The following is a 63584-nucleotide window of genomic DNA, read 5'->3' as shown; positions in this document are numbered from 1 at the left end:
TAGTGACGAGCTACCAAATTTTTGCTATAATCGGCAAATTCTTACTATTATAATAAAATATTCAATATTTTTAATTAGAATTATTCTAAATATATTATTTTTATTATTTTTACACTCACGGATATTAAATTAGATATTAAAATCATGATTATATTTATATATTTTTAATCTAACACAGTTGAGGAGTTATTATTGTTATATTACTAATTTCAACAATTAAATGCTTAGTTACATTAGACTTTGACTTTGTACTATCATTGTTTAAAAGTGGTCATTTTTAATTACTAGATTTTAGTCTAGGTTTTATATTAAAGGTTGGGGTCTTGAATTAGAGTTTTTTTCTTTGAATATAGTAGTTTATTGTCCTTTTTAAAAATAATTCTTCCACCTTACATAATTCATTATTTTATCCTCTTATTTTGAACCAAGAAAGTTAGCCAAATAATAGTAGTGTTTATTTAGTTATCAAAGGAAAAAAGAATAGTTGATGATTAATAGCTTATAACGATGACCGATAGTTAATAAATTAAATATTTTAATAAAAATTTTATTTATTATTATCAATTAACTATTGAAATAATTTTTTAGACAGTATTAATGATAAAAAAATTTATTTCACTCAATTGGATTTATTTCTAAACACATTTATAGCACTTTTCTTAAAAAATATTCCTTAGCTTTCACATGCTACTACATATGCAACAATGATGATTATTTTTTTTTTCCTTTTTAAAGATATGGATAAGGATCCACTGAGAGACAAAATAAATAAATTAGGACTGCCACCCATAACCCATTATCATTTTGGACCCAATCATATACCCGGCATTTATTTAATGCAAAATTTATTCATTTTCTATAAAAAATCAGACTCCATATAAATTTAACCTCAATCCAAATTAACCTCATTTTTCAATAGATTTAGCCTCAATCATATTTATATTTCTATTGTGCCTTTATGACCAACTGGTTAAGAGCTCAATAAAAAAGGTCATCTAATTCCCTAAAGAAAGGTTATCTAAATTTCATTAATGAATTATCTACTCAAATAGAGTAAGCACATTACGCCATTAAATTATTAAACTACTCGCCTGTGATAGATTTATATTCTATTCAATTTTAATATAATTAGATTAGAATACAAACTTAAATTATACATAATTTAATTATCGATTAGATCATTTTCAATTTATAATATATATGATTGCTACAGGTTAAAGTCAAAGTACTGTTTATCTTTATTTTGTTTAAAAAATCAAATAAAGTCTTACATTATTTTAACAAAAATTTATAAAATTTATTTATACATTTAAAATATTTATATATTTTATATAAAATAAAAATTAATTTATAATTTCTATAGAATAAATTATAGCTAAAGTAAATTATAATAAAATATAATCTGTTTGTCAATATTTTATAGTATTATAATATATTTTTTTATTTTATTTTTTTACCCATATACTTTTTTCAAATAAAATTTCTTAATGAATTTAACTAAATATTACATTGCATATCTGATACAGTTTGTGTTTATTTTTTTAATTTTTATATTATAGTTTGCATAGTAAAACTAGAAAATTTATCATTTTGTTTATTAAAATATATTTTTACACCTCAAAAAATCATAAAAAATTGATTTTCTAATTTTAGGACATTTAAAAAATAACAAAAAAAATAATTAAAATTTTAATTATCTAATTTCTAAAAAAATGGAATAAATAGACTTGACTTGAAATAGGAAGACATAAACTGCAATGAGGGTTATGGAAAAGTTGACTTGAATAAATAGAAGCACAGAGAAACAAATTTTGATTTTGGAATGGAGAAATAGAACAAACAAGCACACCAAAATACCGATGTCATGTAATATACACAATGCTTTCCCCGTTAATTTTTAATGTCCTTTCCGTATCCACTCTTGCATCTGTTTCAACGTCTAGCGCGTCCATTGCGATAAAAGCTACTCGTGCTTCCCTATCCATTAGATTAAAAGGATCTCCGCTTCTACTTTAATCTGACAGTTATGTTACGTCTCCGCAGACCTCAACAGCACTTCTCATGGATTGTCGATAGAGACAGACATTTCCAGGTTTAATAAAAACCTTATCTTCTGTTTTCAGAGCGGGGGAAGGAAGACTGTGAGAATGCTGCTGCCGCCCTCGGTTGTCGTTTTCTGGGTTTCCTTGTCGTTTGTGGTAAAACTAAGAAAAAAAATCGCGCCGATTATACGTGTTCTTGCAAGCAAGCATCCACGTACTTTTACGCACTTATTTTCTGCTAATCCACTTTATTTCAAAATGACACAATATTATTTTCTAATATTTTTAAAAAATACAAAATAATGTATTATTTACCTTTTGATTTTTGTATTATTCCATTGATTTTGCAAATGTTAGCTTAATTTATTTATAATTACGGTTTTCTCTGTTAAATTCTCTTTGTTCTTGTTGGTGCATTATAAATTGATGCAAGAAGCATCCGGTCCAAATCACACACTAGATCTTGCATATGCTCTTGAAATTAGACCCACCGAAAACAAGACGTCGGTTGATTATTCTTCCTATTCTTGATGTATAAGATCTGTGATGACTATTGCATTTTGTACTTTTAGGAGCAATCAAGAAATGAGGTGAATTGATTAAAATAAAAATCAGAAATCAAAACAAAGTTAACAAGAAATCAAGTACAAATAATATTTAATAATTTTATTGTGATTTCGCTAATATTTATTAACATTTACTCATCGAACCTCAATTGAAAATCTTACTATCAAATAGAATTACAATTTAATTTTATTTGAGTTTTTTTATAAAGTTAAGAATAAATTTAAGTATTTTTCTAAAAGTTCATATTCTAATCTAAATGTTTTTTTTATAGACTCACGCAAATAATTCAATCTAAGATTTTCAATCCTAATTATAAAAGCTATTAATTTTTATTTAAAAATATAATCTAATCCTTTTAAGCTTTACATACAATAATTAAATAATTAAACTATCTAAAAATTCAAATCCAATCTTAAATCTTTAATATAAGATAAAATTGATGAAAGTTTTGAGGTTGTTAAGAGTTAATATAAATGTGAGCTCAAAATAAATGTTCTTACTTTATCTATAACCATTAGAAATGTTCACGAGTGTAAATTAGATTTAAAGAGCGTAATTAATTTTATTTTATTTAAAATAAAATAAATAAATAAAATATTTTAAAATATATCAAATATTCTATAAATATGAATTTCATTTTTAATTATATTTATCAACAGTGATATTTATTTAATAAATTAATAAAAATATATTTCTAACATAATAACATATAAATATAATAAATTATTATTTCGAATCCAAACTTAATCCTGCATTAAAAATACTTCCATGCTCCGTACCAGCCCGGGTCCTTAACAGGACAGGGATGATAGGCTAAACCCGGACCCCTCACCCATCTGTCTCATTACCATTCCATTCCTATCACCTTCCGTGTTTATTTAATTCCTTTTTATATTTTTTCTAGTTAATCAATAATGCCAGATGTGATTTGTGGATCCCATATGGATGATGTGGCGGTTAAGTAAATGTGACGTCTAGCTATTCTTGATTTGACCTACCGGGCAGGGCTCTTTACTCCATGCACCCAACTATTCGGCCGATATTTTGGTTTACGTTCAAACGAGTGTGTGAATCCAGTTTTGCATTTAATGTGGAATTAATTAAATAAAATTTAATATGTGAAAAAGTAAATAATTAATGGACGATTAACTGTTTATCGTTGATAAATATTAGAGGATGATTTATTAATGCAATTTACGCGGAATGCTGAGATATAAAATCGGATTTGATTGGGGCTGGAGCTTTTAGAGCACTTGGAGAAATTGTCTTGCACCTAAACCCAACTGATTATCTACACAGCAAAATTAATAACATAAAATCTTATATATTATGTCAGTCATAATAGCGTGAGTGACAGTAAGGTATATGTTGAAAGATGGTACATTTACCTTTCTGTATTCAATTGGAATATGCAAATAGCAAAGCTCACAGTACAGGAAGTTGCATTTTTAAAATATGCAATTTAAGTTGCCACATGATCTTGGCTATTAGCGATAACATTAGTTGGCTGCTTTTTATATATTTTATTCTTCTTATTTCTTATTTCTTTTCTTTTTTTATGTTAAGAAATTGTACATCTCGTATTATATATTTTTAAGTAATTAATTAATTAATAAGATGATTATATCTTTAAAATACATTCTATCATTATTTTGAGTTTTTGTATTTTAATTTTAAAATTAAATAAATTTATCGTGTGACGATATTATTCACAAATTTTATGAATAATTTATTTTATTAAAGATGAATTATTATAAAAGTACCTAGAGACGGACTATTATCTAACACTTAAACTAATATCAGCTATTCACTTCTTTTACAATTATTTTGTGATGAAATTAGATTGAAATTCCCATAATCTTAAAAGATATTCATGAAAGAAATGACCATATGCAATAATTTCGCCTCCTGATACTTTCCATTTTCAAGATAAAAATGATTAGTAAACGGATTAGCAGTATCAAACAAAATATAACTATATAAATTAATCAATTAGACATTCAAAAATCATAAATTTCGAAATCCAAAGAAATAAGAAAAAGGGAAAAGAAAACGCCCTTGGAGTTGGGCAGAGGCAAATTGCCACCAGGCCTAATAATGGGAAACATCGGTATATCGGGTCAAAACCGAGACACGGATCTCTATGATTGCTGGCCTCACGGTATTCAATGGTGCTCGGAGCTTTTGACAGGTAAGCCTAAAGAGCGAATACTAACAGGCCACGTGTTGGTTCTAACAATGAGAAGACAGCTAATTTTCGGACAATACACCCTCTTTGTGGGACCCGCATACTTGCCGCATGATGCCTTGTGGCGGACACACCAAACCAAAGGACAAAAGGATAAGAACCAGGAACACTCTTTCACTGTCACTCTTGCGCTCGTCTTCCTTGTATTATCTACCGTTCAACTGTCTTACCTTTTAATTCACATCCAACGGCTATTATTACTTCTTTCAACTTCTGAATCTTTTTCTATTATTATATTTGTCAATGCCTTTAAGAAAAAAAAAAATATTAATTGATTGAATATCATAAGAATTGAAAGCTAAGTTACAATTCTTTTAAACAATTTATTGTAGTATATGTTATCCCTCTATCTCTCTTTCTCTCTCTCAGAGTAGCAGAGTCTGCTCGTTTAGGTTACATGAACTGAGAGAGCTACAAGAAAGGGTACCTAAATTTTTAGATTTTCATTTTCGGGGTAACTATCAAAACTGCTGCCCGACTAGAATTTTTAAAAAATGGAGCTTTCATTTTATTTCCAGAGTAACCCGGTAATTTCTTGAACTATTCTTGATTTTTTCTTTATTTATGATTATTATTTTGGGTGGTCTCCTTTTAAATTGATGTTTGATTGGTCACTTTATATATTTCTTTCACTTCAATCTTTTATTGAGGAAAAGAAAAAAGAAAAATTGTGGAAATAGTGCAAAGTGTTGTAACAATCTCTAGTGGGATATCTGGTTGTTGCAGCAGTATATTTTCTTTAGCTCTATAATCTTGAATCTATTCCATTCCTTTTTCTTTTTTTTTAATTAAAAATTAATCTTGATGATAGCTAGAAACTTCTTGGTTCTATCACTTTCTTTGTGTTGATTCATTTCTATCTTCACTGAAATTTCATTTCGCACTCCCTTTGATTTTCTCTCTCCCTCTTGCTTGTTCTGAACTTGAAAATCTTTGTTTTTTTAACACAGTTAAAGACCAGCTACCTTTCTTGTCATCTAGAGCATAGTTAGTGACTCTGTTTAAGTAAATCTTGAAAAAGAGTATCTTCTGATTTGTGTTTTACGCTAGTTGGTCTTATAGTTTCGTGGTTTTACAAGATCTTATTAGCTTAAATTTTGGAAAGGGTTTATCTTTCTTTGTTTAAATGAGAAATTTCTTACTGTTTAGCTAGATTTTGTTGTAAAAACTAAGAAAAAGAAGAAATGGTGTCAAGGTCATATTCAAATCTTTTGGAGCTTGCTTCTGGTGAGTCTCCATCGTTTGGCCGGATGAACCGGAGAATCCCACGGATTATGACTGTGGCCGGGATAATCTCCGACCTAGATGATGACCCATCAGAGAGTGTATGCTCTGACCCATCATCAGCTTCGATTCAGAAGGACCGAATAATTATAGTAGCAAACCAGTTGCCAATTAGAGCACAAAGAAAATCAGATGGTAGCAATAAGTCTTGGATTTTTACTTGGGATGAGAATTCACTTCTTCTTCAGTTGAAAGATGGATTAGGTGATGATGAAATTGAGGTTATTTATGTTGGTTGCCTAAGGGAAGAAATTCACCCTAATGAACAAGATGAAGTTTCGCAGATACTCTTGGAGACTTTCAAATGTGTGCCTACATTTATCCCTCCAGATCTTTTTAGCAGGTATTATCATGGATTTTGTAAGCAACAGTTATGGCCTTTGTTTCATTATATGTTACCTTTGTCACCAGATCTTGGTGGTAGGTTTAATAGGTCACTCTGGCAAGCTTATGTGTCAGCAAATAAGATTTTTGCTGATAGAATTATGGAGGTTATTAACCCAGAAGATGATTTTGTATGGGTACATGATTATCATCTTATGGTGCTTCCAACTTTCCTTAGGAAGAGGTTTAATAGGGTGAAACTTGGGTTTTTTCTCCATAGTCCATTTCCTTCGTCAGAGATCTATAAGACGTTGCCTATTAGGGAAGAGCTTCTGCGAGCCTTGTTAAATTCGGACTTGATCGGGTTCCATACTTTCGACTATGCACGGCATTTCTTATCTTGCTGTAGTAGAATGCTTGGTCTCACATATGAATCCAAGAGGGGATACATAGGCCTTGAATATTGTGGTAGGACTGTAAGCATCAAGATTTTACCCGTTGGTATACATATGGGTCAGCTTCAGTCGGTTTTGAGACTTCCAGAGACTGAAGCAAAGGTCGCAGACCTCATTAAACAGTTCTGTAACAAGGGTAGGATAATGTTGCTGGGGGTGGATGACATGGATATATTTAAAGGTATAAGTTTGAAGCTGCTGGCAATGGAACAGTTGCTTATGCAGCATCCGGAGTGGCGAGGCAAGGTGGTGTTAGTACAGATAGCAAATCCTGCTAGGGGTAAAGGAAAAGATGTGAAAGAAGTGCAGGCTGAGACTTACTCCACTGTTAAGCGGATCAATGAAGCATTTGGAATGCCGGGATATGATCCTGTAGTCTTGATTGATGCACCGCTAAAGTTTTATGAAAAAGTAGCATATTATGTTGTTGCTGAGTGCTGTTTGGTCACTGCTGTGAGGGATGGAATGAATCTTATACCTTATGAATACATAATTAGTCGCCAAGGTAATGAGCGGTTGGATAAGGTGTTGGGACTAGAACCAACTGCTCCAAAGAAGAGCATGTTGGTTATCTCCGAGTTTATTGGCTGCTCTCCATCTTTGAGTGGAGCAATTCGAGTAAACCCTTGGAACATTGATGCAGTAGCTGATGCAATGGACTATGCTTTGGAGATGGCTGAGCCAGAAAAACAACTCCGGCATGACAAGCATTACAAATATGTCAGTACTCATGATGTTGGATATTGGGCACGTAGTTTCCTTCAGGATTTGGAGAGAACATGTCGTGATCATGCAAGGAGGAGATGCTGGGGTATTGGATTTGGATTAAGCTTCAGGGTTGTGGCACTTGATCCAAACTTCAGGAAGCTCTCGATGGAGCACATTGTATCAGCTTACAGGAGGACCATGACTAGAGCAATTCTTCTGGACTATGATGGCACTCTAATGCCTCAGGCTTCAATTGATAAGAGCCCATCTCCTAAGTCAGTTGACATCTTAAATAATTTGTGCAGAGATGAGAACAACATGGTTTTTCTTGTTAGTGCTAGAAGCCGCAAGACACTCACTGAATGGTTTACTCAGTGTGAGAAGCTAGGATTAGCTGCAGAGCATGGCTACTTCCTGAGGTAAATTGGTCCGAGTTTGAAAGTTTATCACTCTTATTTGGTTTCATCATAGTTTAACTTGCAAGAAATGATCATATGCTTCCAGGCTAACACGAGATGCGGAATGGGAAACATGTGTGCCTGTAACAGACACTACTTGGAAGCAGATTGCTGAGCCAGTGATGCAGCTTTATACTGAAACAACTGACGGGTCCACTATTGAGGATAAGGAAACTGCATTAGTCTGGAGTTATGAGGATGCAGATCCAGACTTTGGTTCATGCCAAGCTAAAGAACTTCTTGATCATCTTGAAAGTGTCTTGGCTAATGAACCTGTAACAGTCAAGAGTGGACCAAATACAGTGGAGGTTAAACCTCAGGTTTGCATCAAAAACTCATTTCTTATATATGTTGTATTGCAGTTCTCAATTTTCCCTACTGTCAACCATATATTATATGGAGGATTTGTTGCTAAAATATCGGTGTTAAATCTGCAACTCCTGGCGAATGGCGAGTTGTATTTTAATTAAGATTATTTCAGTTAAATCTATATATAGATTGATTGGAGGTGCTACTAGGATTAGTTGGATTCATTAATTTACAATCCTTTAGCAAAGGTCATAAAAAGCAATCATCATTATGATAGTTGGAAAGAAAACCCAGCTTGAGTTAGCCTGTTTGAACCAAGTTCAGATTGATTCATGTTACCAATGATCCTGCTTTAAGAATGCAAGTATTACCTTTCTGGCAGCTTAATATCTGTTTTTCCTCACTTTTTCTAGATATCCTCTTTTATTGCTGAATGTTAGAATTAAGGGAAAAAATGACAGAATTACCAAATCATGTAATGTATTACAATCGCACTGATACAGACCTTGAAAAGTTTGAAACCATTGCAATTTATATCACTCTGTAGAAATTTAGTTGTTCATTATTCATTACTGCATCAGACAAGCATATAAAGTGTAATAGGAAAGGATTGCATTCTTGCATTTAATCTGGGCCAAGGAATGGAGAAAATCAAAAGCATGTCGCGATATTGTATAGTTTTAGCTCACTTGACCAGGTTGCCAGTCTTACTTTTAGTAGGTCCACGCGAACCCACCCCATAATCAGAAGAGCTCTCAATTCAACCAAGTCTGAAAAGTGCTGATTTGAAGTATAATGCGAACAGCTTTAACAGAGCTTTATATTTATGCAGGGTGTAAGCAAGGGGCTTGTTGCCAAACGCCTGCTTTCCACCATGCAAGAAAGGGGAATGTCACCAGATTTTGTTTTATGCATCGGAGATGACCGATCTGATGAAGATATGTTTGAGGTAATAACCAGTTCAGTAGCAGGTCCATCAATTGCTCCTAGAGCAGAAGTGTTTGCGTGTACTGTTGGTAAAAAACCAAGCAAGGCTAAATATTATCTGGATGATACAGCAGAAATAGTTAGGTTGATGCAAGGATTGGCTTCAGTTTCAGAACAAACGGCAACAGTATAATGATGAGTTAAAAATGGTACTCTCTTTGTTGTTTTGCAAGTGTAAGCATGTAGGTTGAGCGGTGTAATCCACATAGTTATTTTCCTTATTTTCTTTCATGTGTAAATTATCGGTGTTACTTAAGAGAAGCTGTGGAAGTGGAACCCTTTTTTTTTTTTTTTTTGTTCGTTTGATCTCTTTCTAGTAAAGATGTAAATATATGTTTGTGCCATGAATCTGAGCTTGTTAAACTGCAATTTTTCTCTACATTCATATTCTTGGAAAAGCTACAAATGGAGGCAGCATGTAATTTTCTTGGTTTCTTGTTTCGTTTGATATATCTAGCCATCTGGGGGCTTATCACTTCTCTCTTTGCTCCATTGAGTTTGCAAATGTTAATGACGGATGTCTCCTTTAAACTGGACTGTTTACTTCAGACTCGAGCACTTCTGGCTATGTTCTTGGTTGTCAAGTTTGCTAGTTTTGGCTCTGAAGGCAGGACAAAGAATGAGACAGATAATCTGTCTTGTTCGTTTCAGTTATATGTATATTATTTTTGTGGGTTTTCTTTTAGGATTTAGGCATTTTCTGCATAGTCCTTAGTAATGCTACCATGGCCTGCATATTGATATTTCTGGGTTGGTCTTTTGTGGAATTGACCTTTTGAGCGTGTGTTGCTTTAGTCTTTAACGTGCATCTTGTTTTCACTTGACATTGGTGTAGTTCCCGTTTTCATACTTGGTAGGTACTTTTCCAGTGAAACATGAATTATATTCATTCATCAAGCATTCAAGAAAGAATGGTGGGCTTGGCTTCAACTTTTGTTTTTATCATCTGAAGCAGTCTCATTTATCATTTGGAAAACTCTTTCTGTACTTCAAAACAAAAAGAACTTTGGCGAGGGAATGACTTGTAAATCCTAAAGGGAAATTCTTCTTTTTTCTTGTTTCTTCATCTTTTTACATGACAGGATAGGTGGAATGACTTGTAAAATCAACAACTTTGTCTGTTCTTGAATGCTAGAACATAGGGAGGTTTTGCTAGTGTGAAGAGTGTATTTTTGACCTTCTACTGGGCATGGAATAAAAGTACATTATTGCCATTTAGGAATTATTTGACCCTTTTCACTATGAGGTGGGCAGTGGACTATTAATGTAGATACTGCCATAATGGACTTATTAAGCTCTAGTTTTAAAAGGCAATATGATATGATTCTGGAATTTTTCTGGATAAAGAATAATGATACAAACTGGAAAGAGAGAGCATATTACAAAACATATTCTTATTTAAAAGATGGAATAGAAACCAAATTTGAATTTTGGAGTTTTTTGCAACTAAATTTACTTTTCATTCTTAAATATGAAAGAAAAATGAAGAAGAAAAGCTTCGCAGCCTTAAAGTATCAATTCGAGAACACATAAAATTAAAGTGAATTTTCTCTTTTCTTTCTTGTGAATTTGACATAGAACATAGTCTTTTCATTATTTTTTAATTCTTTAGTACCTTTGGAAAAGATAGTTTATTATTTGGATTCACTGTGTGAAATCAGTTCATTTATTAGTGACTTTTTTTTTAATTAAATCTAAGTAAAGTATTCAATTGAAAAATGACAGTAATTGGCCAATAATATTCTTTTTTTCTAAAAGCATTATTCAGTACTTTTAGATGATAGTAAAGAATTATTTCAGGAGTTGATAATGTTCCTTACCCGTTTCTGAGAATAAGAGAATATCATTAATGTAGATTAGGGAGGAACAGGGGATAGACCCAAAGATTTCTATCTTTATTTTTTGAAACTGAGAAGAGACTGCTTTTAGTGTATCTTTCTGAGGATGAATACACAATTGTCAAAATCCAGCTTTGAGATCATATTTTGAATAGAATTGGGCCAACTGAATGTGACACCTATAACTATTTTGTAAATGCTAATATTTTAACTAGAATTTAGAGAAACAAATGTTAAAATTTAATCCTTTGTGGGGTCACAATTAAAAGTTTGAGCAGGATAATGTGACCTCACGCAGTTAGAAGTACTGTGCCTAATACGTTAATAATCTGTTTGGCATATAGAAATAATTATTCCTTACATATTGTTTACTTCAGTGTGCCATAAGAATCGTTGACACTAACCATAATACTTAATTATTATAAAATAAAAATAAGATTTTATATTTTATATTAATTTAATTTATAATGTAAATCATTCAGATTTAATACATATTATAATTTAATTAATTATTTAATTTGTAGAACTAATCCACACATGTAAATAAATAACGACTATATCGACATTTTTAAATATATAACATTTTAAAATAATTAACTTATTTATTTTTATATAATGTACATGAACCAAAACATTATATATCAAAATATATTATACCCATAAGAAATCCAATACCTGTAAAACTGTTGTATGTGTTCTTTCATTAGATATGGGATAATCGATAATATAGCCAGCCGTTTGATCTTTTTTAGATGAAATTTCATGGCCCACTTATTTTTCTTAAACTTTTCTTTTATACGGTTGTTTTCTTATTATTTATATGGTGTAAACAATTTTTTATACCATAATTTTATCTTTATCTTTTATTTATAATTTTTTATGTTGATTTAAATACCTTGTTTTGCAGGTCTTTCTCTTTTTTCTTTTCTGCTCTTCTTCTTTCTTTTTAATATATCTATCTTTTATATTAAAATCTTACCTTTTTTTTTTAATTTTTTTTTTTAAATTGAAACTTGAATATTTTCAATCTGTTGCTTAAAAATTAGTAGTTATGATGAGATTTTAATGGATAATAATTCTACCAATTCAGCTTTGACAGATTATGAAAAATTTGGTTAAACCTAGCTTTTGTTGAAATTGAAATGGGTAAGAAAAAAGTTACTAGTGAAGTAATAGAAGTTGGATCTAACAAAAAAATGATGTTGATGAAGAAGTAAGAAGAAATCAATTAAAAAGAAAGCACATGCAGCTGAAAATTCTCTTGAATTATTAAAAAAAATATTGGTGATGATTATCCATTAAGGCATCTGAAAGAGAGGATAGTAGTCATTAGAAAAATTGTTGTTGATTCAACTAAAGCTCAATCTAAACAACAAAGTAAAATCTCTATTGAGGAACCGGTTGTTTAAGCTTTGAAGGTATTATTTAAAAAAAAAAATTGAAAAGATATTTATGAGAAGGTTTTCTATATTATTTTTTCGGTATTTTTTAATATTTTTGGTTTGTATTCTTTTGTAGTAATTGTTTGTTTATTTCAAATATATTTGAAAGATATTATTAAAATATTTGAAGTATATTTTATTTCTAATTCTTATATATCATGAAATTTAAAATACACTGTTGACTTACTAATAATATTTATTATAATAGTATATTTATTTGAATTATATATATGCATTTTCATGGATAAGTAGAAGTTGTCATTAAATAAGGTTTGATTTCTTTATGTTTGGTCAGTAGTTCATCTATGTTGTAGTTGAAGTCTTGAATTCTATACGATCTTTGATGCTGAGTATACCGTTGAAATGATTGATTTTTTTTTTTTTCTATAACATATGATACTTAAAGTATGCTTTTGATATACTGTAAATATATATTATAATAGTATTTAAGTTCGAATCATATCTGTATTTTTATGGATAAGATGTAGTTAATGATCAAATAAAGTTTTATATTACTTTATGAATACTTTATAGTTCATCCATATTGTAATTGGAATTTTCTATCAAAAAGTACTGTTTATATACTAAAAAGACATTGTATATGTATATTGTCAATATGATTGAATTATAATATTTCAAGTATACTGTTCAATACTAAAACAATATGTTATAATAGTATATTTATTTGAATCATACCTCTATTTTTATGTATAAAATGCAATTATCACTAGATAATGTTTGATTCTTTTATATATGCTTTCTATTTCCATCAATTTTTTGGTTGAAGTATTCAATTGTTATTATTTATGTACTTTAAAGATATCATAAATCAGTATATTGTTAAAGCGATTGAAATTTATATTATTTTTATTTTTTTGAACATTATTTTATTTTTATTGTTTTAGAATAGGATATTTAAGTATAATGGTGATGTATTAAAACTATGTATTATCAAAGCAAGAGGAGTATTTTCATGCCAAAGTGAGAATATTTTTCTTTTAAAAGATTATGATTACTCATAACTTTTGTTCATATTTTTGTAATTTTAATTATTTGATTTTTTTATTTTCAGTTATTGTTGTATTTTTATTTTTATTTTTACTGGATATTTTACATTTGAGGTTGGTATGTACGAGATTTAATATTGATGATCTTTATAATTGATATGTTGCTACTCTCTTCAATGATGCAAAGTTTAAAGAAGTCAGTGGAATTATCAAATCAAAGAATTTTGGAAGATCTAAAAAGAGGAAAGATTAATATATTTTAATTTTTATGAATTAGTTTATTATAATAAAATATATTTTTATTTAGGAATTTGATTTATATGACACATACTGTTACAAATATATTCATTTTGATTGTTGACAGGATGTTATTATGATATTGAATAGATACTTTTTGTTTTATTCATTTTGCTACATATTTGTTTATGTATTATCAACAAAATTCTAAGATATCAGAAAATACTTTTAGTATATACCGCTAGGCTAATCATATTATGCATAGATAAAGTTGTGGAAATATTTTAATATAATTTTTCTCTCATTTATTAGAGTTATATATTTTAAAAGACATTTGTAATATATTTAAAAGATACTTTTGATATACTATTCTCTCTTAACTTGATATGTTGTAAATTAATAAATATTTATTCAAGTCGAATAAATTTAGCAAGAGAAGATATCATGAATTTATTGATGTTGAAAATTGAAAATGAATGGAAGTAATTAAATGAATAATAAATCATTTAAGCTAAAGAGTTTTTTTGTTATTATATGAAGTTAAGTTGTGAAAGAAATAAAGAAACAAGAAAAAAAAAAACTTCAATTTTTCTTATTCTAGGCTATTATGTATAATGAATGAGAAATTATGTTAGTTTTCTTTTATTGTAGTTATATATATGTTATAAGATACTCGTAATATACCAATAAGATAATTTTAATTTATTCTTTTTCTCTGTTTAACTTGATATATTGTAAGTGGATAAATATTTATTCAAGTCCAATAGATTTAGAGAGGGTATCATGCATATAAGGATTATGAAAATTAGAAAATGGATGAAAACATTAAATGAAGGATGAGGTTCAACCAATTTTTTTTGTTATTATGCCTAATTAAGTTGTGAAACAAATTAAAGAAATAAGGGAAAGAATGAAATTCTTAGCTTTTTTCATTAGTGTATATTATTATGTAAATTGAATAAGAAGTTATATTAGTCTTCTTGTATTAGACATATGCATATTAATAGATACGATCAATATACCCAAAAGATACATGTAGTATATATATATATTTTTTTTATTAATAATATGTCATATTTTAGATATCTTAAAATGGATCATGAATGACATGAAAGTTATGATAATAATATAATTTCCATTTTCTTTAGATTTATATATTTGAAATTAAAATTAAAATTCAGAAAGTATGAAAAAATCTAAAAATTACTTACTAAATGATTTAATCATCAATGTTACTTTTTAAAAGAGATAACGTATAAATTATATTTTCTAAGAAATTATTATTTATTTAATTTTTGTTTACTACATGTTTTTCTCTATGTCCAAGTTGACTACAATTTGTGCAATTGTTTTGCTCCAAAGTCTCCCATGGTGCTTTAGTTTTTTTTTTTTTTTTTTATCTACCAGATTTAACCTCATGTCTGGTAGTAGAATAACTTTACTTTCACTTCTTCTCGTCTATTCCATATGTTTTCTGTTTTCAATTGAAAAAAATATTTTTTTCGTATGCAGACGACATTGCCTCTTTAGTGTAGTAATATGAACAATATTCATATGGATCCATATTATATATTTTTTTTTATGATAGCTGATGCATAATGACATATGATATATCATTCTTCAATTTTGATCCATTACCTATCATATCATAAACTTGGTTATTAGATGGTTTCACCTGCAAATATAAAGATCTTAAAAAGCTACTATTTATATACTATAAAGATTCTATTTATCAATATACTATGTAACTGTATTAAATATTTTTTTTAATTTGAATTTTGTTTTGATTTTGAGTAGCAAGATATCTAAATAATACTTATAGTCTATCTAAAAGATATGATATAACAATATATATGTACAAGAAATATGCTACTAAATCATAAGAGTTTTTTTGTTTATTTTATCTTTGATTTTCTCTAAAGCTTTCTCCTTCATCTGTTGAAATTGCATATTTTTGAACAATTGCGAGTTCTATATTTGTTGATCTTGAACTTGATGCAAAAATTATATTTTTGATTTTCTTAGTCACAAATGTAATGCAAAGTGGATTATTTGTGAAATCTGTTTTTCTTTGCTCCAAACAGAATTGCAGATCTGAGTTATTTTATATCTTTAGTGGTGGATATTTATCCTTCACTTTAAACTGAATATGCACTTTATTCACCTATCTTTTGTTTGCTATTTGCTTTAACAAAATATTCATCAAAATAGAAGCTTAAATTCTTTGGAATCAGAACACCACAAACTTTAAAGTTAACAAAGTACATATTTTCATTCCATTGTCCATTGTGTTGGAACAATACTTACATTTTTAAACGAAAAATTTAAATAAAATTAACTGCAGTATATCAACAAGATATTGTTAATATACTACTAGTTGTTTATTTATGATTATTTTACTTAAAGTTGTAATATATGAAATAATTACTCAATTATATAAAAGATACAAATGAAGATATTTGAAATATATTTTACTGCATATTTAAAATTTTTATATTAAAATTTAATATGTGTAAAATCATTTGTTAATACATATATGGATTTAGAGAGATAATTTTGATATACTTTATGCAAATTATTGTGAATAATACAAAAAATACTAATAAAATAATAAAAAGATATCGTTCATATACCTATAATAATATACAATTTTGAAAAAATACACTAATGCATCTGTTTTGGAAAATTTAATTAAAAGTCAAATAAAATAGTATTGTATATTTCTTCAATATTTTACTATAAAAGTACACATATAGTAGTTGCTTTTGCTGTTTTGAATAATAGAAAACATATATTTTTTTATTTTCAAAAGTATTTAACTTTAATTGAATTTTTTTAATATTTATCTCAATTTTGATAGATTTTATTGAAATTTTCTATTGATATACTGTATGAGCTTCGAAAGTACCTGCATAGTTACTGAACTATGATTGTAGCTTGATTTGAATGTTCAAAATTAAATATATGTTTTGATTTAAACCCGTTTTCTTCTTTGTTGTTATGTTCGGCAATCGCAATGATACTTTTGTTAGATTAATGTATTTTTTTCTTTGATTTTCTGTTTTTATTTTAGTTTAAATGGTGCAATGAAGTTCATTTTGTGAATTCACTTTATTTCTTGTTTTGTAAGAGCAGTAATTTTGTAAGAAAAAAATTATTTTCGATAAAAAGAAGCTGTAAGTTTGGAAGTAGCATAAAAAAGATTTCCAGCTGTAAGTTTTGGAAGAAAATAATTATATTTGGTAGGAAAGAAACTAAAAAATTAAAAACCATATAAAGAAAATTCTTTAAGTTAATTTTTCGTATAAACAAATTTTATCAATTTATGCTAATTGCTTATTTTCTGTATAATTATTTATTTTATGATATAAAAATTAAATTATATGAGATCAATTTAAAACAAGTTATTGATAATAAATTTTAATAAGAATATAATGTCCAGATAAATATTGTGTAAATCATTTTATAATTTTTTATTCAATAAATATTTAAAGATATTAAAAAATAATTTTAAATTATAGCATTCTATACAAATAAAAATTTTATAAATGAAATTGACTGTGTAAATTCTTTCATTTTCTATTTTAATTTTAAAGAGAACAACAAACTATGGATAGCTCTTATCTTACAAATTCTCATATTTTAATCCAACATGATTTAAAAATTTGAAACCGGATGTAGTTATCATTCAACTCATATACCAGTGGCTGAGAACTAATTAGCAAGTTAGAAATGTAAATTATATTTGTAAGTACAGAAGTAAAATAAAGAAAGAAACCACCACTCTTATTCAGTAACTAAAAGCCCTGTCTGAAGCAGAAAACCGACATCAAAGCTTTAAAGCAATTGAAAGCTAATTCAATTTGGATATTGACTTGGTCGAATTTTTATTTTTTATTTCTGAACCAAAAGCAGCAGCCTATGCTTTGAAGGAAGAGTTTGACTCCTTGCAGGAGAAACGTGAAGAGTTGGTTGTTCTTCAATTTTATTTCACTAAAGTAAACTACCAAGAAAAGTGTTCACATCGCATCACATTTCTTCTAGTCAAGGAAGACTCTCGACTAACTGCAATTGTATGATCGTCCATAATATTAGTCTTACTTTTAGTCATTGAAACCTTTATGTTACGGGATTAGAATTCGCAGCGAAAAATTATTTATGTGGTAGAGTTAATACGGAGTAAAGTTAATATCAGAGCCTCGGTCAAGCCACGGATCGATATCCTGTGATAGTTAGCTCTATTTTGGTTGATAAAAATACTTTGCAAAACAATAAGAACAACTCTAAACTTATGTGGCTAGTTATTATTCAATGTCATAAAATACAGTAGTTAGGACATTGAAAACGAAAATTAAGATAAATCATATGGGTCGTATTGAAACGTGATTAGTGGGATACATATATATACTTATCGCCAACGTCATTTGTGAACATTATCAACTATGATTTTCCAACTATACATACAGTAATTCTCCAAATCATTGACGCCATGACCATGTCTTCATCAATGATTGCAAACCTGCTGTACATTCTAGCAAATTTTAAAAAGAAGAAACAAATCAAATAACACCAAGTTATACTGGAGCCTACAAAATCAAATCTGCAGTCCCTTCCTACCAAGCTGCTTTTGGATATCTGAATTTTCATCACTTAATCATTTTAATATTTTAATTTTTAATTTAATATAATAGATATATTAATTTATAATTAAATATTTTTTAATATGTAAATGTATTCAATATGCATATATATTATCATTATAATCAAAATGATTTAAGAATTGACATTTTGGGATGGGTAAGTTTCACCACGCCAACACGCTAGCTACAATGCGCCAATTACTGTGTATGTTTCACACTTTGTGTCCTTATATCTAAGAGCCGTATAGGTGTAAACAGGTCTAGCAAAAGTCTTGCCCAAGTCCATTTTAATTACTACATTTTCGCTTCTACTCATTCATATGAAAATACGTGTGGGGTACAATCAATCATGAAACCTTTTAGTGTTTATTTTTATATTTTTTTAATTATAAAATTTTCATTTATTTAATTTGAGTTATAATTTATTTAAAAAATTTAGTGCGTTCATTTCTTTTTATTTTAAATTAAATCTTTAAAGTTAATGATGATTTTGTATTCTGTGTTTCACACTTCAGGTCAAGATTCAAAGGAAGAGAGTTCTTCTTTGGATCTTCCATTGGATTAAAGTTTGAAGTCTAATTTCTTAATTCGAAGGTTTCACTTTAGCATTCGTTGCGAATCTATAAAGGATATATTATTTTGCATAAGCTAATTTGGCATGATAAGAACCTACAATCAAGCAACAACAGTGCTAGAACTTATATGGGTCCTTTTAGTTTCTCCCAAATATTTATCTATTTAGGTTTTTTTTGAGGTATTGCATGGGGAGTCTTCCATTATTGGAAACAATGATTAACGAGCAATCCATGGTAATAACTAATAAATTAGTCTCAGCAACCGCGTCATTTTGATAAATGAAGCATGGATGATACTCAAAATTTATTAATTTTGTTTTGGTTGATAAAGTTACTAATAAAATTAACTCACAAAAGAATTATCTGAATAAACATATCTAATTCACAATTTGAGAATACAAAAGATCATACTTTGTCTCAAACTTATATTATGATCCACTTTTAATGTCGTTTCAAGCACATATCAATTGAATAAAGTGTAAAATCAATGACCAACATGTACAAATGACAATATTAACTTCTCAGTTAAAGTACTTAAAAAAATAAAAAAACTTTTTAACGACTGTGTTAAAATCAAAAAATTAATATTTTATTTTTTTAATAATTTAGAATATTGCCAGATAAGACTATTGCGAGTGATAAAATAGTATATCACAGTTGAATACTTAATTTTAGAATTTAAGATCCCCATAATTTTATTTAAATGTAGGAGGAATGAGATATCAATATGAATATAATTTTACACAAAACATAATGTAATCATGTTTACATCTTCTGGTTGGGATTCCGCAACTCTTGAGCAAATCACAAGGTTTGAGTTTGTATTGTAGGTCAAGAAATACTACACAGCAACTCTCCGGTTTTTTCTTTTCCACTTTTGAATGAGTAAAACTGAATCAAATAGCTTCATCAACATTCAATTGAAACCATTGGCAAAGGTCTTCTGCTGAGGTGGGATATCTCTGAAACCCTAGAATAGTCTTCAAGTTGATTCCTAACAAAGAATTAGACCACCACAGCCCTTAATTTGTCAGGAATTGATATTATTGCCAATTGGACTCTTGCCTCACTAATAAGGGTATTAAAGAATCCAATTACGCAATTACAATCTACCTATTTTTTTACTGAAATTCTGTTATTATCCATTATTGAAGACTCAAAGTACACGAAAAGACTTAAGAAAAGCACATTGCATATATATTCAACACGTTTTAGCTGATTAAGAGAATGATTATTTATTAAAATAACATTAATCCGGCCAGCTAACTTATCACAAAATCTTGCTGGAGAACAGACCAGATGAGGATGCAACAAATTCTGTGGGACGATTCGTATTTTGTCAACAATACATATAAAATTAATACTTGCGAATTTTTATTATTAATTATATGTTCAAAAATCATCAAATAAGAGGTCTAATCTACTAAATTATATCATAGCAAACTAACTATTTTTAATGTTTTTAATTTTTTATAATTTTATAATTTTATTAAATATAATAATATAAAAATTATTTTTTAATTAATTTAAACTTATATAAATTAATATATCAATATAATTAATCTTTTACTATTCTTTAGGATTAAAAGTTTATTATACAATTTTAAGATTAGTTTATTATTGTACATAATATTAAAAATATAATTTATGATGTTATTTTTTAAATTTTTCTTTAAAAATATTGTTATTTTCTAGAATTAAAATTAATATTTAATTACAAAACTAATTCATTAGTTAATATAATATTAAAATATAATTATATATGTTATTTTTATGATAGAATTAGTATTATTATCTGATTAAGAAACTATTTATTAATTAATATGATATTAAAATATAACTAATATGCTATTTTTAGAATTAGTCAATATTTCATTAGGAATGTAACTTATGGATCGATAAATTAATAGAAATAATTATAAAATTACACATAACTTTGAATCTCATATGTCAAAAGTAAATGTATGTGTTAAAATAAAAATTTTATGTGTCAAAATTAGCATACATGTTAGAAAACATAACCCGTGCGTTACACAATCATTATTATTATTTCGATTATAAGATCAAGTTTATAGATACTATTTTTTTAAAAAATTTAATATTTAATATTCATTTATATATCTTAAAAAATAATAGCAAACTAATTATTTTAAATGTCCTTAACTTTTTAAAAATTTTATTAGTTGTATAATATAAAAATTATCCTTAGAATATTTATTTATTAATTTTAATATTATATAAATTAATACTATCAATATAATTGATATTGTTATTTTTAGAAATTATTATCATAATTTAGAATTAATTTATTAGTAAATATAATATTTAAAAATATTATTTTCTATAATTAAAATTATTATCTAATTAGCTAACTAATTTATTAATTAATATAGTATTAAAATATAATTAAAATACTATTTGTAGAAAAAATATTATATAGTTAGAAAATTAATTTATTATTAGTATGTTATATGATTATAATAAGTATTTAATTAGGAATGTAACTTGTTAATTAATAAATTAATAAAAAAATTATAAAGTCATATATAAGCTTCAGTCCCATGTATCAAAAATAAGTATACATGTCAAAACAATAAGCCTATGTGCTAAAAATTAAGCATATTTGTCAAAAAAATTTAGGTTTTAGAAACTGGTTGTTTACTCATACGTTACACATCCGTTATTATTATTTTAATTACAAAAGCAGGTTGATAGATGCAATTTAATAAATTTTTTAATATTTAATATCTGATTTATAAAATCTTAAAAAGTAATAATAAATTAACTATTTTTAAGGTCCTTGATTTTTTAAAATTTTATTAATGTAAAATATAAATTTATTTTAAAAATTATCTATTAATTAATTTTAATATTATATAAATTAATACATCAATTCAATTGAGATTACGATCTTTTAGAATTAAGAATTTATTATATAATTAAAAAACTTACTATTGAATATATTATTAAAAATATAATTTAAGATGTTATTTTTTAAGATTTTTATATAATTACAAAACTAATTTGTTATTAAAATATAATTAATATACTATTTTTAAGATAGAATTATTATTATTATTTAATCAGAAAACTATTATTAGTTAATATAATTAATATATGCTATTTTTAGGATTAAAATTGATGTTTAATTAGGATTATAATTTATGAATCAATAAATTAATAAAAGAAAAATTATAAAATTACATATAAGTTTAAATTTAATATGTCAAAAATAAATACATATATCAATAAAAACCTTATGTGTCAAAAATTAAGTAAATAAATTAAAATAAAATTTAGATTTTAGAAATTAATATATATATATATATAAATTTCCATGGTTATTGGATCATTTACATTCATATTGTTCGAAAATTGTTTTGAGCATATGCAACTCTGCGGTACCATGTGCTTCTCTTAATAATCAAATATTCTGCTTAATTTTCATCTTAATTTTGTTATGTTTTTATTTCGGTATTGTTTACATAATTGAGCTGCTTATTAAATGCTAAGAATACTAAATTTTACTGACATTTATATGCGAAAACCGGTGATTGACTGGGAAAAATTCTAAATGTGCTGTCAGATTTAAATCCAAGTCAACTGAGAAAAAGAAATAAACAAATTAAATTCTTTGGCCATTTTTTAAAAGAGTTGTGGAAAATTTAACCCAAAAAATAAGAACAAAGATAAAATTACTGTTTAGCTTATGAATTTAATTAAAGACCTAAATCTTGCATTTTATTCCGACAAAGAAATAAATTAATTATGTTTGGAGAGTTTCTCATTTTAAAAATTTAAAAAATGAACGCTTTTATTATTTTTAATAGTTGATATTGTATTTTATCAGAAATTGAATTTTTTTTTAAAGAAAGATATGATATATAATATGCATGGTATCGGTTTATTCCCATTCAAACTTTGCTAAGTTGACGCAGAAAATGACAGTGTTTTATTTCCGTGGAAACTACATGCGGCTGGCTGCTGGTCTGTCCTTTATCCGCTATGGACAAGCCTGGAAGCCAACCCTTTTAATTTTCCCTATAATTGAAGTCACTTCTATGAAAGGCATGGCCTAATTAATACGAACCAAAATTAATATTTTCCCCTCACATGAAAAAAAATATTTTTCTAAAGAAATCTGATAGAAATATGGCGAAATCATTATAAAACTGAGGGGAGATTGGGCTAATCAAATTTCTAATGAAAAAAAAAAAAAAGAAAAAAGAAAAAAAGAAAGAAAAGTGCGGTCAAAGTTTGTTCCTGATCAAAACCAAGAATTGGGATGACACTTTCTACACTTGACAAGGCCTATTATACTAATATTTCTTCTCGATTCATATTTTGTATAAACAGTGTCCTTGAATGGGAACACAACAATATACCCTCTCTTGACGCTCTTTCTTTTTTCACTTTCTTCTCTTGCCTTTCCTCAAAATTATTTATCCATCTATCTCCAAAGTTCACCATATATATATATATATGCACACACACACAACTTGAAAAGAGGCAAGAACGATTTGGGCAACAAGTTATGAGTAGTGGAGTAGTGGAGAAGGCTCTAAGTAGCCTCGGCAAAGGATTTGATTTAACATCAGATTTTAGACTTAAGTATTGCAAAGGCAAAGAAAGATTAGTTTTGCTTAATGAAGCTGAGAAGAGAGAGCTTATGGTTCCTGGCTTTGGAGCTGTTAAAGATGTCTCCGTTGATATTAAGTGTGATAAAGGGGATCGCGTTCGATATCAATCTGATATTCTCGAGTTCCAACAGGTACGATTCTTTTTGTGTAAACGATCTTTCTACATGGGAATTATCTGCAGGTGTAATGTTTTCAGTTGTTTCTCAAGGTTCTTGAGCATAGGCTGACAAGTGAATTGTAATCACGTGCAGATGTCTGAGTTCTTCAATAAGAACTCATCGGTGCCTGGGAAAATTCCATCAGGGTTTTTTAATGCAATGTTTGGATTTGAAGGTGGTAGCTGGGCAGCCGATGCAGCTGAGACCAAATATTTGGGTGTTGATGGCTACTTTATTGTTCTCTTTGATGTTCATATTGATCGGTATCCTCTTGTTCTCTCGGATGAAGTATTAAATGCAGTTCCTACCACTTGGGATCCTTCTGGCCTCGCAAGGTAATATCGTTTTCTTCTCTGTAATAATTCAGTAACTTGGTGCTCTTTTATAAAATCTTTCACGTTAGAGTTTGTTAGGCTCTTTCTACTTGGAAATTGAGTCCTCTCACGTCTAATTACACCCTTTCTAGAGAAGAATAAAAAGCTTACCAAAATAAAACTTGAATCGGTCAAGGTTTAGAGGGAAGAAAGACTTGGTTTTAGTTGTTCTGAAGTCCAGCTCTATAAATCAGACGAGTTTGTGATCAAAACGGCAGCCAAATAAGACATCTGAATTTGCATAAATATGTCAACCTTCTACTATCTTTTACTAATTTGAATGTTGAATGCGCGATGAAAATGAATTACAAATTGAGAGTTCTGAATTTGTACTGGCTAGAAAGTCTAGCCTTGAGGATATCGAAGTTAAGCGTCAGATTCAATGTTTTCCAAACTACACATATTAAAAGCAGGCATTAACGTCATCTAATTAATATTCTTAGTTAGCAAGTTTCTTGAGCAGGAAAGTAGTTACGTATGTATTTACCTCTTAACTGTACGCCAAATTCATACCAACCAGTTTAATGTATTCACATTCTATACATCATAAGTAAATTATGATGAGTCGAGTTCATACTATAACGTATTAAAAAAATATTTTACATCATTAAAAATTATAAAGTGAGTATATAATTCATTATAAAATTATCTGTCTTTATTCTATTTTATTATTAATTTTAATAGAATTTACTCAGATCGGACAGGTTTTAGGATATAGTAGATTTAACATCTTAATAATAATTAGTAGTCATATTATCCGGTCATAACTATTGATATTTTATTTTTAAAGAAAAAGAGAGCCAAATAAAATCAAAGTTAATGACTCTTAGCTGTTGAATAACCGACTTTATTTTGTTAAATAACACAACAATAATATGATAATAAAAAAAATTATTAATTTCACATGATTTATGCATTAATATATATATATTTTTTCTTTGAAGAAGAAAGCACTGTAAATGCGGGGGGTGATGGCATAAAATGGTCACAGCCATTGAAACCACACCCTTCACCATCATAGTTGACTTTCATGTGATATATGATATAAAAAATAAAGGAAACTGAATGATTCTTCTCGTTATACCATAGCAACTTGATTACAGTGTGCTTTTTGTTCTAAATTTCCTTCTCTGATAAAATTTTGTAGTGGAATGTAACAAAATTAGAAGTAGTGGAAAATAACAAATATTAAGCTTCTAGATTTGGATCTTTTGATTTGGAAAAAGAAAAAGGTTAGCTAGCTAAGAGTATCACCTCTACACAGGCCAAGTCAGAATATATATAATCAAAGTTTTGTAGATTGAGTGTTCATGGCCTAATCGTGCTTACAATTTGCTGCTGTCTATTAAGTTAATTTCCCATTTTAATCAATTTGTTTTTTTTTTCTTTTTCAGAAAAAGAAAATAAGATACTCTATGCAATTTTTGTTTGACCAATAATAGACAGGTTATACGTACATTGTGGTCAATAATATCAGCTGGTTAAAAGGAATATAAAGCTACTTAGACCATATTCTGTACATTAACGAAAACGAAATTTCAAATATAATGAGGGATTTTCTCATATTTTATTCCCTAACCCTTCTATATAATTTTATATCAGAATGTTGAATGAGGTATGTAATTGCGGTAGCTAGTTCCTTCCACCCATCAAGCAGGAGCCCAAACCGGACACCTTGGAGAGAAATTAATTCAAGCATTTCTTTTCTCAAAATTAACATTGAAATATTGTGCATGTAAATCTTTTTAAATTAAAACATCATTTTCTCATTATCAGAAGAAATAAAGTTGGTCCAAGGTCAGTAGTTCGAATTTGAGATAGTTTATTATTTTATTTTATTTTTAAATCCTAGAGTTAGAAAGTTTAATTTTAAATGTGAAGTGCAGGTGTAAGTTTGGTAAACAAAACTGAAAACGCAACCGAATTATTTTGTTGAACAATTAAGCAAAAGTTGATGTCATCAAATTTGATATTTTATGACAGGTTCATTGAAAAATATGGAACTCATATCATTGTGGGGTTGAGTGTTGGAGGAGAAGACGTGGTCCTGGTCAGGCAAAACTTATCTTCCAATTTGGATCCATCTGAGCTCAAGAAACACCTGGATGATCTTGGAGATCAATTATTCACAGGGACTTGCAATTACTCCCCTAAATCAAAATCAGATCAGAAGCATAAGGTACTTGATTAAACCCTTTAAAGAAAACAATTTAAGGTTGCTGCATAGACATAGTTATGTTCTTAATCTCCTGTCCTGATAAACATATCAATGTGTCCTAACTCTATTGGGTCACTTGCAGGCACCGCAGGCATTTAATGTCTTTGATCCCCAACCTGTTACCTTCAATAGCTTCTCATCTGTCACGGCAAAAGATGTAGGTTCTGTCCTTGCAAATTAATTAGTTCTATTAATCTGATTTTCACATGCAACATTATAACATATACGGTTGTTTACCTGAACTTCAGTATATACAAACTCCAACCCATGCAAGAATAACACCCAACTTTCTATTTACAAGTAAAATACAGGCCCCTCAAACTTTTTTCTACAGTAGAAATGTAGAATCTTAGAAAGGAGAAAGAAGCACCAGAGTTCAAACCGGTCAACTAGTTATAAAGACCTCTCTGTTTTCTTTAGGCAAAAGGTACAAAAATGTTCTTAAATTTATTAGAAAAATCTACTTAAATTCTTATTTTTTTTAGCTCAATTAAATATATTAATTTTTATAAAAAATCTAATTAAATTTCAATTTTATTTTTTAGCTTAATTAAACCTATTAACTTTAATAAAAGGTCCAATTAATCTATAATACTCATAGTGTTTAAAATGCCGTTAAGTGTAAGGATCTCGTTATTTTGAAAGTACAAATAATAACCGTTTTGAATATTTTAAAATTACGCATATATTATGTGACGGAAAGAAAATCACTTCTTCTTTTTAATTTTTACACAATTAGTATCTACAAACTCTAATTTACAAAGAAGAGTATTGATTTCTTTTCTCACATAAAATGGCAACAATATTTTCATCTTTTTTATCCACCTTATTTATAAGTTGAGAGTGAATGTAAGTTGTTGAGTTAGATTACATCTCACAACTTTCAATATGTTTTTGTAATTAAACTACAAAAATGTTTATTTTATGGAGAGAGACCAATTCTGGAAGGAGATTCTGCGATTGTAGAATCTATAATTTAAGTTAAATAAAGAAGAAAAAGTAGTTTTCTCTCAGTTACTTTAAAATATTCAGAATAATTATTATTCGTATTTTCAAAATAACGAGACTCTTACATTTAATAACATTTTGAATAGTGGTGGCATTATGAGTTAATTAGAATTTTTATAAAATTTAATGGATTTAATTGGTAAAAAAATGATAAAAAATTAATTGGACATTTTATAAAAGTTAATAGATTTAATTGAAAAAAAAATAAAAATTTAATTGAATTTTTGTATTAAATTTAAGAATATTTTTATACATTTTACCTTTTTTTTAAACTTCCAAAAATTTAGGTTACTTGAAGAGCCCAGCTGTACACGCTTTCAAAGTTTCTTTTCTTTTGACTAAATATTGGAGGATCAAAAATCTTTCCAACATGCATCTACTGTTATTGTTCTTATCTCAATTACTTTGAAAAGAAGTACAGGAATTTTTGGATGACGCATTTTCTGGAATAAGATTTTGACCTATAAATCTAATATTGAAGTAGTGGCTTTATTATTCTGGCAGGGAATCACTGTTATGTGTCAAAAGAAGGGTGGAGATATTTCAGCTAGTAGTCACTATGAGTGGCTTCCAACAGTCCCATCAATGCCAGATGCAATTCATTATAACTTCATACCTATTACTTCTCTCCTTAGGGGTGTTCCTGGCAGAGGTTTCCTGTCACATGCTATCAACCTTTACCTTCGATGTAAGTTTTCCATTTCCTCTCATCAATGAATAAAAGAAAGGAAAAAATAAAAAAATAAAGACGACAACAACATGCTACCAGAAATAAGTTAAAAATTTATAATATTTAAAATTATTGGTTGAACTCCTTGCATCAAAATATAATGAAATAACTCGCACACAAACATATACAAATTAAATTGTTTCTTATTATTGAAATTTTATTATGTGATTGCAGATAAGCCTCCTATGTCAGATTTACGATACTTTCTTGATTTCCAGTCTCACAAGAGTTGGGCTCCGATTCACAATGATCTTCCACTAGGTCCGACCACAAATATGGCAAGTACTTCGCCAGCTCTCCGCTTCAACTTGATGGGTCCTAAATTATATGTAAACACTACGCAGGTATCATCTACAAGTTCCTGTCAATCTTTATACACGGTATTCCTGAAACCTATTCTTTGCCAAAGGATTCTAATAAGCATGTTATGGTTCATCAGGTTATGGTTGGAAAGAGGCCTGTAACTGGAATGAGATTCTACCTTGAAGGCATGAAGGGCAACAGGTACCAACCAAAAAGGGAAATCGCATTTATGGAATGATAGAATTAGTGTAGAATATCATTTTCTATTGTTTGAATGCTAGGAATTAAACACCTGAAGAGAAGGCATTCGGTTACTCGTTATTAGTTCAGTGTTGCATAACTCAATTCATGATTACTTTTTGGACTTTTCATTAACTATTAATTATGATTGTTGATATTCAATAGTTAGATCAAGAAACTACAACATAAGGCTATGCTATTTCGCTCATATATATGCGTCATGGTTAAATATAATCAGAATTGCCATTTCTGTGCAGGTTAGCAATACACCTCCAACATCTATCAAACACGCCAACAATGCTTGAAAACATGATAGACGAGACAAATTTTTGGCGAGGATCAGAAGAAACTAATGACGTTGGATTCATTGAAGCAATATCACGAAAACAGTTTTCTCATATATGTACGGCACCAGTGAAATACAACCCCAGATGGACAACAAGAAAAGATGTGACCTACATCGTAACAGGAGCTCAGCTTCACATCAAGAAACACGACACGAAGAATGTACTCCATCTTCGACTATTGTACTCCAAGGTCTCAAACTCATTACTAGTGAAATCACGCTGGGATCAGGTCTCCTCTGAATATTCTCAGAAGTCATCAGGCCTACTCTCTACCCTGAGCACGTCGATATCAGGTGCGAATCCCGCAAAAGAGAAACCATCGCAGGCAGTTGTTGTGGATTCTAGCGTGTTTCCGTCAGGACCGCCAGTACAAACACAGAAGCTTTTGAAGTTTGTTGACATTTCGCAACTCTGTAGGGGGCCACAGAATAGTCCGGGACACTGGCTAGTAACTGGAGCTAAGTTGGACATGGAAAGAGGGAAAATATGCCTGCAGGTTAAGTTCTCCTTGTTGAATATCTGCTCATCCTGAAAAGGCGATCGGAAATTTGGAAGGAATGCTAGACAGAAAATTTCTCTTCAAGTTCTATATCAACTCTTTACATACATATATATATATATATATATATATATATAGGGTTAAATTCTCAACGCCACACATAGAATTGTGTAAATATAGGCTTGCTAGCTAGCTAGTGGCTCTGAGAGTAATGAAAACATTATTTTGTTCATTGAAAAGTGTATAGGAAACTTCAGTATAAGTTTTGGTCGGCTAATTAGTTGAGAAAACCTAGTTCCAGAGATTTAATTAGTATTGAAGTATATGAACTCCATTTTCGACTACCATTCTTATTTATTTTCTCAATCTTTATTTTCTTATTGTCGTTCGGTTGGACTTATTCCTTAATCGTAAGTGTAAATACATAAACGCAGGTTAATGTTTTCCTGTACATTTTCTCTATTTTCATGAGGTTGTTATTGTAGTGAAATTAATCACTAGAACAGGAGATATGTTTTCTTCAAATAGCAAGATGTCAAATTGCTGTTAGTAGTGACTCTGATACTATAATCATTTCCACCAAATGAAGTGCGTAAATCAAATTTAAACCTGGTAATGATTAGGTGAATATCATTGGTCAACAAGGTCTGTTAATTAGGAATTACTTTTCTTTTTAATCTCTTTTCCTGCTATCACGTCCTGAGAATCGTAATTCCAAGTAAATGACACTTCACAAAACTTTGTACTTGTCACTAACATTGAACTTTCTCAATTATAAAAGAAAGGAAATCATAACCGGAAAAAAAAAAAAAAAGCTTAAAGACTTCAGATAATATCTACATTTAAATATCTTTTAGCATCTAAATTCTAAACTGAAATTTTGCAAAAGATAATTTAATATTATGTCTGATTGAAATATATAAAATTTATAAAAATTATTTATAAATTTAAAATTTATATATTTTAATAATGGTATCAAATTTATAACCATTAGAATGAGAGGTTGGATTTATTGGAGATGAAGATGTAGCAAGAACGCTTCTTCTTGCTTGAAAGGGTGAGACTCTCAGAAGTCAGATGCTTATGATAAGTTCAAGTTATAATCAAAAAAAGCAATTCTTTCCTCTCCTAACTTTAGGTTACTGCCTTCTCCGATTGGTGCTAGTGGTACTTCAAAAATGGGCAATGCCCGTATAGATGACAAGTACTTATAAGTTCAGGCCCCCTATGTAATTTTCTTCACATTTTCTTTTCTGTCTCCAAACATGACATGCAATCACTAATCTTAGGAAGAATATTCAGAATTTGCTTCAATCTTTGTTATTAATTTATAGGTGCCGCAATTAAAATGACTTTTCAGTTTTTATTAATTAAGACAATTTAGCTTGTTGAATTAGTGGATATCTACTACTATGGTTATCCTGTGCTATGGAGCATGGTTGTGGAGATATACTTGTTTAATTATATAAATAATAATGGTATTAATTATTCACAACTAATTATAAATATTATTTAAAATTAATTTTTAAAATATTTGAGATGAATTCTAAATTAATCAATTCTAGCTTAAGTTACTTAGTTAATTCATGAAACGATTTGAGCTAAATATTCAATTTAAAAACTTTATATTTCAATATATTTTCAACGCAAATCCGATGGCGCTTATTTAAATTTATTTATAAAATTATAATTTATTTATTTAAATAATTAAACTGAAACAAATTAAGCTTGACTCTTTTGAGTTTTTTTTTTATCTAGTAGATTTAAATTCAACGCAACAAACTTTAAACATTTGAATTAAATTCGAGTGTAACACTATTTCAATTCGAATTAAACTTATACCGGTGAAGATACAATTGATGTAGAACCTACCGCCCATGCCCTACTAAGATTTAAAAGAAAAAAGAAAATCAATTTGGAGCACTTTGCCTCGTAAATATAAAAATTAATGACTCGTGAATATTAGTACCTAAATATCATGTTAAATGTGCAGACAAAGAGCGTTGTGTTTTACTTTACTATGATTAAGACGGAGAGAAAGGAGAAACAAACGAGAAATCATAGATCATCTGTCATGGGAGGTGCCCAGTCACCGGTAGACTTGGTTTGAACTTTATTAAGATGGTAGATTCTACAATTTGTCCTAAACTGACCAAATATTAATGAATAAAATAAAAACTAAATTCAATAACTTGTTCTGAAGTTTCTTTTTTTTCATTTTTATCCCCATTATTTACCCTCTCAAATTTTATATTCATCAATCAAAACAAATATTCAAATCAAAGTACTGTTTGGTTTTGAACCATTCCCATTACTATAAACCGTTTTTTGCCTTCTCTTTTCTTTTTCTTTCCTTATTTCATTTTCTCTGATTTCAGATTCCACGTCCCCATCCCATCTTATTATTACCAATCTTCCCTCTCTTTTCTCTTGATCTGTGCATTCCCTTATTCTTGGATCCAAATCGAAGATACACAAAGCTCATTGCATTTTCTTGATTTTGCATTAGATCGATCCCATTTCAAGAAATGGCTACAATGGAGAGTTTGATTGGTTTAGTGAACAGAATCCAAAGAGCCTGCACTGTCCTAGGCGACCATGGTGGTGAAGGCATGTCCCTTTGGGAAGCTCTCCCCTCTGTTGCTGTTGTCGGTGGCCAGGTTATGTTTTAATCTTAATTGTTTTTATAGATCATTTTGTGGGTTCTGGTTTCTTGGTTTTGATGTTTTTCTGGTAAAGATGCAGTCTTGATGATTTAATTATTGCTTTTAGATTTATGGGGTTTATTGAATGTTCGTTATTTCTTCTTTTGTGAAATACAGAGTTCTGGGAAATCTTCAGTGTTGGAAAGCGTAGTTGGGAGAGATTTTTTGCCTCGTGGATCTGGTAATTCTTGGCCTTTCAATGTTGGTTTTTGACACAAGAAATGGAGGAAAGATACTGTAAACAAACGTTAGTTATGCTAAGTCAAAACAGTAATTCCTTTGATTTTTGTTGGTTCTAACTAAAATTTGAAATAACACATTCATTTTAACACTTACTTAAGATGTTATAAGCTGTCAAATGGAGTTAAGGCAACTAATTCATTGTGATCTCTCCCTTAGTTTCAAGATGGAGTGATCTGTATCTGGTTGATTTCATTATGCCACTTGAAAACATACATTTTCCTTTTCTTTGACATCACTTTGTTATTGGTTTAATGATCATCATCGTAGGAATTGTTACCCGGAGGCCATTGGTGTTGCAACTTCATAAGATAGAGGATGGGAAGTCTGAATATGCAGAATTTCTTCATGCACCAAAGAAGAGGTTTTCTGATTTTGGTATGTCTCTAGAAAACCATGCTTTCTCTTCAGATCATGATGTTGAACCAAAGAATGGGAGATTGTAATGAGAAGTGTGCTTGTTTTTAGACTCAGGATCCAAATTGAATCTGCCACTGATTTGACTTATTAACATGTCGAAGTTCACTTCTTTCTTGCTTGAAACACATGTTCATTTTAAGCATTGGACATGTTCAATAGTTCACTTTGTTACTTGATCAAGTTAGGTATGAGCTTCATGACCTTAAAACTTGTTAAAAATGTATGAAAAGCAATACTTTCTCAACTAAGATGCATGCTTTTGATCTGTTGTCGATTGAAATTTCCTTTAGTAACTATATTGAAGGGGCTAAATGGAGAAATAATTGATAAGGTGGTATTAAGATATGAAATATCTTCATGAGCCATTTACTACTTGTGAATTTGGAGTTTTGCTATTGCTTTAGGGTGTAGTGAGCTCTCTGCTAATGGAAAATCTCAATTTTGTGTTACTACAATGGAGACATGGAAAGAATGGTACAAGTTGTTTCTTTTTATGATAGTATGGCTAAGTCAATGTACTATTTTAATTGAATCCTAAGCAATGACCATAGGATGATAGGAACAAGAGTGGGGATTTCTAGTGGCTGGTCGCATCTTGGAAATGGTGTCTTTAGAAGCATCTTTATTTCAACTTAATTATTTGGCATTTTTCCTTGCTTGTTAATCTCAAAGAAAGAGAAAGTTCTATTTATTTACTAGGTACTGCCATGTTATCATGTATCAAAACTCATAGTTTTATTATACTATAATTTTCCCGATTATTCACTGAACATTGTTTTTCTTTCATGTAGCTTCGGTGCGTAGGGAGATAGCAGATGAAACTGATCGTATTACTGGGAAGACAAAACAAATCTCTAATGTTCCAATCCACCTGAGTATTTATTCTCCAAATGGTTTGTATTCACACTTCCTCCCAAATCGCATGCTAAATGAAGTTATTTGATTCAGCAGTAAAAGAATTGAGAATAGTTTTTTTTTTTTTTTTGTATGTTTCAAATTTGTTCCGATGCATGCTTTGATTTTAAATTTCTGCTTAAAGATAATTTCAGAGACAGAAAGCAAGGAGCTGTTTGTTTGATTTCTTGTGTATGTATGTATTTTTGAGTACCTAGCTATATCCAATGGATAAGATCCTGGGAATGATAATTTGTTTGCAATGCCACATTTTCATTCACTGTGGTACCTTCTTGCTTGTGTATGAATCTGCATTGCAATACTAATGTACATTTTGGTCATTATGTATGAAAACTTATGATTATACTGTCCCTTCCCTTTTTGTGTCAGCTTTTTTCTTTTTGGTCGGGAGTACTTGGGGTGGGGAGGAGGTGGATTATGTGATGGGCTAGCCAGCTCTCATTTCCCACTTTTACGTCTCACTTTTCATAAATCATTGTTTTGATTATTCCTGTTTGTTTATTCAGATTCTACAACTTTTAACTGTATGATTTATGTCTTTCAGTTGTGAACTTGACCCTCATAGATCTTCCTGGATTGACAAAGGTTGCTGTAGGTAATTATATGGAATTTCTAATCTAGTAATACAAATTTCTGTATGATTTTTGTTACAGATTGGTGAACTATGTTCTAATCTCTAGTACATATCATGTTTTGATGTTTGGAATGCTGTAAATTTGGCTTTTGCAGAGGGCCAGCCAGATAGTATAGTTGAAGATATCGAAAATATGGTCCGATCTTATGTTGAGAAGGTAAGAATTTGGTGTTGGTGATCCTGAAACAAGAAATTTAGAGGAATGACCTTACGTGCTCATATGCATGAGATCTCAGGAAAATATATAAGAGATTACAACTCATTTAGCCAGAAATTTAATTAGTATTCCATCACAGATATTCTTCAACTTACTGAAAGTGAGAATAAAGTGAGGATTTTAGTAGTTATGAAGGACATCTCAGTATTTGGGTTTGGCCATGTATGATTGTTTGGTGTTTTGTTCAGAAACTTCACATTCTTCACAATATTTGAATTTGTGCTTTATTTGTCTAGAAGATGATTCCTATTCTATGATATTGATTAGTTATATAAAGGGGTTGCCTGTATGGGGTTTTCCTCATTGAGTTTTTTACTCTTTGGTATGCTTGTTATGAATAGGCTTGTAATGGTAGTAAGTTATTGTAAATTGAATCTAATGAACTGGAGAGAATATCTAATCGCCTCCAGTCAGTACAATAGAATGCAACTTATCACCTGAGATCCAGTTTCCACCAAATGCATTTCTTTTCGAGTTTTACTCAGTTCCTGCTTATTGAAAGTCCAGATGTCAAAAGTTTATCCTTGTTGCTATATGTTCAAAAAGTTCTTTAGTGTAACATAAGTTTTATAAAGTGTAAACTCTGTTCATCTTAAGAATTTTTATTATATGCTTTTCAAAAGCTGCCTGCATAATCTAATTTTTATTGCATGTCTTTTACATACTCTCTCTTATGCATTTCTGTTTTTTGGTAGCCCAACTCCATTATATTGGCTATTTCTCCAGCTAATCAAGACATTGCCACTTCCGATGCTATAAAACTTGCCAGAGAAGTTGATCCCACAGGTCAGAGAAATCAGGCTGCGACTGTTTGAGGCAAAATTTTGCGTTCTAATTCAATATATGTGGTTGGCCATTGACAAATAAAAGATATAAATTTGTGTTGTATTTGGTGTACTTAGGTGAAAGGACATTCGGTGTGCTCACGAAGCTTGATCTGATGGACAAGGGAACCAATGCACTGGATGTATGAACTTATTACTGAATTAATTGCTAAAATTATACAGTTATATGCATTATATATTAATCTGAAATTTGCTCTGTATAATAATTTAGGTTCTTGAAGGAAGGGCATATAGGCTGCAACATCCTTGGGTTGGAATTGTTAATCGTTCCCAAGCTGATATCAATAAGAATGTTGACATGATTGCTGCTCGTCGAAAGGAGCGTGAATATTTTGAAACAAGCCCCGAGTATGGACATTTATCAAGTAAAATGGGTGCAGAGTATCTGGCAAAACTATTGTCCAAGGTATTCCCATCCAATATCTAAGTGGCTTTACTTTTGTACTAAATATTATCTTCACTTTAGCTCTGACTTCTTACCTGTCATCCTGATGTTCTTATACTTCTTGTATTCCCCCAACTCAATCAGCATTTAGAGACAGTTATCAGACAGCGCATACCGAGTATCATTGCCTTAATAAATAAGACCATTGATGAGCTTAACGCAGAGTTGGACCGCATTGGCAGGCCTATTGCAGTAGACTCAGGGGTGAGAAATGAGAATTTTGAGGATAGTAGATGGATTTCTTAGTTATCAACGGAATTATTTAATGGTTGATTTTACTTATTTGAAGTATGTTACCTCTTTTCACAGGCTCAACTTTACACAATCCTAGAATTGTGTCGTGCTTTTGACCGTATATTTAAGGAACATCTGGATGGAGGGTAATTGATTCTAGATTTTTCCCTGAATTAACATGACTATTTTTATATTGAATAACTCTAAACTGTTCTTTTCTTCACTACCCCACTTTCTTATCCCCTACTACTTCAGTATGCTGCACATCTCATATAGGTGCATTTGCTGGTCTAGAATGCACATCTTTAGACCATCTCAATGTGCCTTCTCTTTAACATTTCTAACGGGCACCATCTCCACCTTCCTATGAATGTATTCGTTCCTTAAATTTTTCCAAAATATTAATAAAATCTTGTAATTTGGAATGAGCTTTTTCCTCTCTTTTGTTTAAAGCAATACTATTGTGTTGGTGGCCATATCACATTGGAAGAATCATTAAACTACGGTACAGTGTACATATATGGTCAAAAATTGATTTGGACAATACGACTTTAGAATTTGGATATTGGACAAACAATTTTTCTTTGAATTTGGGGGAAAAATGACAAGATTCTCATGACAAAGTTGAAATGTGTGAACAACCATGGAGCTTTCCAACTCTATAGTTCTTCAATAGATGAACAAGGAATAACAGATTCATAGAAAACCTGTACTGTTGTAATATCACATGAATTTCAAGACAAGCAGTTTTTCTGAACCTTGAAATGTAGTATGATTGATTCATTCATTTCTACTTCAGGCGTCCTGGTGGAGATCGAATATATGGGGTTTTTGATCATCAACTTCCAGCTGCTCTGAAAAAGCTTCCCTTTGATCGTCATCTCTCTTTAAAAAATGTGCAAAAAGTTGTTTCAGAAGCTGACGGTTATCAGCCACATTTAATTGCTCCAGAACAAGGATATAGGAGGCTGATTGATGGATCTATCAGCTACTTCAAAGGCCCAGCTGAAGCCTCTGTGGATGCTGTAATGTTTTTATTCGAGTTATTCTTGATTTTAAAATTTGGGATGAACGTGATTTACAATAATACGTATTTAATGCACTTGCTCCTGCCTACTGTTTCTTCTTTCACACCACATATATGTGTCCAGATATTTTATTGCGTCTTTTCTGAAGGACATATCCTGGGTCATATATGGATGCATTGCATCATTGCTCTTCCCTTTTACTATTGCATCATTATGTCTGTTTTCCTTTTAAGTTTCTTTGTATATGTTAACCTTCCATGAATTTTATTTTTAATTCAGTTGCTGCTTTGTTAAAGTAAACTTAGATTGAATTTCCTCTAGATTGATATGGCGTTTTCATTTGTCCAAGTTGTTCCATATAATCATATCATTTGATTATATAGTAGTGTATATGGAGAATCATTGACTATTTTCAAGATAGAAGATGAATCAACCTTGAAATAGTTCCTGTTCTGGGCATTTTCTTCCCTTTGGTGGTTGTAATGTGTTCATTGATGACATTTATGAGGAGAAGCATTTCTTTTCTATAAGATGCAATGAGAAGGCAATAGAAGGAATGATCTCAGGATGGAAGGAATCATTTGGTTGCTTACTTTAAGAGTTGATGACCAAGTAACAGCCTGAGTTATTTGGAATGTAAATGTTCTAGTATGCAGAACGAAGATAGGAATGTGTCAGAGTAGACTTTCTCGCATCACATAGTAAGAACTAAATTCAGTTAGTTGGAATGTGATATAAATTTAGAGTGACACGTGCCATTAAACGTTATCCAAATTCCAGAATTTGCAACACAATTATAGTGAAGTTATCTCAGATTTGTATAATTGAGATATTTTGGCTCTTTACCATGGCTTGCATTTCAGAACACTAATTTAAGCACTAGATAATTAATGTTGGGCACATGCATTTGTTGATCTGTTTTCTTGGACAATACTTGGAACGACCCATCCTTAGATTTTCTTTTCACAACAAGCATAAAATCTTAAAGAAACACAGCTATTGATTAATGCTCTTAGGGTGTGCTCCATATTTCCTTACAAAGATGATTTTTGTTGTAAGGGCATATCTGGAATTTCGTGGTGCCTTTTTCCCCTTTTATATTACTCTGAAGTGGGAAAGGATGGTGGACAGTATTATTGTTTTGACTTAGAGGAAAGGGCTTTTATAAGTAAATTTTTGGAGTAGAGATCCCTTAAGGTTACATTTTCCTTGCATTGATATTCATCCATATTATTTAATTTCTTTTTTGCCTTCCTCAGGTGCACTTTGTTTTGAAGGAACTAGTACGGAAGTCAATTGCTGAAACGGAGGTAAGCAATTGTTGACTGGAGACAGCCTTTTCTGTTATTACCTCAATTTGTTCTCTGCAAATAATTATGCATCTTCACGCTTTAAAGGTTGCATTCTTTCTTAATAGAAAAACATAAATTATCATCTCAAAACAGTTCTTTGTGAAGACACAAGTTTGAATGCTTTAGTTTCTTTTTTTCTCCCATGACATACACATTGATGCCAGAGTAAAAGATAAATTCAGAACAGTCATTCCACTTTCATTTTAGGTGAAGTGAACTCTAGCATACATGTCCTACACATAAACATCAAGTCAGTTTTACCATCAAATTTTGAGATGTTAAGAAAGTAGTTTAGAAATGTCTGTTAATATTCATGGGTTAATTCGCTCGACTCACTTTGAAATATCAATGCAGCAATGGGACATGTTTATTAAGAATACCGGTGGCACTTCCTCATCTGCAAACTGAAATATTACCTTCTCTACCTATTTGGAAAATCTAGAATTGCTGAATTTTTTCTTTTACTTCTTCTGTTGTTGAACATGAAGAAGAAATTATGTTAACTTTGCCAATTGGACTTTATGATTATTCCAGGAGCTGAAGCGATTTCCTACGCTCCAGTCTGACATTGCTGCTGCCGCAAATGAAGCTTTAGAAAGATTCCGTGACGATAGCAGGAAAACAGTTCTAAGGCTAGTGGACATGGAGTCTAGCTACCTAACAGTGGAATTTTTCCGGAAGATCCACCTTGAAGGGGAGAAGAACACAAATACTAACTCTAACTCCAACTCCAACTCCAACTCAAATGCATCAGGCCCAAATGCAGACCGTTTTGCTGATTATCATTTCAGGAAAATTGGTATGCAATCCTTATTGCATTCATTCTTGGTGTCTTATCATCCTCTATATTTAAAATATGTATTTGAACAATCAGTTTAGTGATAACGATTATATCTGCATGTTCATGTAGTTTATCCTATTATTTTCTTTCTCCCAAACCAGCAGTGATATATGTGTATTTCTGGGTTCATTTATTACTAGTGCAGAGCATTTACCAACATCCTTCTATTCATAAGATGCATGATGTATTGTTCAAATTTCTATTATTATGAAGATAGATCAATAAATTCTGACATGTATGGTATAAATTGTTTCAGGATCAAATGTCAATGCTTATATCAATATGGTTTGTGATACTCTAAGGAATTCTATTCCCAAAGCTGTGGTTTATTGTCAGGTTCGAGAGGCTAAGAGATCTCTTCTCAACCACTTCTATGCACAAATTGGGAGGAGAGAGGTAAGTTATCAGAATTCTGTTCTTTTATATTTGCATACAGAGAACCTTAATTGAATTTTTCAGTCATACATGAAGCAGCCTTACAGAAAAAGAAAAAGAGAAAGGTTAAATACTTCGATGTATGTTAGGCCAATAGGTGGAAATGCCTACATGGTGGAAACTGTATTATTACCAAGGGATCTAGTAAAGCTTAAACATCCCCAAGACTTCCAAATCTTGCGCTTGTTGTATGTCATTTAGAATTTCTTGGTTTCCTTGAGATATAAATATGGAGAGAACCCGAACCAAGTTACTTTACAAACTCCAAGGTCTAGGAACCTCGTCAGGAATTGGAATTTAGTTTGTTTGCCAAGGAAAGAAAAGGATTCCTAAAAGCTTAGCTAGTTTTTTTTTTTTTTTTTACTTCACATTCTGTTGCCAAGTTGTCCAATTAGAATCTTGAAAATGGAGCATTGTGTTGGCCAAATTTCCATTTCCACATGTTCATTGGCAAAGAGATAGTTTTTCGCCAATGTTTTATGACTATATTTCTTGGCTTTTTTCTTTTGTAGAAGGAGCGGCTTGGAGCCATGTTGGATGAGGACCCACAACTCATGGAAAAGAGAACAGCCATAGCAAAGAGGCTTGAACTATATAAGTCTGCCAGGGACGAGATTGACGCTGTCGCATGGAAGTAATTAAAGGATTGCATATTGAAGCCATACTTTTTTCCCATATTGCAGGTTAGATTTTATATTGAACAGCGATTGCATATTCTTTTGTACTTCATAATGAGTAAACTTCATTCATACACGGCATGGCTGTAGATTAATAGTTGGATATTGAACTGTTAGTTCAATATAAACTGTTCCTTTGCAAAACAGTCCTAATGTCTTGAAAATTTCATTTTCTGACTCCCTTTTATTCTCTCTCTTTTATTTTTTAGCACGTCCAAAACTTCTAAATTTCGAATCAATTATATGAATGAAGAGCAGATAGAGCTACTTTTATATTATGTTATCATGGAGAGGGAGAAATAGAGGATCGAACTTGAGACTTTCACCCAAGCTCCATAGAGCTCTCCCACAAGGTGACCATGCATAATCATGGCAAAAGCAAATATTGTAACTCAATAATTGTTGCCAAATCATAAAAAGAGAACATATTTGTAGAAAACCTGTGCATTTCCACTGTTAAAATGGAATTATTCTTATTCTTGACAAATGTTTATATATTGTGGCTGGTAAATTACAAGAATGGAACCATTCAGTATCCCAAAGCGACAATAGGTTACAAGGCTTCAGCGAGGCTTCATTCTCGCAGAGATGGTTGCGTGTCATTTGCTTGCAGTTCTTGACGTATCTTTTAATTATCTCCAAGGAGAAATAAATACCAGAAACATTAAGGAATTTGTCCAGTCTGTATGACATTAGCACCATTCCAACAACTCTTTTCAAGGCCCCATGCCATGTGGGATAAGTGGCAATAGTTTGCTTGTAAAGTCTTTTAATAATGCGGATGGTCAAATACTAAAAGAATTGAGCAATTTATGCAATTGCACAAGTTACCAGATTCAGCGTGGACCTTTTTGCTATTCATCTGTTTGCATTCAGAATAGCTCAGAGATTTTGAATCCGGGTCAATAGGGACAGTATTTTTACTTAGAACTGCTCGCTCTTTCTTACAATTCCTTTCAAGGTCCAATGCCCACGATCCTGGGAGACTTTTCAAGCTTGAGAAATTTATTTCTCTCAGATAACTGCTTGATGGCATACCAGAAGAAGTTGGCTACTTATCAGCCTTCAAATTTTAGATATCTGTAACAGATTCCCTCATCAAATTCTAAGAGGCTGACTTGGTTAATTTCTTGATGTTGGCTCCACATCATTACCTACTCGTCAACCTCAATCGATTGTATCATCATCCTGTGCAGTTGGTCCCAGTTTGTTTCATTAACTTTATTGCAATGGCTGCAAAGTCGAGCTATTCAGAAGATCCTTTCTGAATATCAGTATGCAGTTAGTGTGGGATAATATGTATGCAAATGCATCATTTTAAGTATGATGAGAATGTTTTAGCTTACATAAAAGAAAAAGAAGTTGAATAATACCAGAATACTTCCATATCTCTGCTTCTTAGATCTTTGTGGAATTAATTTTGTTTATGAATCTTTCAAGTCTAAAGCATCTGAATTTATCTGGAATCCCTTGATCTGTGTTAACATGCACTTTCAGGTTCAATTCATCCAAGCATTTCTGATTTGAACTTTCAACGTTAACTAAATTTGTCATTCGACAATTAAATTGGCCACTTTCCTCTGTGAAATTAATTCCAAACTCCAGATGACAAATCCATATGCATTTTTGTGGACCTCCAGCTGGGGAGATGCTTGGAGGACGAAGGTCATGAAGAAGTTATAATTCATATATGAATCGGCTTTATCGTGGTTTGGGAATGGGCTTTGTGACTGGAGCTTCGTAGCATTTTGTATTTCAGATAGTTGGCAGTCTACAATAAGCTATGGATAGCTGCTGCAATAAAGGCAAATCAATTGAAAGAGTGAGTACATAAGCTAATATGACAATATAACTATAGAAGTTAACAAATAATCTGTTTCATTTTTTTAGAGATGTGGAACTGGCAAATTATGCAAAATGATGAAGATGAAGTGCAGTAGATTAAGCCTTCGGCGAAAACAACTCGCGACAAATGAAAAAATGAAAACCCTTTCTGAAAAGTCATCTTGAAACTTCATGTTTGATATGTTAATTCTTCATGCTAAACCAAAAACTATGTAGGATTTGATGTCTCTAGAGACTGTCTGGATAATTCTGGCTAAGGCTCCAATCAAGTTTGGAAGAAGGCAGGGTTGTGCTGGGAATTTTCTAGAGAGATGTTAATTCTTCATAACGTGTGTTATTCAGCATCTTATTAATCTGATGGCCTTTTTGTACTTATTGTTAGACAAGGATGTAACTGTAAAAATTGAAGTGCACAAGTAATAGCATATAATCAAAACTGAGTTTATTCGAATCTTGCTTCAAGAAGGTAATTTTTCTGGCATGCAGATTCATTGGTTATTAGAAAAATGTGCTTTACTAGTAATGATACTTTCTTTTCTTTTTTTCCAGAGATTTTAGTGGTTTTTCGATCACAAATGCAGAGGAAAAAGACAGGAGGCATGTTTCCTCCTATCATCACTCTGTTTATATTTCTTGTTTAAGAACCCAACTGAATTCTTTTGGAGTTTGGACGCTTTCAATTGCCCAAGTATCACAAAAAAGCTTCAAATCATGCAGCTTACTGAACTACCTTTAATCGACCATAACCATAACCAAACTCCACCTTTAACTTGAAAAATTTTAGGTTCCTTTAACAAACTATGAGTATAAAACAAGATTTCCAATTTCACCTCATATGACAAAATTTCTCATTCTTAGCTCGCGGGAGTAATTAGATGCAGAATTGCCTAACTTGGAGACTCGCACGCACACACTCTCTCTGTCTCAAAAGAATTGATTGACCACGAAATTGAGTTAACGAGAAGTTTCTCAGCTATAAAAGTTTTACTAGTGATTAAATAAAAGAGGCTAGCATAGGATTTTTATTTAAATCGGTCACTTCAGGAAGATTGCGAAATTGGATTTATGGCAAGCTTAAATTCAATAATAACCCATCTATTGGAGTGGGGCAGAAGGAACAAGATTGAGGGAGAGAACCTTTCTAAGTATTTATATCAGAAGAAGAATATAGAAAAACGAAGAAGTATTTATATCTTTACAATCTAAATATTGGCCAACAGTGGAAAAGCAAAACTTAGGCTAGTGGAACCATTAATATGGGTAACTTGCCTACATCAAATGTCCCAACTTTCTATTTAGACGTAAGATAAAATACTTTGAACTCCAAAACCGCACTCACAAGTTCATATTCTGTCATCGTATATACATAAACAGAGAAGGACTGCTCTTCCTATGTAAATACTATGAACAGCGCAGAATGCACAAGGGAAGCATGTACCAATGCACAAAGCAGTGATAGTTTAGAAGGAAGAACCTTAAAACGCCCAAGGGCATAGAGCAACATCTTCTGAAGAATTGCCTACGCTCGTTGTGTGACCAGCTGCTCATTCTCGAACTATAGTTTTCAGTCTTGCCTACTAGCTAAGCACAACTCATGCAACTCATTTAATATCCATTCCTCCCCTGTGTGACCACCCAACACTAAGACTCTAGTACCTCCAACCACACAAGTGCTATGGCCCCAGGCAAATTTAGGTCGCTGACCAGGAACATTGAGAGTCCTCCATGATGGTTTTGCCTCAGAAGGATCCAACAGGAAAAGCTGAGAAGGAGAGTGCAGCCCGGCCATGGAACCACCAAAGATTATGATCCTCCCACAAGGCATGGTGAGAGCAACATGGTCAAGTCTTGGAGGAGGAACCACAGAACTCTGGCTGCCTACACCAGTAAATGCGTTGCAATCTAGTTGCCTCCACTGTGGCTCATCATCCTCCAAATCAATAGTATAAGCCTCACCAGATCTCAGTCGCAAGTGCCCACTTTTGGCTAGGCCACCAAACATAAGAATTTTTGAACGACCATAAACTGAGAGGGAATGTCCCAATCGAGACGGAGGAGCCCAAGAAGTTGGAATCTCTTTCCAGATTGGCTTGTCTGTAGTGAGATCCAACAAATAAGTATCACTCAGAAGAACCCCAGCATCTGTGCATCCACCTGAGACAACCAGTTTAGAACCTTCTATTGTGCAAGAGCTATGCCAGGATCGAGGAAGAGGGGGAGCTCCACCAGAAATTTCTATCCATGTTGGCTGTTTGGCGTCCAAGTCCAGAACAAAAACATCATTGAGCAAACCTTGCCTTCCACATCCTCCAAATACAACCAACCAAGAACCATTGAGACAAGAAAGAGTGTGGCCCCAGCGTCCAGGTGGAGATGACTTCACGCTCACCCTCCGCCACTCTGGATTTGCAGCATCAAGATTGAGAACAAATGTATCATCCATTGGCTGCATATCAACTCCTTCCCCTCCAAATAAAACAAGTCTATTCCCAGCTGCACACGCACTGAAATTGCAACGCGAAGGCTCAACTGCTCCTCCAACAGTCAGTTTCCTCCAGCTTACAGCCTCGAGAGTTGTTAGTTCCCTAGCCAGACGCCCCCAACCTAACTTCTTTGTCATCAGCTCTAAAGCACCAGTGACTTCTCTTCCCCATGCATTTTGGCAAACCATTTTCCTCACGTGCTCATTCTTTGTCAATTGACGGATTCTTCTACAAACAGACCCAATAGACGCAACATCCCTAGGTGTCAAGCGTGATAAAATGTTGTGAGCCAATACTTCATCAGATAATCGAAGTATCCCACATATTTCTTGATGCTGGGTAAATGGTGATGAGCCACTTAAATGAGGATATTTAGCTGATTGATAACTTTTCTGATTACAAGATTCTTTGAAAACCGGATACGACACACGATTCAGATCTATTTTTGCTTCTGAAAACATTTGAATACCTATTACGTGCGTGACAATCCCATCATCATCACGTATGTGTGCAAGTCTCAGTCTGTTAATCAATGGAGTACCATCCTTGCGAAAATTTAGAAGTTCACCTTGGAACTCAATACCTTCCTCGAGGCATCGTCTAACTTCGGAAACAACAACTGGATCCACTAACGGATGCCGTCTTTGAGCACGAGGGTCTCTAAATTGTAGAAACCGACTGGGAAAATAAAATGTTCCAAAAGGGTCAGTACATAATTTACAACATAAAATTCTCAATAATGTCATACAATGACATAAATACAAATCATAATGAGTACTGAAAAGTACAATGATACAATGACAGAAATACTAAATCATTAAAAAAAATTACCTTTCATGACTCATATAGCTACATTTTAATTCCTTCAACAAAATAATAAATTTTTCTAAAGAATAATAACAAGGTAGTTTAAAGTCATTTTGAATGAAATAAAACCATGCCTTGGCAAAGAATGAATTCTTGCAAAATGGTTTATTCCAAACAAGGCCATAATGAAAAAATAAAAAGAATTCAATATTTTGTCCAGTTCCATTTTAAAGACTTCTCTCCTCAATATTTTTACTTGTTCTTTAAAGTATGAAATATAAGAAATTAGCAGTGTCAAACAGCAGTTAGCTTATTATTCACAAGATAATTCTAATCAAATCATAATAATTTCCTCATATTCTATCAAAATTTAAAAACGAAATACCAGTTTTGACCGAGGACTTCATCGGCGCGATAACCAGTGAAGATCTCGAAGACCTTATTGACATAAATGATAGGAAAATCAGGCTCAAGTGCATCTGAAACGACAATCGACGTCGGCGTTTCTGGATACATTAGAAATGGAATATGCTCCATTTCTTCTTCTTCTTCTTCTTCTTCTTCGTGTTCTTGTGGTTGTTCAGGTGTGGCGCATTTTAGTCTTTTTCCTGAGCTATGAAGCTGCTCATCATCATCATTCTCTTCTTCTTTGAGGTTGGACATGATATGTGTGTTTGTGGTGTGCTTCTGTTTCTGTTTGTAAGTTTCTCTCTCTACTGAGTCTCTGTCTTGTGTGGAGAGAGAAAAATAAAAAGAAAAGAAAAACAATGGGGCGAATGGTGGCATTTGTGTTCGGTTCCCGAGATATTTTGTGTTAGGACCGAGAATGGCCTATTTATCCCCTTGATTTACACAACTGCCACTACTTCCACCGAATCTATTACTTTATTTAGTTAAGGTTAAATACACGAATGATGCTCTAAACTCGTGCTGTTTTTGCAATTGATTTTTCAAATTTTACTTTGATTGAATTGGCCCTTTCAATTTGATAGATTCTCTTTGTAACACCTTTATAGATACAATTATGAGCATTTTAACAACAATATAGAATAAGTTAAATTAACATAATCACATTAATTAATAACTAATAAATGTGTATAACTTCCATATATATAAAAATTTAATATTGAAATCTCTATTAGATTATAATTTCCTCATAGTTATAAATTTTGTAAAAATAATAATATTTTATATTATTATATATTTATTAATCGATGAATCATTTTTATATTATCTTAATATTTAATTTATAATAAATAACATGTTAATAATATTTAATCTTGTAAAGTTTATAAGTATTAATTAATATAATTTATATTTATTGTACTAATCGAATCTTAAATGTTGAAATTTCTATTAAAGAAATATTTAAAAGTATTGTTAATTATTATATTTTGTAAAACATAAAAATAACATTAAAAATTTTACTAAATTTTATAACTAATGCTATAATAACAGTTACACAATACACTGCTGGTTTAATGAATTAGTTAAATTATTTTTATATTTTAAAATAAGATTCAATTTTAAAATTATGGTGGACTAAATTAATTGTGTTAAAATAAGTTTAGCATTGCACTAAAACACATTACTCTAAAAAAAGTTATTTTATTTAATATTTAATATTTAATTTATTTATAAAAATAAGATTTATATTCTTTTAGAAATAGATTTTAAGAAATATACAAGAAACTAAGAAATAGAAACAAATGATAAAAAGTAAAATGAAACTATCCTTAGTCATATACAGTAGTTTATGAAATATAAATATACTTAAATTAATTGAACAACTCAATTTAATTTTTTAATTAAGTAAAAGCGAAACCAATTTAAAATGAATTAAATAACATTTGAAATCAATACAATAAACTTGTAAGTTGTAAATGATACAATGCCGGTAGAAAATTAGAAGACGATATCCTTAAAGTAATTAGTTTTGTATAAATGATTAAATATTATTTTTTCTTTTCTTTTCTCTCATTTGTTTCATTTTAAAAAATGCAAATTATGAATGAAAATTATTTATGCATGTCATAACTTACTATCCAAAATAATTTAAAAATTGAGTAAAATGAGCTTGGAATTAATTAATAATTTTAATTGTGGAATTTGATATAATCGGTTGTTTAGAATGTGGAAGTTGATATATACAGGACGCAAAGAGAATTATACACAACACAAATCATAAGGAATGGCAATATGGTAGTTTTGAGAGAGCAGGTAGGCTTATATGTAAAAACGTAAATCCACGTAGGAGGAGTGGCAAACACGTGTCATAAAAATCTGAAAGAAAAATATCTAGACCTAATATAGTATCACAACGTGACCCCCCCAAGAAAAAAAGAAAATAAAAAATAAGAGAAAGAAATAAAGAAACCACGTCATAGATATTGTTAAGAAGATATTTATCAGTGTCGGGATGGGGCGGGAACGGGCCCCACCGGCATAATTCCAATTCGATGGTCCCTCACCCCATAAAATGCCCATCTCTCAAAATGTCATATAAATCCTTGAGCTTTTCTTTTTCTTTAAGCAACAAACTCTTAAATGATAGATTATATTATATTATTATTATATTATTATTATTAATATGAGTCGGTGTTGGACGCTATTAATCTAATACAGCTTTGATAATCTAGTGGACCGTCAATTTGCCCATTTTCTTTTCTTTATCCACTAATCTAGGGGAATTTAGAATATATAAAACATAATTTTTAGATTTTAACTCGAAACTCTAATTAAATTAAAAAAAATTTTACTATCTCATTTATATAATTTTAAATAATAATTATTTTATTTATATAGAAATATTCATATCCATTTATTGTGTTTTTTATATATATGTATTTTTATATATTTCTAGTCTTGGTTTAGACTATTTTTTTTTATCAAAATTAAGGCTTAAGCTATAGTTTGTTTACACAACTTAATCTATATTGGTTGACATTTCAAACTAATGATGAAATAGTATTTGGTTAAAATTTAAAAAAATTAACAGAATTTATTTATATATTTTAAAAGAAGTAAAAATTAATTTATTATTGTACATAATCGAATTTGTATAAAATTAATTATAGCTAAACTAAATTCTAATAAAATAGGTAGAATTTTAAAATAGATTCTATATTAGTAAGTTAATACATTCCATAACATAAAAATATCTCTTTCAATTTTAATTATTTTTATTTTATTTTTTCTTTAATATCTTTTTTTTAAATAAAATGAATTCTTTTATTAATTTCAATCAAGCATATAGCATTATTATTTAACAAAAATAAAATTTCAAATAAGATAGCTCGTTGCCGCTAGTTTTAATGGATAACTATATTTCCAAGATATTTTACAAGACAATTATAATTCCTTCACACATCTAACTAATTAATGGAAAAAGTTTACATAAACTTCTTACATCTAATTTCAAGTTATAGTGAATGAGCTATTGAAATACATAAGAATGAAGCATAAAAGGAAAGCAATATAAATGATGATTTTTCTAATGGAAGAAAAAGGAATATATTTTCATCTATCCATTTGGTAAAATATATATAACAAAATTATGAAATATTCAAAAAACATGTATTAATCGATAATTTCATACACTTTTGCACAGATATATAGTCATACTGTTGAAAAAATAAAAAATTATATCTCCAAATAATTGAAACAATTGCCATTTATTTGTAGCTAGCAAGTGGGCGAATAAAGGTTGAAGTAGAGAATAAGCATGATGAAAACAGAAGTTCCAAAATGGTCAATTGCAGAGGTTCCAATTTACGATTTTACAAAGTCAAGTTGGGGCAAAACGGGCTTTAAAGGCTTGCCATGTTAAGCCTTTCTCTAAATACTCAATATTGGAGGGGTCAAAAGGACCCTTGATTCTGTCTATGGATTTTATCACTGCCCTCGCCGGAAGTACACTCTTTGATGGGTCCGGTGAAGTCTTGTAGCTCAAACACGAAGAGAATCCCTGCCATTCACATCCCAATTAAAACAAACTTTGTCTTGTTCAATTATAAGTGCAAACAGAATCCAACGATTGCTTTCATAAGTCTAATACCATTACATAAGCATATCTTTATTCGCATAGAAACTTAAACAAAAGATATGGTAAAAATTACAAGTTCGATATATAAGCTGACCTTGAAGATGAGCACTTCTGCTTCTTGTTCGTCTACAGCAGCATGCACAAGTAGTGCTTCTTCTCTAGCAGACTGACTATAGAATTCTAGAATTGCAATCTCCTCATTATGTCCGTACTCATCGTCGTCGTCGTCATCATTTTCATCCTCATATCTCACTCTCCTCCTTGCACTGCAGCGAAGCCATGAAACTGGCACTCGGGTCCTGCTCAGCTTTAGAGATTTGATTGCAGGGCTTGTAATTAGATTGTTGTGAAGAGAAGTGTTTGGCTTTGGAAGAGAAGATAACATGGAGTAGGATGGTGCAATAATCCATGTTTTTGTTTGCTTCAACATGGGTCCTTGTGTTGTTCTCATATATGTTGTAAGATAAGGTCATATGGGGTGGATGCCACTCGCCCTTTATATATGTGCATCTTACTTGGCCTTAGTATTTGACCTTTGTTTTCTTGTTTTTTTAAATAAGAATCACTCATGCCTTGTATCAATTGAAAGGGTAGATTGAGAATTTACATATTGAAACTGCAATTCCAATTTAGTATGTGCATGGAAATAATAAAATTTTATGTTATTACACTAATTTTTTTTTAAATGAATAAAATATTTAAAATATTTATTTTATTTTATTTTTAAATTTGAAAATTTTATTAAAATTTATAAATCAGAATAATTTTAAATATTACAACACTGACCAGAAGTTTCTTATTTTTTAGAAAGGAATGAAATGATTGCTAGTATTTAATCTAATTATTCTAACAATCTTCAAATCTAAATAATTCACGATATGAGATGACTTGAGTTTGAATTAGCATATGTGAATGTTAACGTGACTATCAAAGTCTTAATATATCTTTGATTAAATCAAAAGGCAAGGATAGTGGGGATGCTGATCGTATGTTGGCTAGATTGAAAGGCGTTCTTTGATTAAAGTCACAAATTCAATTTTTTGAATTCACAATTGGTGAAATAGTTTGGCTGAACAGAAATACTCTAATAAAAGGAAAGAAATAGAAACTTTTTAGTCTATATTTATTTAGATCTGTTTGAGATTATAAAAGTATATTAAATAAAATTAATATATTAATTTTTTAATTTTTATATATTATTTTTCTCAAATTGGTTTTTAAAAAAAATTAGTTTACCTACTTTTTTATAAAAAATCATTTTTGAAACTTAACAAATAATATAACATAAAATTTAAGATTATAAAAATATTTTTTCAATTTGAAAGCTAGATATATCCCACATTTCCTTTCTTTTTTTAGAGTATCTCCAACGCACTATTTATATAAGTCAAACTATTTATCTTAAAAAGTTCTATCATAAAATAGTATTCCAATGTATTATTTATTTTATATATATATATATATATATATTAATTTATGAAATTTAAATTTTTTTTGACACGTATACTTAATTTTTAACACATATGATTTTATTTTGACACATAGGATTTAAGCTTATGTTTTATTTTATAGTTTTTTTTAATTTATTAATTAATAAGTTACATTCCTAATTAAACACCGATTCTAATCCTAAAAATAACATATTAATAATAAGTTACTTTCTTAATTAGATAATGCTTAATTTTCTAATTAGATAATAATTCTAATCATATAAAATAATATTTTTAAATATTATATTCACTAATAAACTACTAATTGAATAATAATTTATGATTCTAAAAAATAGTAATATCAATTATATTAATAGTATTGATTTATATAATATTAGAATTAATCAATAAATATTTATAAAATAATTTTATAATACTGTACTAATTAAATTTAAATTTTTTTAAAAAAATTAAAGATATTTAAAAATAGTTAGTTTATTGTTATTTTTTAAAATAATATAAATTAATATTAAACATTAAGAATTTTATTATATTGTAATTATAAACTTGATTTTATTATTGAAATAATAATAGTGTTCGTGCAACGCACAAGTAAACGACTAGTATAAAGTTGGTTCTCTATTTATAGAGAGCTAAACTTCACTCTCTATTTAATATTTAATAAATGCACTACAAATTTTTATATATTTAACTTAATTAATATTTACAATTCTTATTTTTACACTGATAAAAATTAAAAAGAAAAAAAATAAAACTATTAATGTCTATCGAAATAAAGTAAAATATAGAATAAAATACAAAAATTCTATTAGATTTAAATAAAATGTTTTACTCTTCATATGTAAGTGTTTCTTAAGGTGCTATTTGTAATATAAATTACACTCTTTAAAATAAAGAGCACCAGTGGAGATGCTCTTAGTGTATACATATTTAGAATTAATTTAGACTATACTGGGTAGGACCTTTACAGATGGTAAAATACTACTTTAACAAATTTACCTGTGTGTTGCACCACTATTATTATTATTTCGATTATAAAATTATATAATTTAATAAAATTTCTTATATTTAATATTAATTTATAATATTTTAAACAATAGTATCAGATTAATTATTTTTAAATATATATTTTTTATTTTTTTATTTTATTAGTACAAATATAAAAATTATTTTAAAAAAATATTTATTAATTGATTTTAATCTTAGCCCGAGCGGATGGGCACTCAGCTTTCCTCCCTGCGTTGGCTCCTCCCCTGGCCGTCTCATTGCTACCTTTTGCTACTAGCTCTTTAGCTCTACCTCTGCAATTGGCTAAGACAGTTCCCTCACGGGCGAATTCCGACACTCACTGTACTCCCCACATCTTTCGCTTACTGAGCTTGGGCTGGTAAGCTCCAGGGTCAGTCTCCTTTCCCTGTTATCCCCCTCGCTTCCTATATTTCCTCTAGCTGGTCTTCCACAAATTTTCCTTTGAAGACGATCTTTGGACTTTGGAGATGCAGCCTGGAATCTACTGTCTCAGGTGCTGAACTGGTCCATTCTGGAATTAAAAACGTATTAAATAAAAAATTTAGTTCATTATCAAATATAATATTAATAATATTATTTTCTAGAATATGATTTTATTTAATTAAAAATTTAATTAATTAATATAATATAAAAATAGTTAATATATTATTCTTAAGATAAAATTAGTATTATTATCTTATTAAAAAGTTATATAATATTAAAATATAATTAATATATTATTTTTTAAGATTAGAGTCAGTATTTAATTAAAAATGTAATTTGTTAATCAATAAATTAATAAAAGAATAATAAACTTACATATAAACTTAAATCTTACTTGTCAAAAATAGTATGCATGTCAATTAAAAATTATACGTACCAAAAATTAAACACACGTGTCAAATAAATTTTAGGTCCTATAAATTTATAAATATATAATAATAAATATAGTACAAATTTTTATATATTTAATTTAATTGATATTTGTAATTATTATTTTATATTGATCAAAATTAAAAAAAAAAAAATTAAAACTATTAATATTTATGAAAATAGCATAAAATATAGAATAAAATATAAAAAGTCTATTAGACTCAAATATAAAATTTTACTCTTAAGATGTTTTTTTATAGTAAAAAGTATACTTTTTAAAATAAATATATATAAAATATGTAAGATTCAGATTCATAGAAAAACTAGAAAATGTCTTTTACCTTGTAATCTGCGTGTAATATCTCCCTTCTTTGGGAACACTATATCTCACTCTTATCTTCTCATTAATTATAACCATGCACAGCGTGAACACACAGAGACGGTTCCTATGCGGCTCTGGTGCAGCAAATTATAGCAATTAAACCAAAAATTGAGGTAGTATTAACTACCGTACGGCCCCAGAAACAGGCACGCCAACACAGACGCTTCACTTTTGCTGCTCGCTGCTTTGTAGCAGGGGACCATTGACCCTGTCCTTCTCTTCTCATTTGGAACCACAACCAGCAGCACACTTTCATTAATTAGAACAATAAAATCTACCAACTCGAACCGTTTAACTGTATACTACTATTTATCTTATTCTTAAATTTGATTAAGATCTCAATTCTTATAAAATTCCCATTGACAATCAAGAAAATGATTCCTTCTTCAGAAATTGTATGGCAGCTTAATCATTAGGTAGCACAAAAACTGGATCAAAATGATAGAGAAGTGGTTTACTTATAAACCCCTCCTATAAATTGTTCTGCTTTAAGCAACATTCTCATTTAAACTATATTAACTTTTAAATTATTATAACTTCTTTTCTTATAAATTGTACATATTTAATAACACTGTCTATATATTAATTCTTTTCATAAATTGTGCTGAGGGGTGATTTTTTTTCTTCTTTTAATTAAGGCATGAACTTGCCAAGCTCATATTTCTACTTTTATCTAAACCCTTTCAAATAAAAATTAAAATTAAAAAAAAAACATAATAAAAGGTCAAATTAATCCAAAAATCTAAAAAATAAAATAATAAAATTTATTATCTCTAAATAAATTAAAATGAAATAGTAGATAACTAGTATTGTAATTTCTATTTAGGAACCATTATATCAGATGCGCCAGCCAGTTTAAATAGGAGCATCCAAAGAGGCGAATTCAAATTCCACCTCATTAAACAGCTATTCCCAAAATAACCGCGACTATCATTCCTGTTTCTCATCATAACTCCCCTGCTATAATAATAACAAATAATCCCGAATTATTTTATCTTTTCCTTAAATTCCCCTCAAAATTATTAACTGTAAACAAATCCCTCCATCATAAATAAACCAAAAGAAATAACAAATCACTCTAATAATAATGTATATTAAAAAAATTTAATTATTTTAACGAAATTAAAATATCAAATTATTCTTACTAAATTTTTCAAAATTTATTTATATATATTAAAAATAAACTACTTTTTTAAATTATGATTTTTAATTTAATAGTTGTTAACTTGATTAATTATAACACAAAATATTATGTAATCTAATTTTAATAGTTGTTAAAATATATTAATATAAATTTTAAATTTAACATTTCTTTTACAATTTGTAATCTCATTTTTAAATATTAAATTGCTAGTAATTTTAAAATATAAAAATAATTAATATTTTTAATAAAATTTAAATTGATTAAATATATAAATGGCTCATTGAACTTATTCGGTTTTTGCAAGTGACGTCTTAAACTCAATTTTGATCCAATTGAATTTTTCAACTTTATGAGTTGTTATTTTTAACTCCTTTAGTTACAGACGTTATGTGTGTGTGTGTTTTATATTATTTAAAAAGCGTGTAAGTTTGAATAAAATAATAATATTTAAAATATAAAATAATAGCTAAATAAATAAATAGCCTGAACTTGTTTTATTTTCGTAATTGATCATCTAAATTCAACTATAATTTAATTGTATCTCTCAACTTTATGAGATATTATTTTTAATTTCTTCAATCACAGAAGTTATACGCATGTATTTTATACCATCTAAATATTATTTTTCGTTGCTATCATTATTTGTAAAATTAAGTAGTTCGATTGAATTAAATTGAATTTGAAGAATGATTGTAAAAATTTAGTAAATTTAGATAATTATTTATATATTTAGCCAATTTAAATTAGTGTTGAATTTTTTTAATAAATTATTAGCTTAATTATTTTAATATTATTAAAGAGATATCAAAATTAATTACTAAAAATAAAAAATTCTACTAGATAAAATATTATACAATTAGGAGACTTTAAAATGATTAAAAGAAACAAAGAGAAAAAAGTTTTATTTTTTATTTTTTTATTTTCTTCTCTCTTGCTCGCGTTATCTTACACACACACACACACAAAAACACACTGTCTTTCCCTTTCTTTCTCTTAAAAAACTCTGAAATTCAACGCTTATTTCGAGCAACAGAATCCCGCAATTTATCCAAATTTCTGTTAACGGATCTCACTTGGCCACTCAACATTCATCATAATAATATCTTTCCTCTCCTTGTATTCTCTAATTTTTCACTTCTAGGGTTTCATTTTATCTTCACAGATCTACCTCAGTTTCACTTCTGAATCTTGTATATATATAAAAAAAATGCTCCGTTTCACCTCTTTCATCCTTCAATTTACCTTTTTAGACTGTGCTTAGGTTTTTGGTCGATCTTACTGTTACTATTCACCAACTCTGTGAGCCCGTCTTTGTTTTTCCTTAGTAAATGGCTGCCTTGCAACGAGTGGCATCAAGTGTGAGTGCCACTGCTAGTAATTATAGTTCTTGTAAAGGTAATGGTGTTGTTACTGCGACTGCTGATGTGGCGGTCTCTGATCAGTTTCCTGCTGGTTTACGTGTTTTGGTAGTTGATGATGATACTACTTGCTTGAGAATTCTTGAGCAAATGCTTCGCCGTTGCCTTTATCACGGTTAGTTTACTTTTATTTGGTGTTTTAGTTTTTTTTTTTTTTTTTATTTAAATGTTTGTGCTTTCATGTTTACGGTTCTAATAAATGGTTCAACAAAGATGTTGACTTTGTCTTAGTGTTAGTGGAGTGTGAAATGAAATCGGTTTAAGGCTAACCGGAAAAGTTTATGAACTGAATTGCGTAAAATTCAGCATTTCAACGGCCGGCTATTATTCGTCAATTCAAGTGTTAATGAATTTGATAGGTGTCTACATTAGTCTTCTCCTTGCAATATATACTTCTTTTTGTCACATGCAGTTCGATATCTTTTTAAGACAGGGTTTCATGAGGATCTGGTGTTCCTTAGGGTCTGTAAATTTATAAAGACGAAGTCTTTGGTTTGTAAATGCGATGCTGTGTCTCTTATGTTATTAATATGCCACTTAATTTTGGCTAACTTTACCTCATCAACTATTAGCATTCTAAGTGATTCTCTCTTTCTCGTGAAAGATTGTTCCTTGTTGTTATAGTTTGTTGTTTGAGTTGAAAGGCTTACCCATTTGTTTTAACGTTTGCAGTCACAACCTGTTCCCAGGCCAAAGTAGCTTTAAATCTTCTAAGAGAAAGGAAGGGCTGCTTCGATGTAGTATTAAGTGATGTTCATATGCCTGATATGGATGGTTTTAAGCTCCTTGAGCATGTTGGCCTAGAAATGGACCTTCCAGTAATTAGTAAGTATTTTGTTTTATCTTCCTTGTTGGAAGTACTATCCAAATTTGTGCTTATCTATTAATATGATAATGTGCACTACAGTGATGTCTGCCGATGGAAGGACAAGTGCTGTAATGAGGGGAATTAGACATGGGGCCTGCGATTATCTGATTAAACCTATACGTGAGGAAGAGCTTAAGAACATATGGCAACATGTTGTTAGGAAAAAGTGGCACGAAAATAAAGAAATTGAACATTCTGGAAGCTTGGAAGATAATGATCGGCACAAAAGGGGAAATGAAGACGCTGAATACACTTCTTCTGTTAATGAAGGAACGGAAGGAGTTTTGAAAGGTCAGAAAAGAAGGAGCAATTCTAAAGATGAGGATGATGGTGAACCGGATAGTGATGATCCCTCCACATCAAAGAAACCACGTGTTGTATGGTCAGTGGAGCTCCATCAACAATTTGTCAGTGCCGTAAACCAGCTTGGAATTGATAGTATGATCTTCAACACTTTGCTGTTTATTTTTGCTGTTTAAGTTATCAATGCAATGTATTTTATGTATTGAAGGTGAGGCCTGCAGTTTATTACTGTGATTGCAGAAGAAAAATCCCCTGACTATTGTGTCTTTTGGCTAATCTTTTTGACTACCATTTCAGAGGCTGTACCCAAGAGAATTCTAGAATTGATGAATGTACCTGGTTTAACCAGAGAAAATGTTGCTAGTCATTTGCAGGTTTGGTTTCTAATCCTTGTTATCAACTTTTTTTTTCTTTGTTTTCTGTTTTCTTTCGTTGTCCTGATTTTTTTGGTTATTATGTTATAATGTAGCTATTTGTTACGGCATAGTTATCTCATGGTAATAGAAAATTACCTTGTTCCCTTCCAGTAACCAGAAATAAACTGTTAAAAGAAAAAGTAAATAAATGTAGTAGCTTAACAAAAATAATTGATAAGCAGAGCAGTTCGTTACATAATATATTTGCATGGGGATGTGCATTGTATAGGAAAAATCAGGGACAGAAATGCAAATCCCTATTTAGACTTTTGCTACCATGGTGTGCATGCCTAATATGACAATTCTGGTCTGGAGTTCTATGTAGCAATGTTATTCTAAAGTCTTAGGGAAATTGCTACTTAGTTTGAATCACGGCTCATTCATGAATGAAATAAATGCTTAACAATTGTGGGGAGGGCCATTTTATTCTCTAAATTGGGAAAAAGAAATAAAAAATTTACATGTAAAATTGGTGGAAGAGATATACATGTAAAATTTACATGCGGCTAAATAGTGCTGGGAGAGGCCCAATCACTAGTGACGTAATGGTCTCACTAGTTGACTGAGAAATGCAGCCAATCCTCTCCATATTAAATGACTGCCGATATAATTTTTTTTAAAGTTTTGTGTGGTTGACTACCTTAAGATTCCCTAATATTATGGGATTAACATTTTGGTCAATTGATCTTTTCACCTGCGTCTGCTCCCCTCTCTATTATGTTTAACCCACCCTTTGTTTTTCCTGACCCTTCTCATTCCTTTTTGATGATGTTTTTCTTCAATATTTTGCTGGGAGGAAGGATTGCTGCATTCTCTTTCTTTGTTGATGATTAGGGATCCAAGAGATAATTCCTTTTTCTAGTCATTTACTATTTTTGCTGTTAATCTGTGCTTTTTTGTTGTTCCACTACTGATTACTTCAACTTCTTTGTGTAAGGGAGAACATTTCACTAAAGGTCTCTTCCCTATGTTGTCCAATAACCATCAGATGTCTTGAATTGGTACATTGTAGGATGGTTTGAAGTTATGTTGCAATAGCTCCAATCTGATGTTCTTTTCATTGTTTTTACATTCTTTCTTTTTAATTATTATGATATCAATTTTTGCAGAAGTTTAGGCTATATCTGAAGAGGTTAAGTGGAGTTGCTCAACAAGGTGGGATTTCTAGTACATTCTGTGGTCCCATGGACTCGAACGTGAAACTTAATTCACTTGGAAGATTTGACATACAAGCTTTGGCTGCATCAGGTCAGATTCCTCCACAAACATTAGCAGCGCTGCATGCGGAGCTTTTTGGCCGACCAACAGGTAGCCTAGTTACAACAATGGACCAGCCAACTCTTTTACAAGCATCCAGGCAAAGTCCGAAATGTATTCCTGTTGAACATGGTGTGACGTTTGGTCAGCCAATAGTAAAATGCTCATCCGGTATTTCAAAACATTTTCCACAAAATATGGTGTCCGTTGAAGAAGTTTCTTCAGGATATGGAGCATGGCCTTCTAATAGTCTGGGCACAGTAGGGCCTAGTACCAATCTGGGCGGTATGACTACTCAGAATGGCAACATGTTGATGGATATATTCCACCAGCAGCAGAAACAGCAGCAACCACAGCAGCAGCAGTCACTGGCAGATCCCAGCCGTTCAATTAATGTGCAGCCATCTTGTCTTGTGGTCCCTTCTCAATCATCAGCCTGTTTTCAGGCAGGAAATAGTCCTGCTTCAGTTAATCAGAGCAACTTTAACAGGAATGTGGTTATTGATTATAGCCTTCTGTCATCTCAATCAAATAATTCTGCATTGAATATTGGACACATACCTGAAGGGGATTTAAAAACTACAGGTGCTGTTAATGGGTATTCAGCCCCTGGTTCATTATCTCCTCCAGCATCATCATGCTCTGTCAATGCTGACAGTGGAGTCCCTCGGCAAGTCCAGAACCCGACTCTAGCCTTTGGAGCTGTCAGGCAGTTACCAGCTCTTTCTCCTAATATTTTTAATATCCAGGGTTCTTATGGTGTTAGGTCAGATGACATTCTTGATCAAGGACCGTTTTTTAAGAATCTTGGGTTTGTTGGTAAAGGAACATGCATTCCGAGTAGGTTTGCAGTGGATGAATTTGAAACACCCAGTAGCAATTTGAGCCATGGAAAACTCTATGTGGAGAACAATGACAATAAGGTGAAGCAGGAGCCAAATATTGATTTCACGGATACTTCAAGAGTGGGCATACCAGTGTTGCAGCAATATCCTCCAAATGATCTCATGAGTGTCTTCACGGAATAGGTGATTTGATTAACTGTCTTTCACATACATTTGTCCTTGATTTGCATGCATGTCTGCAGGGAGGTCCAATGTGCTATTTCGTGGTTTTTCATTACATTTTATCTACCTGAAACTATACATCTTAAGTATATATAGACTATGTATGTTTGCGCACATCTCTCTCATGCCATCACTATTGCCCATTGTTTTTTTTTTCATATATAATTTATGCGATGCCAGAATCTATGTTCATTATTGGAAAGGAGATATTTGTGCTATCTTTTGTGACTCGAAAACTTTTTGTAATTTGCAATGCAATGGATTGCTGGTTTGGCCAAAGCACATAATACAATATGGTGCAGTAGCCTGCATTATTTGCAGCCTTTTCCTTTTTGTTTGTACGACCTGCATTTTCTTTCACGTCCACTGTAATCAGGATCTCATGGTTTTCCCTTTCATTGTTCTAGTTTTTCTTCTTAGAGCAATATGATGATATAGTGCCAACTTAACCATGTTAGTCAATTTCATATCCAGAAATATGAAATTAGTTCTATATGCAAGGTTAAATATGGCACTGTTCTTGTGCCTCTTTCTGGCGTCACCCTTTGATATCCAAATGCTTTCTGATTATAGATTGATTATATAATTTAATTTTCTTTTTCTTTTTCCTTCCCGGCAGGGTTGAGTTTGCGGTGGGGGCAAGTCGCATGTTTGCCATGGAAAGTACATATTGTTCTGTATCATTAAATGGTTCAGAAGGGATTCAATCAAGTGCAAGTCTGTTATTATGGACTTAGTTTTAAGTGCTCGTCCGCTCTGTTGCATTATGGAGCCTCTCCAGAGTCAAATCACCTTCAGAGAAAAAATTATACCCATTCTGTATATTTTCTACTGAAGTGCTGGGGCGAAGCTCTACGTGCATGAAGTAGTAGTTCCTTCTTTTCTGGTGATAGTCTGTAGGGAAAATAAATATGTATTAGACTCCAATAGCTTGAAACGAAGTCCCACGTGATGGCATCTTGCCATCGTAGTTGTGTAGTTATTTGGGTATAATGATGAGGAACGCTAATTTGTTTATATCATGCAACTGATTTAAAAACAGTCCTGTTCCTGTTAACATATTACCCCACATTTTACTTCTTGAACTTATAATTATATTGCCCCACGCTATTGACTTCTTTTAACCCTCGTGTCACCAGGAAGTCCGTCCTGTGCCAACTATTAAAAGAAACATGGGGCCAGCCTGACAGAAGCAATTTTAACTTGTTATTTTTGCTGTGAGTTTAGAATTGGTAACGGTTGGAGTTTGATACTCGTAATTGACTTTCCTGAAGCTGAAATTGAGATCACTGATTTTTTTATTTTTTGAATGGCTTGATAAAATATATATTTTCTTTGCTTACACCGAAAAAGTCACGACCCACACTGTGTACCCGTGACCGATACTAAGGAATTGGTAGATTTAAGGCCACCGAATCCCGTAGTAAGCCTGACACTCACTAACTCAATTAAATCTCATCTCAAATTAATATTATTAAAGCCACAAATTATCTTAATAGTTACATTTTACATAATTACTTCGGTCTGTCAGAAAAATTAGGCAAGACCCGAAACTCATAAAATTTACAACTAATACATCTACTATTACTACTCCGGAGAATTTAAGATTTTACAAATTAACATACCAACTCTAATACACCACCCGATGATGAAGGAGTTGGGTTACTGAATAAGAGTCGCGAGAAAACTAACCGTCACACATCTGAAAAAAAGTAAATTGAGACTGTCAGTCTCGAGAGTGAGTTAAAATCAAGAGACTATTGCAGTCTTCACAGAAAATATTAATTATTCGAATCAGTATATCAAAGCCTGGACATAAATACAAATCATAATATAATCATACCATAATAGAAAAATAAATAAATAAATAAAAATATATTTTTACTTTTACGGGATGAGTGGTTCAGTAGAACCTTAACCCCAAATTCTAGTAGCCTTTTGGCTCTCTTAATCCAATAAGACTGGCGCCCAGAGAGTAATGCTCGACCAGGGACCTTACCTCCGGCAATTTACTCAAATCAACCCAGAGAGCCATGCTCGACCAGTGCAAAACTCATAATAATCTTATTACTTGTCCATGAACATTACCGGTGCGCGCGCGGTCTTAATGTAACCCACCAGGTTGCATGTTCTACGAAAACCACATTTCCAAGTCGCAATCATCACATTTAATAAATATCATTATCTAATGAAATCATTCAACACATATCGAAATAAAAATTAAAAATTTAGGGCAAAACAACGTGCAATTCGTGTAGAAAAATAATAATATTTATATTATTTATATTATTTTTAATAATTAATAATCAAGTAAAATTATTTATATTGCGATACTAATAATCATATTAAGCATAAATTTCTAAAATAGCATATTAAATTCAGACTTAGCAATAGTGCAACGATTAAGTGACTTTAACTCACAGATTTGGCGACCTCCTAGCTCTGCTCCGGTGCCTCAGTTGGAACAGACAGATCATCTAATCACGGAAAAATAATTTATCAATTACGCTGAACAATTAACAATTAACCCTAGGTCTAGATTCCTAGGACTGACTGTCTAAGAATCTCGACTCGGGAGAATTCTACCGAAAATCCGGCAGAACCTCCCCTACAACATGGACATTTACCCCTTGTAAAACGGGTCCAAGACCTGCCAAAAAACAGTAGAAATATCCAACAATTTTTAACACAATGAGAGTCAGGTCCCCAAGACTTCACTAATTTCTCGACTTCGCCACACAACACAAAAATCACGACTACGACAGGCAGTCTGACAAACTATTATTTTTGACTCACAAATATCATCTAATACTCAACACAAAACAATAAGCATAAATTAAATCAAAGAATTCCAAATCAACGGGTTAGAGAATTACTGAAACGCTTGATCGCTCGGTCGACTCGCCTCCAGCCGCCAGAGTCCGATCGACGATCCGAACATACCATCGGACTCGAAACGACGCGCTGATGACGATCCCTGCTTTCGATTTTCTGATCCGACCCCCGATCATCCGAAGAGATTTACGGACGATCTCGGCCGTCGATTTGTAAACGAAGTCCGATCGCTACGAAACCGGTGCCATTGCGAAGCTTGAGCTGAGGAGAGCCGGGATACGTCCTCCAATCGTCCATCCACCCCAAATTTCACTTTGCCGGATCTCGCAATTCCGGCCACCAGTCGCGATTCTTTTAGAAGAGAGCCCTCGTAGAGGGAGCCGATTGCCACCGGAACAAGATACAAGGCCACGGGATCGGCCGGAAAATGCCTGAAGCCGCCTTCCTTGCTGCCCGCCGACGCCCGCCGCGGCCTCCGATGTCGCAGCTTCTTCCTTCCTCTTCCCGACGTCTCCCTCTCTCGCCCCGCTTCTCTCTCCCTTTTCTTCTTTCTTTCCTTCCAATATCGACATTAGACCCCCAAACTTTCCTTTCTTACGATTTGGTCCCTCAACTCTTTTAATTACTTACAATTTCACCCTGAAAAATTTCTAATTAACCCCCAAACTTCTTTTTAGCCTTTCAATTAAGCCTTTAACCATTTAATATGGGCCAAAATTAGAATTATTGAAAATATATAATTACGAATATACTCCT

General features: G+C 30.8%; 6 protein-coding genes across 12 annotated transcripts; 4 read left to right on the top strand and 2 right to left on the bottom strand.

The window, feature by feature from the left end:
* Positions 1 to 5144: 5144 nt before the first annotated feature.
* Positions 5145 to 9815, top strand: LOC8289532 (alpha,alpha-trehalose-phosphate synthase [UDP-forming] 6). Of its 2 annotated transcripts, XM_048373636.1 has the most exons (4): positions 5146 to 5384; positions 6053 to 8047; positions 8133 to 8406; positions 9228 to 9815. In XM_048373636.1, exons 2-4 carry the CDS (start codon positions 6108 to 6110, stop codon positions 9513 to 9515), a joined length of 2502 nt encoding a protein of 833 aa, XP_048229593.1. In that variant the 5' UTR covers positions 5146 to 5384; positions 6053 to 6107; the 3' UTR covers positions 9516 to 9815. The 2 variants fall into 2 exon arrangements, with proteins under 2 accessions (XP_015579891.3, XP_048229593.1); XM_015724405.3 differs by having other exon boundaries at positions 5145 to 8047.
* Positions 9816 to 23127: 13312 nt separating this feature from the next.
* On the top strand, positions 23128 to 29985 carry LOC8270680 (MACPF domain-containing protein At1g14780). Its single transcript, XM_048374876.1, has 8 exons — positions 23128 to 23892; positions 24013 to 24254; positions 26277 to 26472; positions 26594 to 26668; positions 28024 to 28207; positions 28424 to 28593; positions 28689 to 28753; positions 29050 to 29985. Exons 1-8 carry the CDS (start codon positions 23407 to 23409, stop codon positions 29669 to 29671), a joined length of 2040 nt encoding a protein of 679 aa, XP_048230833.1. The 5' UTR covers positions 23128 to 23406; the 3' UTR covers positions 29672 to 29985.
* A 1935-nt stretch (positions 29986 to 31920) lies between these two features.
* On the top strand, positions 31921 to 41465 carry LOC8270679 (phragmoplastin DRP1C). Of its 3 annotated transcripts, none has more exons than XM_015727802.3 (17): positions 31921 to 32298; positions 32461 to 32524; positions 32854 to 32961; positions 33795 to 33896; positions 34463 to 34513; positions 34648 to 34709; positions 35465 to 35555; positions 35672 to 35736; positions 35826 to 36020; positions 36144 to 36263; positions 36369 to 36439; positions 37093 to 37318; positions 38581 to 38631; positions 39208 to 39472; positions 39771 to 39910; positions 40462 to 40632; positions 41145 to 41465. In XM_015727802.3, the coding sequence occupies exons 1-16, from the start codon at positions 32167 to 32169 to the stop codon at positions 40585 to 40587; spliced, it is 1869 nt and encodes a 622-aa protein (XP_015583288.1). In that variant the 5' UTR covers positions 31921 to 32166; the 3' UTR covers positions 40588 to 40632; positions 41145 to 41465. The 3 variants fall into 3 exon arrangements, with proteins under 3 accessions (XP_015583288.1, XP_015583287.1, XP_002533199.1); XM_015727801.3 differs by lacking the exon at positions 41145 to 41465 and adding an exon at positions 40836 to 41113; XM_002533153.4 differs by lacking the exon at positions 41145 to 41465 and having other exon boundaries at positions 40462 to 40813.
* A 714-nt stretch (positions 41466 to 42179) lies between these two features.
* LOC8270678 (adagio protein 3) lies at positions 42180 to 46601 on the bottom strand. 3 transcript variants are annotated; one of them, XR_001536244.3, is made up of 3 exons: positions 46147 to 46601; positions 43946 to 45632; positions 42180 to 42420 (listed from the first exon to the last, which is right to left on the bottom strand). XR_001536244.3 is itself a non-coding variant. In XM_002533152.4 (2 exons), exons 1-2 carry the CDS (start codon positions 46545 to 46547, stop codon positions 44036 to 44038), a joined length of 1998 nt encoding a protein of 665 aa, XP_002533198.2. In that variant the 5' UTR covers positions 46548 to 46601; the 3' UTR covers positions 43595 to 44035. The 3 variants fall into 3 exon arrangements, 1 of the variants encoding a protein (XP_002533198.2); XR_001536245.3 differs by having other exon boundaries at positions 42180 to 42417; XM_002533152.4 differs by lacking the exon at positions 42180 to 42420 and having other exon boundaries at positions 43595 to 45632.
* A 2809-nt stretch (positions 46602 to 49410) lies between these two features.
* Positions 49411 to 50294, bottom strand: LOC8270677. The gene is made up of 2 exons (XM_002533151.4): positions 49901 to 50294; positions 49411 to 49728 (listed from the first exon to the last, which is right to left on the bottom strand). The coding sequence occupies exons 1-2, from the start codon at positions 50255 to 50257 to the stop codon at positions 49549 to 49551; spliced, it is 537 nt and encodes a 178-aa protein (XP_002533197.3). The 5' UTR covers positions 50258 to 50294; the 3' UTR covers positions 49411 to 49548.
* A 5307-nt stretch (positions 50295 to 55601) lies between these two features.
* Positions 55602 to 61034, top strand: LOC8270676 (two-component response regulator ORR21). 2 transcript variants are annotated; one of them, XM_015727803.3, is made up of 7 exons: positions 55602 to 56197; positions 56755 to 56907; positions 56990 to 57388; positions 57551 to 57627; positions 58779 to 58824; positions 58918 to 59954; positions 60613 to 61034. In XM_015727803.3, the coding sequence occupies exons 1-6, from the start codon at positions 55993 to 55995 to the stop codon at positions 59952 to 59954; spliced, it is 1917 nt and encodes a 638-aa protein (XP_015583289.1). In that variant the 5' UTR covers positions 55602 to 55992; the 3' UTR covers positions 60613 to 61034. The 2 variants fall into 2 exon arrangements, with proteins under 2 accessions (XP_015583289.1, XP_002533196.1); XM_002533150.4 differs by having other exon boundaries at positions 58779 to 59954.
* Positions 61035 to 63584: the final 2550 nt, after the last annotated feature.

This window comes from Ricinus communis, chromosome 5, assembly GCF_019578655.1.
Source record: "Ricinus communis isolate WT05 ecotype wild-type chromosome 5, ASM1957865v1, whole genome shotgun sequence".
NCBI lineage: Eukaryota > Viridiplantae > Streptophyta > Magnoliopsida > Malpighiales > Euphorbiaceae > Ricinus > Ricinus communis.
This window is presented reverse-complemented; position numbering and strand designations above follow the sequence as displayed.

What these genes read in the sequence shown, in the direction of transcription:
- LOC8270677 (XM_002533151.4), bottom strand. Translation starts at nt 50,257, where the DNA reads ATGAGAACAACACAAGGACCCATGTTGAAGCAAACAAAAACATGGATT. An exon ending in CAGAAGTGCTCATCTTCAAG is followed by an intron (nt 49,729 to 49,900) that starts GTCAGCTTATAT and finishes TGTGAATGGCAG; the next exon opens with GGATTCTCTTCGTGTTTGAG.
- LOC8270678 (XM_002533152.4), bottom strand. Translation starts at nt 46,547, where the DNA reads ATGCCACCATTCGCCCCATTGTTTTTCTTTTCTTTTTATTTTTCTCTC. An exon ending in GAAGTCCTCGGTCAAAACTG is followed by an intron (nt 45,633 to 46,146) that starts GTATTTCGTTTT and finishes TTATTTTCCCAG; the next exon opens with TCGGTTTCTACAATTTAGAG.
- LOC8270679 (XM_015727802.3), top strand. Translation starts at nt 32,167, where the DNA reads ATGGCTACAATGGAGAGTTTGATTGGTTTAGTGAACAGAATCCAAAGA. An exon ending in CTGAAGCCTCTGTGGATGCT is followed by an intron (nt 37,319 to 38,580) that starts GTAATGTTTTTA and finishes TGCCTTCCTCAG; the next exon opens with GTGCACTTTGTTTTGAAGGA. An exon ending in CACAAATTGGGAGGAGAGAG is followed by an intron (nt 39,911 to 40,461) that starts GTAAGTTATCAG and finishes TTTCTTTTGTAG; the next exon opens with AAGGAGCGGCTTGGAGCCAT.
- LOC8270680 (XM_048374876.1), top strand. Translation starts at nt 23,407, where the DNA reads ATGACACTTTCTACACTTGACAAGGCCTATTATACTAATATTTCTTCT. An exon ending in ATATTCTCGAGTTCCAACAG is followed by an intron (nt 23,893 to 24,012) that starts GTACGATTCTTT and finishes AATCACGTGCAG; the next exon opens with ATGTCTGAGTTCTTCAATAA. An exon ending in TATCAACCTTTACCTTCGAT is followed by an intron (nt 28,208 to 28,423) that starts GTAAGTTTTCCA and finishes ATGTGATTGCAG; the next exon opens with ATAAGCCTCCTATGTCAGAT.
- LOC8270676 (XM_002533150.4), top strand. Translation starts at nt 55,993, where the DNA reads ATGGCTGCCTTGCAACGAGTGGCATCAAGTGTGAGTGCCACTGCTAGT. An exon ending in TCGCCGTTGCCTTTATCACG is followed by an intron (nt 56,198 to 56,754) that starts GTTAGTTTACTT and finishes TAACGTTTGCAG; the next exon opens with TCACAACCTGTTCCCAGGCC. An exon ending in AAACCAGCTTGGAATTGATA is followed by an intron (nt 57,389 to 57,550) that starts GTATGATCTTCA and finishes CTACCATTTCAG; the next exon opens with AGGCTGTACCCAAGAGAATT.
- LOC8289532 (XM_015724405.3), top strand. Translation starts at nt 6,042, where the DNA reads ATGGTGTCAAGGTCATATTCAAATCTTTTGGAGCTTGCTTCTGGTGAG. An exon ending in GAGCATGGCTACTTCCTGAG is followed by an intron (nt 8,048 to 8,132) that starts GTAAATTGGTCC and finishes ATATGCTTCCAG; the next exon opens with GCTAACACGAGATGCGGAAT. An exon ending in CAGTGGAGGTTAAACCTCAG is followed by an intron (nt 8,407 to 9,227) that starts GTTTGCATCAAA and finishes ATATTTATGCAG; the next exon opens with GGTGTAAGCAAGGGGCTTGT.